We start from the raw sequence: 72089 nt of genomic DNA, 5'->3' as shown, positions 1-72089 counted from the left end.
GAAGAAATTAGACTATGTGTAGATTTTAAGGATCTTAACCAAGCCTCCCTTAAAGATCATCATCCCCTCCCTTTCATGGAACAAATATTGTCTAAGGTTAGTGGTTTAGAGAGATTCGCTTTCTTGGATGGATTCTCAAGTTATAACCAGGTATTAGTCAAAGAGGCTGATAGATATAAGATTGGTTTCACCACCAAATAGGGCACCTATACCTATAGTAAAATTCTCTTTGGCCTAACAAACGTAGATGCCACATTTCAAAAGGTGATGGAGATGGCCTTCAAAAACATGATTGAAAGGTTTGTATTAGTCTATCTTGATGATATCACAGTGTATTCAAAGAATGTAGTAGATCATTTTGGTCATCTCAAACAATTATTTATAAGTGTAAAAATTTGGTACAGCTTTGATACCATGTAAGAATTTGTATAGCTCTAATACCATGTAAGAATTTGGTATAGCTCTAATACCATGTAAGAATTTTACTTAGGGAAAAATGACACCAAGATCAAGAAGCTCAAGCAATTAGCACACTATGGACCAATAATATATAATCATAATAACAATAATGAGAATGAATATCATATGAATACATAGTAGAAGTGCCTATATATAAAGGCATCTAGAATGACTAGGAGTTAACAAAGTGATAAGCCTCACAACTAAGCACATGTCCACCAAGAGTGGATTATCCTCCATTGAGCATAGAAGTTTGTGTGATGATGAAAGGATAAGCTTACATAGGTGTATCTCGTAAAAAGATGTTGTAGACACCATCTGCTCAAATAAGTTGCTAACTCCTGTGTTATCAAAAAGACAACTCATATGACTATGCATATTCCTAAGTGTCTGCATGAAAACTAATATAAAAATGCATTATCCTAAGTAAACTTAAGTAAAGTGTAATAATAATTAATTATTTACACAAATAATAAGATGTGAAGAGTATGAAGTATCTTTAAATCAAAGCAAGTGTGTCTTTGCCACTAATCAAGGGAAATTATTAGGAGACATTGTATCTAAGGATGGTCTAACCATTGATCCAGAAAGAACAAAGGCAATATTTTCTCTTTCCCTCCCTAGTCACAAGAAAGGTCTACAAAGTTTTCTTGGTAGAATACATTTTGTGAGGAGATTTATGTCATATCCCTATTTTAAGATAGAATTTTAATAACATTTAGATAATACAATATTATTAAATAAATAATAAAGTTATATTAGAACTACTACTAAAATATAAAAAAAGGAAATAATAATTATTTAATCTATATTATTAATAAAATAATATTTAGTATAATATTTTAAATAATAAAAATAATAATAAAATTTCAATGACTAAAGAAAGAAATAAAATTAAATACAAGGGACAATATTGTAGAAAGTATGTTAACTTTCTAAATAGAATTTAATAATAAATAAAATAAACACATATAAGTAAGTAAATAAATCATATAACATAGAATAATATAAATTAACTAAATCTAATGAAAATTGAAGATACGTTTAACAAATAGACATGACTCCTTCAAATTAAGATATAAAAGGGAGAAGAGTTTATTTTAGAGAGTAGAAAAAAGAAAGAGAATAGGAGAGGAGTTCAAAAGGAAAAATGGAAGAGGAAAGTAATATGAAGAAAATAAGGAAGTGACCTTTTGAAAAGCTATCAATGATATTGAAAGGATGTGAACCTTTGAAAGAGTCATAATTATGAATAATTGCGACTCTTCAAAAATATTTTAATTATAAAGTATTGCGACTTTTCTAAAGAATTTTAGTTATGAAGTGTCATGATTTTTTGAAAGGATTATAATAATGAAGTGTTGTGACTTTTCAAAGCATTTGTATTATGAAAGGTTGCGACTCTTGGAAAAGAAGAAACAAAAAAGGTATAATTTTGGCCTTTTAAGAATTTTGGAAAATAAATATAAGTTGAGATAATCTAGAAGGAATAATTTATTGAAGTGCAGAATAAGGATAGAGCCACATGGACCAAGAAAAGAAGAAGGTAAGAAATGTTTGTTTATGGATTTATTTATATTAATGAATCATACTTATGGATAATATTGTGTAAACCTATGAGGTTAATACCATGGATACTAATGAAAATCAAAGCATGGAGCATGTGAGATATTTAGGATCTCCATTTTCAGCCATGGCCGAGAGTTGATATCAAAGCATGGAGCATATGAGATATTTAAGATCTTCATTGTCTTCCATGGCCGATAATTGATGTACCAAAATATTTTGATGTTGTCAAACATATGTATATGTCATTGGCCTTGGATAGATTATTCCTGTCCAAGAAGAATCTTAAGGGGTGCACTCCTGGGATGACGACGAAGTAGCTATGAGCTATGAAACCCGATCTAGGGACATACTTAAGATTGGGATTAACTTAGAGGGTAGAATAATATAGTTACTTTTATTATTTTTGTGATTCTAATGTTTATTTTTGTAGGTATTACTTGCCCTTAACTAACCCTATTAGTTGAGACATTACAATTTATTCCCAACTTAGCTACCATGGTGAAACCTCTTATAGCTATGATTAAAAGGAATATTGTCTTTTCATGGACCAAGTAAGGGAAATAAAGTTTTGAAGAGATCAAAGTAGCCATAGCCTCAACCCCTACTCTCATCAATCTAAATTTTGATAAGGATTTCATTCTTTACACTTTAGGAGGTGAGTCAAGTATCTCTACTATTTTGACTCAATTAAATGAAAGAATGAAGAACATCTTTCTTTCATTAGTGAAGGATTGAAGGAGTATGAAGACAAATATAGCTATGTGGAGAAGCAAGCCCTTGTAGTCATAAGATCTTTAAAGAAATTCATACATCTTCTATCCCACAATAAGACCCACTTATTGGTCCCCCATGCAAGTGTTAAAGATTTCCTATTGAGCAGTGATATTAGAGATAAAAGAGTAGGTTGGATCACTAAAGTGATGGAGTATGATGTTGACATACAGATCACCAGGTTGGTAAGAGCGAAAGGACTGTGCAAGTAGATGATCTCATCTCAAGAGCAATAGATGAATAAGTTTCATTAGTGTTGACAAAACAATAGGAGATGAGAGATGATAGTCCAACATTAGTACATTTGAGGCCATTTTTTGACCATTATTGGTTAAAATTTTGACCCAAATTTTGACCAAATTTGACCAGCCCATTGGTCGTAATTTTTCTAGTCAAAATTTTGACCAACCTACTAGTTGGTCAAAATTTTGACCAATACATTGGTTGAAAATCATCCAGAGCCATGGTACAAGTTCTGCTAGGAATTGGTCAAAATTTTGACCAATGAAGGTAGAAATTTTGACCAATAAATGTAGAAAATTTTGACCAATGAAGGTAGAAATTTTGACCATGAAGGCAGAAAATTTTGACCATTGAAGGTAGAAATTTTGACCAATGAAAGTAGAAATTTTGACCAATGAAGATAGAAAACACCCAAACGATGGTGGAAATTTTGACCAATGAAGGTAGAAAACACCCAGGCATTGGTAGAAATTTCAACCAATGAAGGTAAAAATTTCTACCAATGCCTAGGTGTAATTTTTTTTTTAGGCATTCTATAAAGTAGTTCACATGCCTTGCATATGATTTGACATTTTGCATGCATCCTGCACTCTCTCATCTGGCTGATGATGGATTACAGAGAGTGATCTAAAATGATGATGCTAAAAAAATACACAATCAAATCCAAAAAGAACTTGCATTACAAATGTGTGGTGGAAATATGATATTGTTAATTTTGCATCCATGTCTACCAAAAAAATCACAACTTAAACACATAAATATATATGTTTAAGTTGTGATTGTCCTGGTAGACATGCATGCAAAATTAACAATATCAGATTTCCACAATCCATTTGTAATGCAAGTTCATTTTGGATTTGATTGTGTGTTTTTACCATCATTGTTTCAGATCACTCTCTGTAATCCATCATCACCTAGATGAGAGAGTGCAGGATGCATGCAAAATGTCAAATCATATGCAAGGCATGTGAACTATTTTATAGAATGCCTAAAAGACACTAATAGTAACTAATCAACTTTCTTAAACACTGACAGTAACTAATATAAAGAATACATAATTATTTATATGATTGCAATAGAAGGGATGGAAAGTTTTTATAGTTATAGACCACAAGTCCATCATTTTGGCTGTTAGTGCAAAGAGCATGACAACATAATAATTACTTAATGAGACAAATCATGTATGTTGTATGAAGGTAGCCCATGGCTGATAGGGTTATATTATAAGTTATAGTGGTGCTCTAGATTTTCTCTATTCCACCATACACTTACATATCTTTCTTTTTAGAGTATTATATATCAAAAATATCCCCCAAGTCTCTAGTATATTTTATTTTATGGTAAAAAACTATTGTGAATTGGAGGCTTTCTGTGTACTTTACCATAGTCCATATCAACAAGGTCAGAGAGATTAGTTTCATTTGATTGGTATATGGAAGACCTTGATGTTGAGAAGTTGTGTGATTCACATGGAGTGGAAGGTGTTTTGGCCCCTTGGAAGGAAGCTTCATCTCTTTTACCGACTTCTTTATTTTTACTTGGAGAAGCATCTTACTTTGAATTTTCCCCATGGCTCCTTGCAAATGATGCCTAGAGTGTCCTTGCTATTTTCTTCTACCATAACATAATGTTCACAAAGTGTTAGAATTGTCTGTAGATGAAAAGAAACTATAGAGGCTCAATTGACATGTGATCTTGGTTAATGTAGAAGATAGATTATGAAATATCATCTGAAATGTTGATACAAAAGTCTTCCTAAAACAAAAATGTAAACCATATCGATTAGAAACAAAAATGTAAACTATATCAATCCTGAAAATGATTTATATCATTAATCAATGTAAAAGAGAGTAGAAAGAAATCATAACTGATACTTGAAATGTGAACCTTGTAGGTATTTGATCCTTTGAAATGAACATGTTCTCCTGATGAGGGCTTAAACTAGTTTGGATCCCTGCAGAAACACATGACATGTAATTGAATGGATAAAAATTTATGGTACAAGCACTTGAAACACTTAGACTGGATACTGTAGCTCAAGTGCCAAGGTCTTGAAAAATGTTGAACACATTTACTTATTAGTGAAGTCTATATGCAAGATCAAGCAATTTTTTGTTATGTGGTGCAATGCATTCACTCAAAGCTAGTGATTAGAACAAAAATCATCTTATAGAAGGATACCGATCACATTAAAATTTCATAAGATTATATATATTATACATTAATTGAAAACATAATTCTTCTTTAAATCCTTTTGCTTGTGATTAACTTCATTTGATAGGTTGATCACCATTCTGAATTACATTGTCTACATTGTTTCTCTTCTTCTTTGTCATTTGCTTCTCCTCATTTATGGCTTCACTAATGACTGCTAGTTTCATTGCTGTCTCCTTGAGTACTATTTGCAAATCTCAATCCCTACCATTTGGTAACCAAAGCTTTAGAATAAACAACATTCTAACTCATCACATGAACCAGCAGTCAATAGAAAACATTGTGTTGCCTACTTACATTAGAATCTTCCACATGATAGCTCTAAGAGTCTACAACCATGTGGGTAGTCTTGAAATTTTCTATATAAGGCATAATTGTAGCAGTCATTAAGCATACACCATAACCTAGTATAATCTCACAGGGCTTGCAGTTTTGTTTGTAATAAGTCCTCTTTGACATAGAATGCATTGCTGTGAATGTTATTGGGACTAGGTTCTTCAACTTCAACATTCACCTCTACAACCTACATACAATTTTTCAATTATTAGTATAACCACCAAAAAGCATCACTGTACAATACATAATGAGAAAATTATTTTATTTTTCCAAAATGTTTTGATTGTGGAAGTCTACCACTAAAATATTGACCCCACAAAACCTAAATATATTTGCAGCTGCTAAAACTATCATTACAAAGTATGAGCCAAAACAAACTGAATTAAATTGTTGCCATCCATTCTCTATCATTTCAACTTTACATTTTTAGGTTTGCAAATTCTCAGTCTTATTGAGAATGCTTGATTCTTATATCTGAATATCAAAATAGTAGCAACATGAGTGTGAAATCAAAACCTGATAAAAGTTCTAGACTAAAACAACATTTGTACTTGATAAAAGTGCCAAAAGAAGTTGTATTCATAGTTTGCAATAGTATAGATAAAGGACATTGTTAGACACCTAGATCTGTGAACTTGTGCTAAGCCTATCCTCCAATCTTGATGTTTCCAAAGAATCCCATGATCTTCCTCATGCAAGTAGAAACAATTCTCAATAGTTTTGACTCCTCTAGTGAAATTTGTGAAGTGTGCATCAAAATATTTGATATAACCCAAACAATCACACTCCTAACATAGGCAATATTATTTGTCATTAAGAGTTTTTTGTGCTTATTTGAGAAAAAATCTAATTTCTCACACCGGTTATTAAACAAATGCATTTATACAAAATTTAATAACTGGATCCATGTCAATTGTCATTTTCACAATATGTCTATTAGCCAAGAACCTTTAAAATCATTTAGAAGTAGCATAGAATTCAAATATGATAGCTAAAGAGTTCTTATTCTCTTGCACAAATTAGAGATCGAATCATTTAATAGGAATCATTTAATAGATGGATCCATGTCAACTATTATGTGCACAATATGTCTATTAGCCAAGAACCTCAAACCTTCTTTTAAAAGCATCCGTATGGATAGATTAACATTGTTTTGTGTTACAAAAAGACAATTCTATAAAGAAAACTAAAGTAAGATTAGTTATTTTAAACTAAACATAGAGAGAGTGCCGGATATGAATTAGGGAGTTTAGAATTTCATATACTTCTAGAAAAACTAGATGTATTGTTTCATAGCTAGAAACACCAAATCCATGTACACATTTGAGTGGTTGCTTCTAATATACCTCCCTTTAGAAACTTGAACAAATCTAGTACTCCAACAAAACAACTAAATAGTCCTGATGAAATCCAACATATACATTAAACCTTATGCACAAGATCTACTTGCCTATGGTTATTGTACGTGAGTACTTCTAGCAAGAGTATAAAAACTGTATGAACAACACAATTGAAACAAAATTATAGGATCTAATCAATTCTTTAAAATCAATCAGAGATAGTGCTGAAATCATATAATTGATTGAGAATTTCTTATCCTCCTGCCACAATTGGTTTATTGTCTTTATAGTGGGAAACAATAGATCCATGACTAGTGTGGCATGCTATCTCCTACTATGGCACAAACCAAACCCTCCTTTTGAGTCAATAATTTCTTGTCCTCTTGCCACAATTAGTTGTATTGTCTTTTAGGTGGAAACACCAAATCCATGACCACTGTGGTGAAAAAATTATAGGATCAAATCAATTCTTTAAAATCAATCATAAAGAGAGTTCTAAAACCACATAATTGAGTTAAGAATTTCTTATCCTCCTGCAATTAGTCGTATTGTCTTTATAGGTGGAAACAACAGATCCATGCCCACTATGGTGTACTATCTCCTACTATGCCACAAACTGAACCCTCCTTTAGGAATCTAAAAAAATCAAGTACAAAGGAAAAAAAAAAAAGAGTTATAAGAGACAATGATTGCACCTAAAAATTACTTCTAGAATGCTAATAATAATCTAACAAATATCTAGGACCAAATCAGATATACAAAATCAATCATAGAGGCAACATTGAAATCAATCAGGGAGTTGAAGAGTTCTTGTCCTCCTATCCAAATTAGAGTTAGTTGTATCATCTTATAGCTGGAAACACCCCAAATCCATCACCATTGTTGTGTGCCATCTCCTATTATGCCACAAACTGAACCCTTCCTTTAGGAACCTAAACCAATCGAGTACAATGGAAACAAAATAGGGAGTTGTAAGAGACAAATTGCACCTAAATATTACTTCTAGCAAGGGAAGTAAAATCTAACACAAATCTAGGACCAAATCAGTCATAGAGGCAGCGTTGAAACTTGAAAACAATTTAGGGAGTTGAGAGCTCTTATCCTCCTGCCCAATTTAGAGATTGGATCATTTAATAACTAGAGCACCATATCCATGTCAACTGTGATTTGCACAATATCTTTATTAACCTAGAACCTCAACCTTTCTTTACCTGCATCTGTATGGATAGATTTACATTGTTTTGTATTATAAAAAGGAAATTCTATAAGAAACTAGTATCAAATTTGATCTTTGAAACTAACATAGAGAGAGCATTGAAATCAAATAAGGGAATTGAGAGAATTTCTTATAGTATTGTTTTATAGCTAGAAACACCAAATCCATGTTCATAGTGGAGCGATCTTATCCCTCCTACCACAATTAGTCATATTGTCCTATACTGGGAGCACAAAATCCATGTCCACAATTGAGCACTCTTATCCTCCTGCCACAAGTAATCATATTGTCCTATATTGGGAACACCAAATCCATGACCATTGTGGCATGCTTTCTCCTCCCTATAAATTTACCTATTAAGCCAAAAACAACTCTCCTTGCAGAACCTAAACTAATCAAATATAAAGAAAACATAATATTTGTAAGAGAAAGACATCGCACCTAAATATTAATCTAAAAAGACCCTTAAGAGAAAATCACTTATTTAAAATCATTCATAGAGGTAGTGTTGAATTCAAGTATGATAGTTAAAGAGTTCTTATCCTCCTGCCCAAATTAGAGATCGAATCTTTTACTAACTAGATCCATGTCAACTATCATGTGCACAATATGTCTATTAGCCACGAACCTTTAAAATCATTTAGAAGTAGCATAGAATTCAAATATGATAGCTAAAGAGTTCTTATCCTCTTTTCCAAATTAGAGATCAAATCATTTAATAAGAATCATTTAATAGATGGATCCATGTCAACTATTATGTGCACAATATGTCTATTAGCCAAGAACCTCAAACTTCTTTTAATGAAATCGGTAAAAAAATGTATATTGATATTTGACTAATTTTTGAGAGATAATTTGAGAACTGACCGAATAGCTGTTATTCCCCATGTTGTTGCATTCTACATAAACTTGCCTGCATTCTAGAATTTCTTGATTTTATTTCTTCTACTCATGCTTTCAAGGGCAGTTGAAATGACTGCAAAAAGAAAATAGATCAGTTGAGACTGAAAAGGAGATGTCAAATAGTGTTGCTTTGCAAAAAAAAAACCAAGTTGGAGGATACAGTTGCAAAAAGCTAAAAATCAAAACAACTTTGGAACTTACATTTTTGTAGCTGCTCTGGTGTCATTTTCTATGAACTCACACATAAATTGAAGTTTAAAAGGGCAGAAAAAAATACTTAAAATATGATATTCCAAATCATGTGTGCTTCCGTTGAGTTTGAAAATAAATGTACTGTGATGATATACACAAGCTATTTTGGTAATGGATCCAAACCTTTCCATGTGAATTAGAGAGAATACAATTCATAATGAATACATAAATTGCATCCATTATATCTTCCTCTATAACAACAATGAACCCTTCATTATCTAAACCACACTTCTTGACCACATTGCTTGGGACCATATCATCTGTAACCCAGAGCCACCAACTTGGGTTTTCTAGGCTTACATTAACCATTTTATCCCCTGAGAGCATAAACATTGGAAACATCCTATTCAGTCTCTCACCAACCATCATTAATATTTTATAGATTAGGTAAATGCTTCAGAGAATCTATACAAGCTCCAAACACATGGACAACATTGTTTACATTTGGAAGAAGAGCAGTTACATGAAGAAGCATATTACTAACCTTCAACCTCAATTAATCTTGGGTCATCAACTGTGACTTCTCCAGTTTTAGTTAAGGTATTTAGTTTGGTCAAAAAACTTGGAGATTCCACAATATTTCTTACTTGTTCATACAACTGCAACAAAAAAACTTTTCTCTAATCACAACTACAAGAATATTGCATTTATCCTTGAAACTACAATGAAGAAATATAATAGCTTTTAGTTTTTTGCAACCTATATGGTATGGAATATATGATTACAAGTTCATAATGGATTTTGTAGAAACATATACATTTTATTTCAATGTCTTGTAAATTAGGCCCACTTTCCTCAAGCTCATATCCTATACTTAATAATGATAATATCATCTAGCAAATTAAGATTAAAAATGCAAGTGTCTGGTATGATTTCAAATGAATATCTACTATATCTTACTCCTATCAGAATCACCACAAATGCCCATGAAAATAGCTATAAATTAAATCCCAATTGACATGGCATTCTCAAAAAGAGATTGTGAGATAATTTGAAGATACAACACAAAGAGAATAAATCTGGTAGAGTGAAATGCATGTAAGTCACAAATATATTTAGGTGACTGAGGTGTTATGCTGGACCCTGGCAAATGCAGGCTTACCCAATGTTGTAGGCATCCAAATAATGGCCCCACACTACAAGGAAAAAAAAACAATATATAACTTATAAAGACCCTCCCCAACCCTGATTTCAACTTGACTTCCTTATTGTGGTCATTTCACCTCATTTCTCCATAAAACACTTGCATACCACCATTTTTTTTTCTCTGAACTGGTTTTGAAAGTCGTTGCATTTTTCTTAAAGGTGAAGGCTATAGAAGAGTAAGACACACACCAAAGGCTTATAGTTATGAATCATTGTAGAAGGATAATTTAGCCATCACAGGCAAGTAAATTTTCATTCTTTCAAGGTTTCAATAATATTTTTAAGTTTTTATTTCTTTAATTTTTAAAGTAATTTTGAAACAAATTCAAAACTTCTTATGCATTATAAGGGGTATAATGCCAAACTTTTTTCAAAATTTTCTAGTAATATTTTCCATTTAAAGTTCATTATTCATACATAATGGCTACATATAGAAGTTCTAGTTCACTACCAAAGAAGTTATAATAGCTCTATTTAAATTGATGTAACTTCACCACTTGGTGTTATAAACAATGATTAAGCAAATGCTTGGTGATGAGAGCTTTCTTTGCTAGTGTAAGTATTGCAACATTAGAGTATACAAGCTCATACCATTGTGTGAAAGATCACTTATGTGTCATCCCAAGAGACAAAATAAAATCTTGTTGAGGGCCAGATGGCAAAGGGCTACCAAAATATCTCTAATAAACTTGTACAAGCTAGCACTTACAAATCTATGACAAACAATATTTGAATCCCACTTGTAGGAGACATATTGATTTGAAATATACAACATTATCTTCCCACGTAGTATTTAGTTGGTCCTAAATGTAGCAAATAAGCTATGCAAGTTTTTCCACTTGGGAAAGTATTGTTATGCATTTGATATTAAGGGAAATACAACATAGCATGACAGTTATCAATATAATCATTTCTTCCAAGGGTCCCTTAGAGAAAAATCTTCTTTTATTGGATGAACATTTTTAGTCAAAATATCGCTAAATCACCCTAATTGGGGTTGGTATGCACCAATCTAATATATTAATTGCTCTCTTTTGTTCAGGCTAGAGTTCATAGAATGATCATGAATATTGTGCTGATTTTAAAGACACACACATTTACAATATCACTTTTCTCATTTGATGGACTGGCTACTTCATGATGGCTCCACTCACATAAGAGATACAAGTTTTGAGGATGAAAAATTATGGAGATTGTTGAGAAAAATAGTACATAAATGGGAGAAAGTAGGGGAATTTGATAATGGAAGTTGGAATCTCTCCAGCATTGAGGATTATGGTTGGAGATGTGTGTTCCACAACATAATAAATAAGGATATGAAATTGTCCAAGTTGTTACAAAGATTTTAAAGACCCCACATGATTTTGCAAGATGCAGAGGAAAATCTTGTCAATACAAATATATCATTAAGCATGAACATAAATTGCATGTGGAAAATTAGCAACCAATGTGAAATCACCATCAAAGCTTTTTAAGCTTTTGAAGATAAATTTTGAGCCTTGGTCTGGATGCTACTTAAAAGATCTCCAAGTGGTTGATAGTAAAATCTCTTAAGCTACCCCTATTTTCCCAATTCCTCTTGAAACTTGCCGCTTGATGTTCTCCTCTTAATGGTGATATTGGTGGTAACATTACAGCCACTTCCAAACAAAGGAAATATAATAAATTAATAATTTTTGAGCCACATGTCACAGAAAGAATTCACATGTATAAAAAAGATGATGTTGGTGGATGGGAACCGAGTCAACGGACATCTCAATAAAGATAATATCTCTTCGGAGTAAATTCACTACCCAGGCCTCTGTCAAATCTTTTTAAGTTGGATAACTACAACTAGTACCACTTTCCTTACAATTACAGATACAATGGATGTTATGGAAAACAATTAGTATTCTAATAGTAGCAAAAGAAATAACCAATTTAAACTCTTTGTAACAATAACCAATAGGTATGTATAAATCTTTAAATAAGCCCAATTTTAGTGGATAAACCTGAAGTGACAGATTTAAACTCAAAAAATCAATTAGAATTGCAATTTTCCCAATCATACAAAATTGGACACACTAAAAAGCATCATAAAAATAAGTTATGATAAAGTGAAATTAGTGTAAGAATTTGCCTAAGAGAAAAATTCATCCAGGAACTAAGAACTCAAACATAAGCACACAGTAGAACAAAAAGAGAGAGAGTATGATCAGAATGACAATGTATTCAATATGCCATAATTCATGCAATGTAAAAGTACACTAGGAGTGCTTGTATATAAAGGCCTCTGAGATACATCTAGAATGCCTCATAATCAGCACCATGATGTGTCATACAACCAAGCACATGTCCACCAGATATGGATTATCCTCCATTAAGCATGAAAGTAAGTGCGGTGATGAGAGGATAAGCCTACAAGGGTGTGACACGCAAAATAGTGTTGTAGACACCATGTGCTAAAATAGAGTTGCGTACTCCTATGTTGTCTACATGACAACCCAAAAAGGTGCGCAAACTCCTAAGTGTCTCACAAATAAAAATAATAAAATAATGCAAAATAATTAAATAATGTATTAACCTAAGTAAACTTAAGTAACTGTAAATAGTAAATACTTATTTACACCAACATTGAAGGATTTGATTAACACAAATCCACAAAGCCTTCGAAAACTTGCATGCAAAAACCTGTCATAGAAGAAAAAGACAAGAGGAGGCAAAGGGTTTTGCTCTAAAAAATATGCTAATGTATTTTTAGAAATGGAAAAGATGATCAAAATTACAAAAGATCAATCCTTATAAAAGGAGATCAAAACCCGAAAAAGGGTAACCTAAAAAGGAAAAGCTATTTAATAATTACTAATTAATTATTAAATAGAGATGCAAAAGGTGCATAAAGTAAAATCTTAAGAAGGGAGTAAAGAAAATTTAATAAATGAAATTAAATCAATGCTTTACTCTAACACCCCCCCTTTAAGATGAGCAACAATGTAGCTACAAACAATGCAGACAGAGCAAGGGAACTACAATGCAATGCTTAAAGAAAAATTGGGTCCCAACAACAAGGCTTGATTAGGTACCCAATAACAACTAAATCTCTATGAAACAAAGAAATAGAGAAAACCCAGTGGGAAAAATTCTACTCCAAAAAGAGATAGCAGTAAAAAGAAGGAAGGAAGGACTCATCACTGAGACCCTCCAAGGACAACTTCCTTCACCCCAAGCATAGAACGCAGCTAAAGATACTGCAGGGATGCAAAAGGTTTAGTGTAGATGTCTGCAACCTACTCAGCAGTAGGAATGTACTCCAAGCTCAAGGCACCATCCTGAATGAGATGCCTGATGAAGTGCATGTGAAGGTCGATGTGCTTGGTTTGCTGATCCTCTATAGGGTTGCATGAAATATGTATAGCACTCTGACTGTCACACCATAAAAAAGTGGGACTATCAGGAGGAAATCCAAAATTTGTCATCAACTGTCGAAGCCACAAAACCTCCTGACTAGCTAATACAACTACCCTTGATTCTGCCTCTATAGATGATAATGTGTGAGCATGCTGCTTTTTGCAAGACCATGTGATAGGACCATAACCAAGACAAAATTAAAAACCAGAAGTAGACTTGCGATCATCAATGTCACCAGCCTAGTCTAAATCTGTGAAACCAACAATGTGAGGATCGCCTTACATGTAATGAATGCCATAACATGTTGTACCTCTAATATACCTTAAGATACATTTGGATGGTTTCCAATGAATATCATGAGGATCATAGGAGAATCAAGAGACAAGTCCAACCACAAAGGAAATATCAGGATGTGTGTGTGTCAAGTACAACAAACTACCCACAAGCTGTCTATATAGAGTGGAATCCACTGTAGGAGTAGAGCAAGTAGTAGATAGAACAACACTTGACTAAAAAGGTGTAGGGGAAGGCTTGCAATCAAGCATGCCGAATCTCTGAAGCATATCAAGAGCATACTTTTGTTGGAGTATGGCTATCCCATCTGAAGACTAAACAACCCATAGGCCCAAAAAATAGTGCAGAAGTCAAAGATCTGCCATCTCAAACTGCTCTCTCAATGCATGTTGAACACTCTGTATCATGGAGATTGAGCTTCCTATGATGATGACATCAGCAACATAAAGCACAATAATCAATAAATCAGCCCCATGACACTTAGTGTAAACTATAGGATCGGAATGACACCGAGTGAACTGTGAAGCAAGCAAAAAGGAATCCATCTTCTCATACCAAGCCCTAGGAGCCTGTTTGAGACCATATAAAGACCTCCTAAGCTAGCATACCAATGAAGAGTCCTACAAAAAACCATGAGGCTACTCCATGTAAATCTCCTCATGAAGGTCTCCATGTAGAAAAGCACTCTTCACGTCCATCTGAAAAATTGTCCATCCTTGTGAAGCTGCTAGAGAGAGTATAAGGCGAATAGAATTCATCTTGGAAACAAGGGAAAAGGTCTTAGAGTAATCAATACCCTCAACCTATGAAAAACCCTTTGCAAAAAGGCGTGCCTTGTACCTATCTATAGAACCATCTATAGCATATTTGGTACGGAACACCCAATGACACTGAACCAACTTTCTTCCTTTTGGAAGAGGACAAAGATCCCATGTGTGGTTCTTCATCAAAGAAGAGTACTCCTCATCCATAGGCCTATCCCACTGTGAGTGTCCTATCACCTGTTAAATTTTTTCAGGATCATCAGAAATGGCATGAATCAAAAGGCCACTACTTGCAGTCTGAGAATGAGTATGAAAAACATCTGTAGGATCACTTGCCAGAGGTCTAGCTGCATCAATAGTATCATGAGCCCACTTGGGCACTCATGGAACATCTAGTGGAGGAGGCAAAGGGAGATCAATTTCAAGATCTTCCTCAGAGGAGGCATAATCCTGTAGAGGAGTAGATGAAGTATTAGGTAGTGAAGAAGAAGCTGAAGATGGAGGATCCATAGAAGGATAACACTCATCAGACTGAACATCTCACCGAAACAAGACATCTCTGGAATTAGGATCAAACAACCTGCACGCTTTTACATCCTCATAGTAGCCAAAAAAAGAGAGTGGTCAGCTCTTCTTCTCCATGGCTTTCCACTGAGCATCTAGAATAAATGCCCAAGCCTCAGTACCAAAAATGTGGAAAGTAGAAACATCAGGCTTGACATGAGTCCAAGCCTCCTCAGGAGTCATGTGTCGCAATGCCTTATGAGGCATCCAATTCTAAATATAGTTGGCACAATTGATAGCCTCAGCCCAAAATGAAGAACTCATAGCACGAGATTGTATCATACAATTGGCCATCTCCTGTAATGTCCTATTCTTTCTCTCAGCAACCCCATTCTACTGAGGTGTATGGGGAATAGAGAATTGATATTGTAAACCATGCTCAATGCAAAAATCTCTGAAAGACTAATTCACATATTCTCCCCCATTGTCATTGTGAATATACTTGACTAAAAGACCATACTACTTCTCCACAAAAGTCTTAAAGATTTGAAATGAATCAAAGACATCATACTTGTACTTCAAAAAGTACACCCATGTGCGTCTGGAGAAGTCATCAATAAAGGTAAGCACATATCGAGCACCAGAAAAAGATGGAGTGGGAAATAACATTAGATTACTATGTATCAAATCCAATGGTGCCTTAGCACATGTGGATCTACCTATTGGAAAAGGATTTCTATGATGTTTGCCAAGTGCACAACCTTGACACACACCGTCAGTACAAGAGATCTGAGGTAACCCAATCACTAGCTCCTGTGTACTCATCTGCTGTAGATATCTCTAATTGACATGGCCAAAATGCTCATGCCAAAGTTTTCTCACTATGTCTACATGAGCAATGAGAGAAACACCTATAGAATTGGAGCTCTCAAAGCCATAAAATTGATATAAGTGAGATTGAAGATCAACATTCCTTGTAACAATAACCAAATTAGGATCATGGAGGTCTTGAATAACCACATCATGTGGTGAGAACTCAACTATCTTTCCAGAGCCTGGATGACAAATCTAAAAGACAGACAAGAGGTTTGTAGAAATGGCTAGAACTAAGAGAACATCCTGTAGTGAACCACCCTCTAAAGAGATAGTTCCTAAACTTGTGACTAAAAGTTGAGAAGAATCACCAACTGCAATCTGTGTAGTAACACTATGAGCAAGTGAGGTAACCAAATCAAGTGAGTGTGTCATATGATGGGAACCTCTAGAATCAAGAATCCAAGAAGCTGGAGAAGACAATGCATGTGCAGAAAGAGCATGTCCTTTCCTTGTAGGTGGAGGTGAAGGCTTCGGAGAAGCAATACTGGACTACTACATTGCCTCCTCTAATGCCTCAAGACATTTCCAACACCTGGAAATTGGATGTCCTTCCTTGCCACAAAAACTGCAAGGTTCACTTGTATACTTCTTAGTCTTGGAGGAAGACTCACCAGACTTAGAAGTATTACCCTTCTGAGAGGGTTTTCGAGCATCTGATTTTGGAGGAGGCTTGGAGGAATTCTCACTACCTGTTGAATCTATCTTATGCTTTGGTTTATGCTTTGGCTTTCCTGTAGATGTCTAAGCTACCAATGCCTTTGTCTTAGAACCAGTCATAGTATCCAACTGTGTGAGTTTTGACTACTCTCTAGTCAAGCGATCACAAAAGACCTGAAAAGAAGGCATAACAAATCGATTCCCCAAAGCATCTTTGGTGGAATAGAATGTGGAAGATAATATCTAAAAATTCCCTCAAAACTTTGAGAGAATCAAATAGATGCACTCAATATCAATCTTCATCTTTCCACAACTTTGCAACAAAGATCTCTGTTGAGTAAACTTCATCAAGAAGTCATCAATAGTCAGAAAGGAATTTGGTGGAAGTGTTGTAAGCTTTGTCTCTATCTAAAGTGCCTTGAACTCATTCATAGTAGCAAAAAAACCATCAAGTCTGGTCCACATAGTCAAAGGAGTATTACACCCATCCAAATGAAACTATAAACTATTCGATACCTATAATGCAATCAATCCAATTGCCTCATCCATTTTGTTTCGATGCTGCATAATCTCAAAAGGCCTCTGAAGAATAGGCTGAGCAACATCTAAAGATGACCACAACCCTTTTGACCGGAGAAGCTGAGTCATTGAGGTCTTCTAGGTGTGATAATTATGAGGGGTCAAAAGTTCTAGAGAAGAAGAGGTCTTGGTCCCCCATAATGCAATAAATTGAACCCCAACTTACAAATAGATTGTGTAAATGAGATAAGAGCAAAAAGGCTTCAAATATGAATAAAAAATACTTGGTATCAAATACTGGTGAAAAGACTAAGAATCTGGAAAGTTCTTGAAAATTTCTTTCAGGCACTTTTTTCGGATCGAAAAACAGAGCTATAACAAAGAAGTTATGCCCCCCGAAAGATAGAAGTCATCAATAGAGTTCAAATGCCAAAATAGGTATCATTCTAGAAAAAAATTAAAAAATTCCTTCTCCATCATCTCTATCTCGGAACCAACTTTTTGACGCTTCTTTCAAAACTAAAAAAGATCCCTATATGTGAGAGTTATCGCAAAAAAAGACAGGGCCCCCCATAAGCAATAAAAATTATTATTATTTAAAAATAATAATAAAAAAAAAAACATGCCACCACTGGCGGTGGTGGAGTAGAGCTACGGTGACCCTGAGGTGGAGCGCGGTTGGCACAACACTACGGCGAAGGAGTGGCAGCTTGGAGTCGAGCGGAGGTGGTGGTCGGTGGTGGTTTTCAGAGCTGGCTGTCGAAAATATTAAAAAATGGCGTCGAAGTCCGCTGCCACCAGTGACTCAATTGGGAGTTGGCAGCTTGTGCCGGAAAAAAGAAATTCGACTAGGAATCTAGTCTGTCGTGCTGAAAAAGAAATTTTTTGAGCATTTTTAAATTTTTTTTTTTGATTTAAAAAAATTGCCTTGTAACGTGTGCAAAAGCTATACGGCCCTGCTGGGCAACATTTTTTTGCCTCTCGAATCAACTTTGTCCAAATCGTACAAATTTTATATGGAAGTAAGGGTTTTGACACCTTCTGGATCCATCCGTGATGTCCATTTGGCCTCAACCTACTCCAAAAATTAGTGACCCCCCTTTTTTTCTCAAAAATTATCCAAAAAATTCCAGATCTATTCTAACAAACCCTTGTTCTCCTTTTTCTCCAAATAATGAACAAGTTGCAATAGATCTGGCTCTGATACCATGAAGGATTTGATCAACACAAATCCACAAAGCCTTCAAATACCTAAATGCAAAAACTTTTCACAGAAGAAAAAGACAAGAGGAGGCAAAGTTTTTTGCTTTGAAAAATATGCTAATGTATTTTTAGAAATGGAAAAGATGATCAAAATTACAAAAGATCAATCCTTATAAAAGGAGATCGAAACCCGAAAAAGGGTAACCTAAAAAGGAAAAGCTATTTAATAATTACTAATTAATTATTAAATAGAGATGCAAAAAGTGCATAAAGTAAAATCTTAAGAAGGAAGTAAAGAAAATTTAATAAATCAAAATTAAATCAATGCTTTACTCTAACAAACATCCCCCCTTAAGTACAACTTAGGGGAATGCCCTTAAGCTTACGAACTAGGATGAAGATGCATACTTGGTCCCAACTACTAGGCCATGTTAGGTACCCATGTACATAATGAAGATGCAAATCTCTCATAAAGCAGGGAAAGAGGGAAAACCTCATGGGAAAAACCCTCCCCCAAAAAGAGAGATAAATAAGGATGCATCGATGGATGGAGTAATCAAGACCCTCCAATATATACATAAGAGAATGAAAGAAGGAAGAGAGAAAAAATAGGCTTCCCCCCCAAAAGAATAATGCCAACAAGTGAAAGTCGCTCTGATGAAGATGCTGGTCCAAGAATGCAGAATGGTGTTCCTCCCCTTAGGAAGAAACAAAGGTACAACCCTGAAGATGTATGGTGGCCCTGAAACCTACTCAAGTATCCCTATACTAATGCTGAAGTTCACCCCTTCCAATTGTGCTAAAAAGAATGAATGCAGATCTAGCAAGGATGTCTGTTGAACCTATTCCACTGAACCATCTATCTCCTCAACTGACAAAGAGACCTCTACTAATTTCTATTCATAAGGATCCACAATCAAGCCAACCTGTGAAGATTGATCATATAGAGAATGGACATGAGGGTTAGAGTGAGCCCTCACAACAACTATAAAAGAATCACCTTCATCAATGAGAAGATGTAATTCCTCAAGTTTTTCTCCCAAGTAAATTGAAGCTAGAGCTGGAAGATGAGATCTACCATGCTGTGTTGGACCTTTCACTATGGCAATATAAGCATGTGAACTGGACTGATGTGACCTCTCACTGCAACTGTCGACAGAACACCATGTGTCTAAATCTATTGAAGCACTATCGCTAGTGTCACTATCAGTTTCCACTGTGTATGATGTGTGAAGAGGATTAGAGGATAAGCTGGGAGAACTTCCCTCAAAGTGAACATCTTTCTCCACAAAAATCTCATGTGTCTTTGGATCCATCAGTTTGTTAGCCTTCACATTATCTTCATAATCGACGAAGGTACAAGGCCTAGGTGCTGGTGCCTTGCAACTCCTGGAGGATAGGTTTTCCCATGATGGACAACTAAAGACTCTAAGGTGACTCACAACAGGTTTTTTGCCACACCATGCCTCAAAAGGAGTCTTGCCATCTAAGGTTGGATGAGGAGACCTGTTAAGTATGTGAGTAGTACTGCTAATGGCTTCAACTTCAAGTGTAGGATCGAGAGACTTGGCCTTTATAATGCAACTTGCCATGGTCTTGAGAGTCCTAATCCTCATAGCTACAACATCTATCTTGTGCAGATTGAATGTTGGTGAGTTCGTAAGATCAATCCCCTCAATTTTGCAAAAGTTCTTAAGTCTTCTGTCGACATATCTGTTCTCATTGTCCATCCTTAATACCTTGATGGCTTTCCTTGACTTATGTTCAACATGAGTCTTGAAGTCTTGAAGCTTATGAACCACTTCATTCTTGTGATGAGGAAGAAGACCCAAGTGAATCTCAAAAAGTCATCAACAAATGTGAGTATGTAGCAGCCTTGGCTGATTGAAGTCACTGCAAAGGGTCCTGCTAATACCATGTGAACTAGCTGAAGAACAATTGGAACTGGAGAAGACTTCCCTTTATCATACTTATCCTTGAGATTTATATCCACTGAACTAGATGAACATTCTCCCTTAAAAAATTTGATATTAGCTAGACCTTTGACCATATGTTTAGAGAAAAGTTGCTGAAGAGAGCGAAAGTCAAGGTGACCAAACCGCTCATGCCATAAGTTGATGTTTGAAGTAGAGTGAGTTAACAAGGCTTAGGAAGGACTCTTAAGCACAAAGTGGGAGAAGATGTAAATCCACAACCAATGAATCATCTTTGAGACTTCGCACCATCATTGAATCTGGAAGGAACTCAACCTTATGACCATCTCCAAGGTGAGTGATTTGGTAAACTGATAGGAGATTGGAGCTTAGATTTGGAACATAGAGAACATCTTTGAATTCACCATTTTCCATTTCTACATGTCCTTTCCCTTCAACTTCCATCTTAGCATCATCTCCCACGAAGATGTGTGGTACCTTTGACTGCTTCACGGAAGAAAAGTCTTCCTTTGAAGAACCCATGTGGTAGGAGGCACCTGAGTCAAGTATCCATTCCAAAGAAGAACTTGTTTTTGCCATAAGTGCTTGACCTTTACCCTTCGAAGAGGTTGGAGTTGAATCCTTAGAAGTACCTGGCACTTGAATCTTGTTCTTCTTGAGTAGATTTTCTAACTCATTGATTCTTTTTTTCTTGCAATGATGCTCATCATGATTTGGATTTTTACAGTATGCACAAAAGAGTTTTTCCTTCTTTTCATTACTTCCTTTCTTGTTTGGAGAAGAACCGCCTTGTTGAGAGGAGGATTGTTGTGTCTCAGATTGTGTTTTTTGCTTCCATTGCTTCTTGACTTGATTTGTGATCATCACTAGTCACCAAGGCTTTTGTCTTAGGTGACTTGAGAAGTCCAAAATCCACCAAGTGAGACTGTTCAACAATCAACATGTCTACAAATCCATCAAAAGAAGGCTTCTGGAAGCAGATCCCATGGTCAACTTGTGAGTATTAAAACTCAAAACAATGTTGGCATACTCAGAAGGTAGCCATTTTAGGATGTGATGAATCAACCTATCATCCTTCATGGGATTTCCACAATCTTTAAGAAGTGCCCTATACTCATTGACTTTGATGATATAATCCTGAATTGTGTCATAATTCTTAGGATCTAAGAGAAGTAGATCATCCTCAATTTGAAATTCCTTTTCTTCATCCACCTTACCATACAACCTTTCAAGTTTATCCCAAGCTTCTTTGGATTCTAAACAATTTTTAATGTGAAAGAGAAGATCCCCATCTACACAACTCCTGATAACACCTAAAGCCTGTTGGTCTTGTATTTGCCAATCAATGAGTTCTTTAGCATCAGTAGGTTTGGTAATTATACCATCAACATAAAGACTATATCCTTTTTCCATTAATCTACTCCATGCAATATCTTTCCATGTAGAATAGTTGCGTGAAGTTAAAGGAGAACATTTAAAACTCGTGATGCAGAAAATGAAAAGAGCACAATATAGAGACACAAAAAACATAGTACACACCCCCCTTTTCACTCAATCAAAAGACACCCCCAGAAAAGATGCTGTTGGCAATTTATAAGTAGTGCATTTACAATGGGCCACTTGTCAAAATGAACAAAGTGGACTTTTGGATTATCTTTTACAACTGCCTTATGAGGCTGAAATCTATCACTTAAGCACTGTAGCTTAGTTTTACAACAATTCTAAAAAAGAATCAAAGCTTTACAATGCCAAGAAAGGCTTAATTTTAAAAGTGAGAAATTGGTCCACACAACCCTAGAATCTAACTTTAGATCTGGAATGTAGACAAAAAAATAGACACTTTTCAAAAAAATGGGACCTGAAAAAGTGACCAAATGTGCCCATACGGAGCTTCTGAAGTTGTAAAATGCAGGATTATGTAGGTATAGTCACCAAAAAATATAATTTTTGCAAAATCTGTATGCCAAAACTAGAAAAAAAAAATACCACCACTAAAAAATGCAAGAAATTTTACCCAATTTCAAAAAAAATTGCACCTAAATCGGAGTCCGTATGTTCGAGATATGAGCTCGCAAAGTCAGGCTGCCAAACTGAAAAGCAATCTCAAGAGTGGTCTAGAAGGAAAACTAGGAGTCTAAATTTGATGATGAAATGTCTGTCACTATAGTTGTAAAATTCCTGGAAATGATGATCAAAAGGCCGTCAATTTTAACACACTCTTCTATTGACGTCAGCAAAAAATGCCTTGCTGGCGTGTTAGAGTGACTGGACTGCTGATTGGAATTTTTGTATTGTACGAAATCACATGTGTGTGCTGACATGGCACTTATGTAGACCAATTTCCACATGGAAAATGTGGTAGTACCTAGTCTGATGTGGCAGATCTACATTCGTGGCGCAGCTGTGTGGATAGGGTCTGCAGATAGTGCAACCATAGAGGAATAAAAGCACTCCATGTCGCACTAGGTGTGGAACGTGTATCATGGGCACATAATTTTAAATCTGCCATTGCTGAAAGTTTGAAACCCTCACTGGAGGTGACTCATGCATGAGAATCACCAAATGCTCACCGAAAACTATAGATTGCGGGTGGGAATAGCTTGCTGGAGTTGACAGTTCGATGCCAGAAATGCACGGGTAGAATATGCTTCGGCTGGCAGAGTCTTCAAAAATTAATGCCAAAAAACTCCAACTATCACAGAAAAAATGACTATCCAGGATGCTGGAAACTGTTTACGTCGATGCTGAAAAAATTACGTCAGAGTTCTGTGTGACATTGTCGAGTTTTGAGTGTTAATCCCACATATGTTGGGAGTGTACACAATGTGCTATTTAAAAACAAAGTGCCATGCAATATATAACAAAGAGCCTATTGGAGGTTTCCAACTCGTTGGTGAGGGGTTGTCAAGATTTGCTTGCTCGCGACAAGAATTTTGTTAGTACGAGTGAGATATCTGATGTTTATTGTGTATGGCTGCCCACGAGTGGATGCACTGATTTGTATAGTGTGCGATATTTGCAGGAGTACGGGCTGCCCCTAGATTTGATTAATGGCCCAAAAATTATAATATTACCCTGCAGCAATAAAAAACCTCCACAAACGGCAGATCCTGGGTGTCATTTCCAGGGTCTGTTAAAAATATTTTCTCTATTGGCAAATAAATTCTAAAAATTTTCACAGAAATATGACGAAAATACCGAGAAAATAGAGAAAATGAAAAAGTTACAGATCTGAAAATAATCAATAAGATTTGCAAAAGACCATACCCAATCTGCAAATCGGGCCCTTCGGGTTCCAATTTGAATTTTTTTTTTGCCTCACGATCAACTTTGGGCCAATGTAGCCAAGTTTATAGTCAATTTTCACCAGTTCAACATTTCTGACACAATGGTAAGGTCAGATCTGGCTCAAAATGCTCCCAATTTTTGTAACATTGCAGATTCGGGCTGAGGCGATGAAGCAAGCGTGGTTTCGAACGGCTATGTGATGAGAAAATCTCTATGCTTTGATACCATGTAAGAATTTACCTAAGGAAAAAATTCATCCAGGAACTAAGAACTCAAACACAAGCACACAGTAGACCAAAAAGAGAGAGAGTATGATCAGAATGACAATGTATTCAATATGCCATAATTCATGCAATGTAAAAATACACTAGGAGTGCCTATATATAAAGGCCTCTGAGATACATCTAGAATGCCTCGTAATCAGCACCATGATGTGTCATACAACCAAGCACATGTCCACCATATATGGGTTATCCTCCATTAAGCACGAAAGCAAGTGTGGTGATGAGAGGATATGCCTACAAGGGTGTGATATGCAAAATAGTGTTGTAGACACCATGTGCTAAGATAGAGTTGTGTACTCCTGTGTTGTCTACATGACAGCCCAAAAAGGTGTGCAAACACCTAAGTGTCTCACAAATAAAAATAATAAAATAATGCAAAATAATTAAATAATGCATTAACCTAAGTAAACTTAAGTGTAAATAGTAAATACTTATTTACACCAACAATTAGACTCATTATAAGCCCTAAATAAAGATAGCATCAAATTTCAAAATGCATTTATGTATTAATCATACCACTCTAACTCACAACTATAGTGAAAAATGCTTGTGAATTCGTAGCAATTTTTAGATTCACAATAAAGTACCAGTTATCATAAAAATAATGCAATAACTATAATTTCCTTAAATATACTAGGAACTGTTAAGCAATTAGATATCAATTATTTGGAAACTTGCAATAATCAAGAATCTTACAAGTAGTGAATTAATTTTACAGCCAAGAAATTTGCACATTAACTCACCTAGCTCAGTTTTGGTGAATTTTTGGCAACTTTTGACTTGAAAAATCATGGTATATCTTGCAAGTTTTTATTGAGTGATATTTCAAACTACAGATGGAACAAAAAAAGTAAAATAATAATTTCACTGCCAGTCATTTAGAGCCCATCAACGAAGCTCAATAAACATACTCTCTAGAAGATTGTTATAATATGAATCTTCCATAAAGCCTGTCTTCTAGAAGTTCCAATATAATTTGAAACATGATCCATAGGTAACATTCTTCACATATTGCAAACAAATAAACAACTGGAAAACCCATGATATGACTAAAACACTACTTCTCAATTGCTACCACAATACTATTCTATACTTATTTTCTTTGTATAAAAATGAAAACCTCTAATATCTAGCATCAAAAAAAGAACACAGGAAAGAAGAGTATCAAAATATGAGAGATACCCAATCCATAAATTCATTTTTGACACAACAAACAAAGAGATTGAAAATGCCAATCATGTACGATCATGTGGTGAAAATGATAACAATGTATGCTATGGAAATCAAATCTAGATCCTATAACAATGGAACAAAATAGTTAAAAGCAAAGAGTATCTTCTAACCAAAATATATAGAAGATGGAAACACCTCAAAGTTTAATAGTATGTCTTTATATTTCTAGTTTAAAAAAAGAAAAGGAGGATCAAGGTATCTTAGCTTCAACCAACCGTATGTCCAGCTAAAATAAAAAATTACTAACTGAAATAATTATGATAATTAAGCCATTTAACAGACAAAATATATATACATAAAAAGAATGCAAATATAGGCCTTCATATTATTACATGGTGAAAATGATATGGCCAAAAACACTTTTCAGGATTTCAGCAAAATACCTTTTACTATACTAAGTCTTTAACCCAAGCTTTGCATCAGATATCTAGGAAAATGACTTGGGAGTGGCAGCCTCAGAATCATTTTGCAATAACTTGAACTTAAGGTCATCAGGAAGTGCCTGTCAAAACACACAATACATAAGTACAAAATATAACTTGAATGAAAACTTGGTGACTTTTTCGGTGTATAAAGATATGATATGAAGCTTTGTGACTCAATCCCTACCATTATTTCAATTAACCTCTCAAGTTGTATTTGCTCAATCTAGGAGTGAGGAATATATGACCTGTTAAGGCCCAATTTTTGAGCAACCTCTACAACTAAGGACCTATTCTTACCCTGGACCTAATGATGAATTCACAACAATTCAAATCAAAAATTTTCAAAACATTAGAAAGACAATAGTAACTCCCAAATGAATGCCTTTCATAGCCCAAAAAGTCTTGAAATGTGTTGAATACCTATATGTACTTTCGCTGTAGTTGTTCAAGCTTATCAGCTTTCACTATCACCCTATCATTTGTGAATATACAACTTGTTCAATTCAATGATGAAGTTTTTGTCTATCCTAGGGCCATCAAGCCTCCAAGAAGATGAACAACAGCTTCAAATGTTATCCTTGGAGAAATGTTAAATGGATGATCTGTAACCCATTCCTGCTATCACAATGAAATTCTATCATTTCAAAAAAGTAAAGTGCACCAAGTATCAATGACATAGAAACTACTTGTAGTTTTAAATGAAGACTTTCACTATCTCAAAGACAACTTCTTGGATAAAGTGGATTTCACTTTTACTAAGAAAGAAATGGGTCTTTCTTAAATTGGAAGATATTTGCAACTACAAACATAAAATTTACATATTAGATTTTGCGACTCAAAAAATATGTCAAATCCTATTATAAACTAAGGCAAGGGACAAAGTCATAATTACCTCAAACATAAGGTTGTATTTTCCCTCTCTACTTCGTATCCTTAGGTAAGATTAGCATGTCTTTGCATCTTCCCCAGGGGGCAAAAGATAGATGTCATAAGTTTCTTCAATTTTTCCAAGATCTTCTATGCACAAAACTTCCCTAATTTGGTCCCCTGTAATAACGCAACTAGACTGCATAAAAAATAATAGGCACATTTATCAGGCAACAAAAGTGTCTGACTACAATTATCCATTGAGACACTTAGCTAAATTATGATTTGCATCAGATCATAAGATGTTATATTATAATACCTTCAAAATGTAAGTTGGGGTTTGAAACCCAGAAAATGGATTAAATTTAGTGATAATTTTAATATGTGCAGCCTCTTGTTGAGGTTCAATATGCATCTTATACATTGGATAAACCTGCAAAATCCATTCTCACATTTAATTAAAAATTTAAAAAATATTATTTGTAAATGCCTCTCATTAGAGAACACAAAGACAAATATCTATAGATAATAATCCAAACTATAGTTCTTGACAACAGACACCAAGTAGCTTTGTTCTTGGGCATCATTGCCATTTAAAATACATAAGATCCTGGCAGCAATGCAAATTAAATTTTGAAGATTGTTCTCTTGTTTCTTTATTCTAATGATCAATCAATAATAACAATATACAAAAGACAAAGGCAGACAATAACCCATGCTTACAAAAGGAATTCTCAAAAGTAATATAAGCTTTAGGAGTGAACTCCATATCTTGGTTCTAGTCACACAAAGCAATGGGTTTTGGACCAAAGGATAATGTATTGTTAAACAATAATCTAAATTCAGAAAGGAAGTTTTGAATCCACAATTAGTAGCAATACATGCTTAAAAGACATCACTTGAATCTTGGATAAATGAGGAGTTTCATGGAAGAAATCTTGAAGTAAAGTATGACATTCATGATACTATTATACATTGAATAGGACAACAAAAATTGTGAACCCATGTCTCACTTCCTCATTTAGTAGGGTTTTGTTAAAATGACTTTCTGCTCTACTATAATTATCATATTATATATTTGTTAAAATTAAGTATGTTTTTTAAAGAGGAAAGTAAAATAAAATTACAATTCATCTAAGATGTGTTTTGGTATTGAGCTTCAAGGGAAAAGCGTACACCAAACCATCTATGGGGAGCAAAAACAAATGCAGGTGTGGTCTGAGACCAAACAAAAGCATTTCGACAGAAAAGTTTCATTAATCACAAAGGTAGGATTTATGACAGTTGTTCTTTCAAATATTTTAATATGTCTAAGTCAAAGATATGCCAAGAATTATTATTGGTAGTTATTTAATGCCAATTAGAATTGAGCATGTTTGTCTTGCATTTGGTATGTGCACCTACCCACATTACTACACAAAGGAGATTTAAGCATGATAGGACCTAGTAAAGTTATCAATATGCTATAGTCATTGACTATGGAAAATTGGAGATAGTGATGTTGTGATTCTTAAAAGATATAACAATAGTACAGATGTCTCCTTTAAGTACAAACAAGCTAGCTACATGCACTTGCACGTCCTATAGTAAAAGATGTAGACTTATGATTAGATACAATGTGTAAGCTCAAATACTTGAAAGATAGGAAAGTAGCAACCATAGGACACATGTATAAGCAAACTAAATATGTAAAAATGTTGTCCCTGTAGTTCATCTTGTGTAATGGCCCTTAAATAAATAAATGAACCAATAGAGAGGAGATTATTCTCAACTTGCTATATAGGTATGTTGGTTCCCAAAAGGAACTCCCTTGCCAAAATTTATAAGGAAAAGTCAACCTACCATTTTTGATATTTGAGAAATGATCTCTACAGGTTCCTCACCACAATGGGAAATATCCCCAAGAACCTACTTAACAAGATCAAAGTGAACACCTCCAGTGATGACACACAAAGATCCAGTAATGGTCGTAATTGTTCATTTACAACATGGATACCCTCAATGATAACAATCTTAGATGATGGAACTTCAACATGTCTAGAAAATAATTCACATAAGATGTTAGCCAACTCTAAACCTTAGTTCAAGCAATTTTTAGACAACATTTGATATTTCTTGCAAAGCATTCAAAATTCAAAACTATTATATTACAACATGTGACAATTACAATGAATATGTTTCATGCAAACTAAAAGTCAAACTTGTAGCCAGTGTGACAACTGAGCTTAAAATCATATACAGGATTTTTTTATAGGTTTCCCGTCTTTTAAATCCTTTATGTTCTAAAGAAGAGTACCATAATTGATCAATGTTGGATCTGCCAATAAAAATACAAGGAGAAATGTTAACAATGTGATTAAGACTGCATTTGTTTTTCTCAATAAAAGATGAAAACATCCATCTCCACCCACCAATAAAATAGACTCATGCATGAAGAATCGGCAGTATTTAGAGAAAGGTCAATGGAATCCAAAAGTACATAGGAGGAAAAATATAACAATACAACTAGTCAACTTTTTCTCATTAAATTTGGATGTGCAAAAAGATAAGAATGTACTGTATCTACGCATGTTTTGTATCCAAAATTATCTAAGAATTGATTAGAACATTCATATTGAGATCTAAATCTTAATTCCCAAAAATAGAAAGTAGAGAAAGAATTCAAAAATTTCCAAATAAAAAATTTAGTGTCTTTCATGTCTATTTTGGGAATGAGAACATACTATTAACTTCAGTTAGATAACAGTAAAGCAAGGCAAAAGCATGCTGTAATGAAATAACTAGACAGTTGAATTTAGATAATATCACCTGTGATTATTGATGCATTTTTGTTAGCTCTTTTCAAACTACAAAGCACATTACTCAAAGAGATGTCTAGCAAAGAATTTGCAACAAATTAAGAGAATGATTTTGACCATTTAATCAATATAGAAATTCCTCTATAGTTTGCAGGTCTTATCTTCAAAAATTGACATATTTAAATAAAGAAGAACAAATAACTCTCAGAGAATACTAAACAATATTTTCGTTGTTTATTTCATTAAACTGTCTCAATTTCTTTATTGCACTAAAACCAATTTCCACAAAAACTATTAAAATTTTTAAGAAATTTTTTGATTTCTATATGATACATTCTCAATGATCTTTATCGTTATGATCTATCTTAATTCCTAGCACCTTAGGAAAACCACCAGTATTCCCTAACATGTACTTGACCTTTCTTTAGGACATTACAATAGCTCAAGGACTCGAGATAAAAGCAAAGACTACCACATTCTGGTCTCCCTTAAGGAAGAAACAAAATTGGGATTAAAAACATATACAAGATTCTCTTTAAATGGCCCAAATGGTTGTAATGTAATGTTAAGAAGTTGCATTCATAAAGAAAGGGTCCTCCACTATTTAATTTATGAAAGATATTTAAGACTAAGATCTCTAGAAAATGGCTTGACCACCATATATGTCCAATAAATCTGAATAAAAAAACAAAGGGACTAATAACAAAAGACAAAAACTTAAAAAATTCTTGAGCCCTAAATATGACACTATCAACTCTAGGAGAGAAGTTGATAATTTATGTTATAAGCCCAAAAATGATGGTGTGCAGGTCAACAAGAAGGATGATGACAACAAAAACTACTCTCCATTATGATATTGCTATCAAGATTCAACTATGCAGTTTGAGTCCAACTCATTGACCCATGTTTCATGAGTAGTGATTCACATGAACCAATCTCTCATAAGATTGAATGGAATACTTACCACTCATTGGATCTAGGTGATGCTCACAGAGATGAAGCACCAAGACTTCATGGGACTGCTTTTTCCATGATGTTGTATTTTTAGTTAAACTCACTACAAACATTAAATACTATAGTATTTTCCATTTAAATTTGGATATAGATGTCACCATGGTAAGAATATCAGTTTTCCAATTGCTCTTAGTTCTATGAAATGTTTTAAGTATGGACCAATGTAGGATACCCTAAATTGCATGCAATCTTTGTCCTTATCCAGTTGCTAACCTTTGGAAAGCACTTCTGCATATATATTAAAGTTTGTCTATTTTTCTAGCAACAATATAATATAATATTTTTAATTAAATATTCATTCTCTCTTTAGGTTTATAATGTTAATATTTAAACCCCAATGGAAAAAATTGCTAAAATAGAACCTAAATTATGCTTTGTGGTTTCTTAGGGATCACTCTTAGCAAAGTGAAACATTGGTGAGCCATCTAGTGAAAATCTTGGATCTGTAGAGTCGTATGCCAAAATGCTAAGGAAAAAGAAGCTAGTTTATTCGACTAAGGCCTCAATTTAGAGACAAACAATAGTACTAAAGCTTTAGCCATGTGGTAGGGTCTTATAAAGGCTTACAACCATTAAATTTCTAAGGTTTTTACTAAGTAAACTCCTGATTCTTGCAAGACTCTATTCAAGATGCCATTTAAAAGATGGGAAACTCAAATGCTGGGAGACCATCATCAAGTTCTCAACCAATTTCACAAATATATAGGTGTTGTTTTCACAATGTACTAAATTATGTGATGATTTATTGGGATTCAACTGCATAGTTTCAATTAATCTTTATGAGTTGGATCACTTCATGGGTAAGCATCCTATTCTAGAAAATTCTAGTGCTTCAGCCTTGTGAGCATCACCAAGATGTAGTGACTGTTGAAAAATGATTCAAAGAATTGCTTGGCAACCTCTTCTCTTATAAAATTTCCACCATAACAAAAATTCTTATGATAAAGAGGAATTAGACCAGTATAAAAATCCTAGACCAACCCTTCCTCCCATCCCCAATCCAACAGACCTCAAAACCCTAAAGCTTAGCAGTTTGGTAAAGATATTTCTATAATGAAGATCCCATGAGCTCTGTCATAATCAAGCCCCCTGAGATTTCTCCTTACCCTCCTCTAGCTGTTGCCCATCCTACTATTGTTTCCCTTTAAAGATTATCAAATTTTCAAAAAGAAGGTAAGTATCTACAAGGAGGTTATACTAATCAAGCAATGGCAAAGCATTGCCTTGACTTCCATGGTTGCAGTAAGTTACAAAGAACTCATGCTTATTGCCTAGTAATCTTGAGGATTCACTAATTAAGGTTGCTATTTAATTAAGTTTAGGAGGTATCTCATAAGTGGGGTACATATTTCAGGCCATTGCAACATTGCAAAACCTCCATGTCCATGTTATCACCAACTATTTAATTGATGACAAGTCCACAACAAGGGGCCATGCTTGGAAGCTGATGTTGAAGAGAAACCATTGGCAACAATTAAAATTTATAGGGCATGTAGGTTCAACCATACTAAGCGTACTATTCCAATTTCTTGAGATTTCTATGCTAGCTCCTATGAATTTTTCTACTATAAAAAGGGTGTGCCCTCAACAACAATGAGTCTAGCAGGCATTTCTATGATGATATTATGAGTTATGAGAGCTTGTCAAAGCTGAAAATAGTTAATCCATTTATTAAGTTATAGTTTCTCTTGAATGGAAAAATAATTAGCATTGTAGTATTTTTATAATTGATAAGAAAAGAAGAAATAAAACAACATTCTCAAATTTGATATCTTAAATCTTTAGAAGGCAGTATAAATTATACCCTGAGTAAAGTTTGAGGTTGTCCATTATCTCACCAACTTTTAATGGGGGATTGAAATGATTGTAGAAGATGAAATGATTGAAATGCTTCATACTACATTTCTTAGTTCTTCTTTTATGAAGAATGTGCAATGAGAAGACTTCATGATTATTGGTTCTCTTCCATTTCATCATTTCAAGCTCTATATGATTATTCAATTATTTTTCCTGTAAGAGGGTTGCACTGAATCCAAGCAGAGATCTCAGCAGGCCATAGAGGGGGTTTGTACAATGGACTCATAGATAAGGAGGTCATGTAAAGAATGGCTCGAAGTAATAACTGGAAAACTACTAACAAGAGGCAACAATTTAGAGAATTTACAGTCTTTCAGATGGAGTGGAAAAGTGGCAGAGGAAGTAGAGATGACAACAAACAAGAAATGATCTTGCATGCAGGAAATGTTTAATTATTAACATCTAAGCCCCTTGTTGGTTGAAATTTTGATCAATACATTTTGACCAACACGAGGCTTAGATGTAAAAAATAATAATTTTTGTCTTCTACATTCCAACCAACCTAAACTTTTTTAGTTGATGGTAAAAAATTTTGGTAGAAAAATGAGGTCAAATGTAGTAGTGCAAGGAGTTGGATAGATGACATGATGACCTTCTTATCAGGAAATGGATATCCTCAATTAGATAGGGAAAAAAGAAGATAGTTCAAATTGTAGTCCATTCCTTATGCCATTGTTGATGGTATTCTGTTTAGGAAGGACTTCAATGGAGCCTTGTTAAGATGCATTGGTGCAAATTAGATAGGAAGAATGATTAGGGAGTTTCATGATGGTGGCTACTTTTTAGCAAGAAGCACTATAAAAAAAATCATGAGAACTAGTTACTACTAGCCATCCTTGTTCCATGATTGCCACAAACATGTAAGGAAGTGTGAAAAGTGTGCTATTTTCTCAAGTAAACAGAGACTTGTAACCCTTCCACTTCATCCCATCTAGGTTGATCAACCCTTTGTTCAGTGGGGATTATATTTCATAGGTCTCGTTAATCCAACTTTTAGCTCTTGTCATAGATGGATTTTGGCTGCAACAGATTACTTTACAAGGTGGACAAAGGTAGTAGCCTTGAAAGATTCTATAGAGGCTTCAACAGTTGAATTCTTGAATGGATTTTTTACTAGGTTTGCTATTTGATTATCAGATAATGCTAGGTCATTTATAGGAGCTTAGATTTGTGCATGGGTTGTAGACCATGGTATTTACTTGAGCACATATTCTAATTACTATCCTCAAGGTAATGGTTTGGCTGAGTCCTCCACTAAATTTTTTATCACAATCATTAAGAGGACTATTGAGGATAATCAAAGGTGTTGGCAGAAAAAAATGAGGATAGCCTTGTGGGCTGATAGGATAACACCTAAGAGGGCTATTGGAAATTCACCAGGGTATACTTTAAGAAACCCCTCCTTTCGAAAAGGTGTAAAAAATTGGTGAAAGGTGTAAAACACTTGACAAAAAAAATTATTTTTTGTGGCGAAAAAAATAGTTTACAAAGAAAAAATAATAATCTCCATTGGCGAATCATTCATAGTCTCTCAAATAATGTGTAAAATCTGGACGAATTGTGTTATTTTAAAACCACAAAAAATTTATACATTGGCGAACAAAAAATAATAATCACAATAAAATTTTAATTTTTTGGGCGAATCATTTCATTGTATTCAAGGTTAAAAAAAATATATGCGAAGTTGATGGCATCAGAGGTTCGCAAAGGGTTTCATCAGTTTGAACTTTTATGTTACGAAGTTGCAAAAAGGAGATTGCATCATCAGAAGTTTTATTCAGGCAGTTATTCTTTTGGTTGCAAGACCACGAAATGTTAATTCAGGCAATTTTTGCATGTTTGCAGCAGTTAAAGGGAAAGGACTTTCGGTAGTCGCAAAAAGGGAGATTACATCATCAAAGGTAATATGCAGGCAGTTAGTCTGTTGGTTGCAAGACCGCGAAATGTTAATTCAAGTAGTTTTTGCATGTTCGTAGTGGTGAAAGGGGAAAGATATGTCATCTTGCAATGTCGCGAAAGGTTAAGATGAAGCAGTGTTTGCCACTTTGCACCGGTTAGAAGGAAATGGGTTTTCACAACTATGACAATGCGATGTGAAATGTTTAAGTTCTAAAACTACGACAGAAGGGGAATCTTATTAGAAGAGGATATAAGGCTTATCATAGGGTCACAAGGATAAAGTGAATATTTGATTTAACGGTTGTGATAGCCTGAGAAAAGAAAAAGAAGGGTTTCATAGTTTTGCGAAAAGATTTCAAGGTTAAATTGAATCGATTGCGATAGAGTGTAGAACGAAGGGTTTCACAACTCATAAGATTGTACAATGATAATGTATTTTTAAAGCTTGAAACTTTGAAACTACAAAAGAACAGGTTTTCAAATCTATTATCTGGTTTCGGACAGCTGATGAGTTGATATTCTAAGGCAAATGAAATAAAGGAAGTAGTTACTACTAGTAGTGATCGATAATAGATATCCATGCATGTGCAAGCTTTTAAATTTTAAAGCCATTAAAATTTAACAATTTAACACCATGGCCCATCATGAAGTTGCAAAAAGCTAGAATTCTTAGGTATCTACAGCTAACAGAGCAAAAAGATTCAAGAATTTGCAGTAAGATCAGAGTGGCAGAAGCAGAATCATCAGTAAAGAAGGGCACTAGAGAGGGCAGTAAGGTTTCATTGTCTCCCAAATTTGTAGAAGAATGGTTGAAGATTCTCCCAAAATCTTCCAATGCTCAAAGTGCTAATGTCCATGCATTTAGAGATGCTTACAACTTCTATAGAGATGCTCACGTACCATACACCAATGGAACTGAATTATTCTGGTGCTTTTACAAGAATAGGGTGCAGAAGGTTCCCGTCTCAAATCCATGGATGGAGAACCTGGGAAAGTTGATAATGTCGAAGGTATATGTGGATGTTGACCTTATCAAGGCACTAGTAAATGCATATAATCCAACCACTCGATCCTTTCATAGAAAGGATATGAGCGTTCTCTGTACGTTAAGTAAGGATGCTTTTGTTGAATCATTTGATTTGCAGGGTCCCATGTCAGTTCCTATTAACTTGGAAAAATTGGCAGTAACATTTGAGAAACAGAGAGATTTCTATACAACACATGCAATGTTGCGACATATCTCGAGGGAAAATCAAAAAAAGATGAAAGGAGAATTCCCAAAAATGGTTACTGATTTTATACCCTTGTCATATTTGTGTGCATACTTTCAGAAAATAGTTTTTGAATTGAAAAAACTATTGGGAGTAGATGGATCCATGGATGCCTCCCTAGCATTTTATGTGATAGCTCTAGACATTCAGGACCCACATACTAATGTGGGGTATGATTTTGGAACATTCATTGCTGATAGTATTCATCAGCAGATGGTGACAGCTTAGCAAGGTGATCTTGACAATTTCAAATTTCTATATTACTCGGTGCTTATGGATCTCATCCTCTTCTACAATGTGGGCCATGTGGATTCCAGTTTCATTGAAGGTTTGGACAATTTCAAAGAGGCATTTCCTGTTCAAAGATGATAAAGATTATGGGAGAGGTTCTACTCTTTTTCTAATTCCCTCTCTTTTTATAATGATTTTGTTGCAACTATTCATAGGATGTTAGGTTCAAAATTGTAAAGATTACCTAGGTTAATCAGGAAGATTATTAGACCAAATTTGTGTTTTGATGATGAGGGACCAATTGATCATGATTGGAGCAGTTCCTTTTTGTTAGAAAACTATACATTGATTAGAATTTTTGGTTGTTCCCAACCCCCTCATTTCTTGCCAAGATATGTACTAGAGAGGGTGGGTGTATTGGATATTTTCTGGCAGTTGTTATCCATGAATAGAGAATATCTAGGGCCAACCATTAAAAAGGGGTCTTTTGTGTGTAGAAATTTTAAAGTAGGGGATTTTGAAATTGGTAAAGAGGCCATTGAGGAAGTTGATGCCTTCCTAAGAGAGTTAAATTTCCCCACTGCCCCCACTAGGGTTTATGACCCATATAACATTGTTACAAGTGCTCTTAAACAAATGAGGGGTTATAATGTCATCATTGGAAGGAAAATTTGGGAAGAGGATGTCATTAGGGATGTATTGTATGAAGATGTTTGTGCTGATAGGATGCAAAAGTGGAGAGAAATCCTCTCAGTAGAGGAAGAAATAAAGAAAGTAGATCCTAATTTCCAGGGCTTCTATTCTGATTTACCCTATTTTAAACAAATTGATAAGTGTATTAAGGAGTTTGATAACATTATGGCTCAAGTTCCTCAAAATGCTAGAGATAGGGTAAACCCTTCTTCTCCAGAGGCAGATGTTGTATTGGAAATTAGTGACGAAGAAGATCAGCCTGTACCTTTAGATTGGGATAAAGGGGGCAAGAAGAAACAAAAATTGATTGAGGTTCCAAAAAATGCTAGAGAGAAAGCCTTACAAGTGCTTCCAAAAGGAACTAGGTATTTTGATGATGCTAGAAAAAGGTTCTTAATTGATCAAGCTACTAAAGAGGAGAGGAGACCCAATAGTTTAGAACTGCAGTCCATGATGTTGGATGACAGAATTATACAGGCTCAAGAATTCATGAAGGATGATGATTTTATCAAGAGTGAAGAATTTAAAAGTTTTTTGTATAAACTCAAATAGAATGAACTTTCTTTGCATGTAAAATTTGGAGACACAGACGAAAAAGTGACTGAAATGGTGCAGAAGCTCCAAGCCTATGATCCTAAGAGTGAAAGCCTCACTGTAGAGGAGGCTAGGGAATTGGTACAAAGGAGTGGTATGATAGTTTTCCCAAGATGGGATATTAGTTCATCATTCTTGCTTGATCAAATGAGGAGAGAAGAAAAATCAATCTCTTATGAGGAGATTAATCCATTTGGTGAATTGCAAGGGGTAGGATTTAATATAGATAGTAAGAAAATGGCTATTTGGAGTATAGCTCCAGAATCACAGAAGCCTACCCTGATGAAAATTAAAGAGACACCGACAGGTAATGCAATTTTTCTGAATGCACATTCAACTTCTTTAGATCAAATTTACAACCTCCAAAACACTGCTGCTATGCTAGGTAAGAACAAGATTGATATTCTTCAAGAACAACTGGTGCAGACATATGAAAAGTACCTTGACACCGGGAAGAAGTATGAAGAGGAAATGAGAAAAACATATGTTCTACAACATGCTTTGGAGGAATCAAAAAAGGAGAATGAAGATTTGAAAAGAGAAGAAAGGTCACTAAGAGTAAGGGAGGTACAAGACCGGAATATTCAAACTAACCAGATAGCAGAAGAACCACATCCAGTAACACATATGGATGTGGATGAGTTTGAGATTAGCAATGATGCAAAGATCAGGACAATGAAATAGTTTTTGATTCATAGAATCATTTCTTTAAAGCGAGCCTCTGTAAATGTACATAGTATGTACATTACTCTGTAGAGTAATGAATACCAATTCTCTTAGGATTTATCACTATTATCTCCATTGTTTACCCAGTGGGGGCCATACATTCAATTCTTTGATAGGTTAGTTCCTTTAATTACACAAAAAATGGAACTACCTAAGGAGATCATTGTTCCTATAAGGAAAATGATACATCAAGTTAAAGAATTGAATTCATTCTTCATTGGTAAGATTAAAGTAGTAAGGGGAAAATTGAAAAGCATAGCATTGGGTACCCCAGATTTCATTCTAACAATTTTGAACAATGAAGGGTATGTCAAATCTTGGCAAGAGTGGTCTGAATCTTTTGATCTAATATTAGACCATCCAAGATTTATAGCATTTTCAAGAGATGAATCAAGTGATCAAGTTGTATAAGATATGATTGATATGACATACAAAATTTAAGCATATATGAACAAAATTACTGGAGAGGATAAAGCCATCATAGATGCAAAATGGACTAAAAAAATCAGTGAATTAGAGGCAGTTAGAAATACATCATGGCCTATTGTGGATATAGATATTGCCATCTGGGAGGTTATAGCAGATATCAAAGCAATCCCTTCAGTAGAAGTTGATTAGCACAAAAGATGGTGGCCTCGGGGAATCAATTGGAGGACAAGTGTTGTAGAAGAATATCAAAGAGAAGTTGTTCATCATAACAGATTACCTTACCTTTGTGGTACATCCACTATGGGTAATGCTACAGTTAGAACTGGAAGACATGCTTAATGATCACTTGCCACTTGTCACATTTTGTAATTGTTTCCCCTTTTTTTGTTAAAATATGTCACAAAAGGTTTCAACATTATAGCAGATATCAAAGCAATCCCTTCAGTAGAAGATGATTAGCACAAAAGATGGTGGCCCTAGGGAATCAATTGGAGGACAAGTATTGCAGTAGAATATCAAAGAGAATCTGTTCATCATAACAGATTACCTTACCTTTGCGGTACATCCACTGTGGGTAATGCTGCAGTTAGAATTGGAAGACAAGCTTAATGATCACTTGCCACTTGTCACATTTTGTAATTGTTTCCCCTTTTTCTATTAAAATATGTCACAAAAGGTTTCAACAAATTGTAATGATTATCTTAATTGTTGTTATCTTTTGTCTTTTGTAATGAATCATTATGTAACCTTTGTAAGCCTAAAGCTTGTTGCAACTCAAGTGATATAAATATGAGTTCCCAAGGCTTAGAAATGGTCCGATCTATTTTTATTTTTTAGATTAAGACTTAAGTATAATTTTCTTTAAGAGCAGATATTGTTCCAACTCTGTGTATTTCAATTTTCCATTATGTTTTGTAGTCAATAGTTCTCTATGATGTTATGGGCTTTGCACACGTCTCTATTATCTCTTCTGTTATTATCAAACAACTAAATCAAGAGAAAGATACAAAAATAACATTGTGTCAACAATATGAATAGAGTAACAAGTAACAAAAATCTTGAACTCAAATCAAGAGAAAGGTACAAAAATAACATTATGTCAACAATAGAGTAACAAAAATATTGAACTCAATTTTTGTAAATTGTAATTGCAATATGACTGAATAATGAATATGGAAGAACTGAAGTAGACCTATAAATTCCTTAGAACTGAATGCTACATTACTAAATCACAATTCACTTCATTGACTCAGTCTCAAATGTGAAACTGAAGTCTGACTAGTACTAATAGGTTCCTCTTCATTCTGAATCGAATATTCAAAATCCACAAAATCTTCATCTTCATTTTGACTTTGAGACCTAAATTCATCATTTATGTTGAAGTCAGCAGTAGAAGTAGAACCACCATCTTTTAAAGTGTTGCAAAGGCCTCATCTTTCACGTGTGGAATTCAAAATGGCCAATGACCTATCATAAGGAAAATCTCTAACATTGTATTGAGTAACAAACTACCTCAAACAAGTTTCCAAATTTTTGTCTAGTTTGTTTCTGACATTTGATTTCAAAACCCCCAATGCACTGAAAACTCTCTCATCTTCCACCGACCCTAATATCATTGTTTGACATAAATTAGCAAGTTTGAAATATTTTGATATTGAAGTACGTAATATTTCACTCTGACTTATCCTTTTTCAGAGTCTTGTTATTGCACTAGGATCGAATGGATTCTCAAAGTTTTCCATCTAGTTTTGCATACACAATGCAAAAAGTTTACATTGATTTTTAAGATTATTTGAATCTAAGATTCCTTGTATTAGTTGTCCATTGCAATCTATATGATTTGAAAACTGTGTTATCAATTCATCAAGTTTATTATGAAACAACTTTGCATCAGTTGGATTATGTCCAAAGTGTTTCCAAAATTGAGGAAACACACAACTCATGGCTTCAAGAATTTCTTCTCAAGGGAATCTTTCACAAATCTCACTTGAAAGTTGGTAGGAAATAGACTTCATATTCTCACTAATAGATTTAACAATCTTGTCAAAATCATCCATTCTAACTGGTACTACTCTGCCTCTCTTGGTTGTTTTAGATTGGTGCATTGGTATTTGAAATCCTTTCACAAACACACATAGCTCATTTTTCCCATTGAATTGTAAAAAATTCTTAGCATGATTCAAATCTGTAATTATCTCCCACCTTGAAAAAATTGGGCTATGACCCGAGAGATCTGAATACAAAGAATCCAGAGCCATGCATGTCATTTTATGTAAATCAGAATACTCATGAATATACATAGTTTTGTCTTGGGCTTTCTTAAAAAGTTTGTTCATTAAATCCAACATGGGGAGAAGATTGGCTAAAGTTAATAGGTTCTCTATATCACTTAACTTATTTAACAAATCAGGAGCTCTATCCACTATAAGGCATTGCTCATATAGAACTCCAATCAAGGATTGATATTTTGCTAGAACTCATTCTGCTGGTCCATGCAAAGATATCCATCTAGTCTCAACATCCTTGAGAATCTTATTTCCTACTGTTACTCCCTCAGAAAAAATCTTAAATTCTACAAAGCATTTAGGACTTCTGCAAAAGTACAAGTGGAGCTCAAGGATTAGATCTTCAACTTTTGACACTGTAGGAAAAGTACTTACAATCTTATATGCTAAATTCATTCGGTGGGCCATGCAGTGTATGCCAAGCATATAAGGTGCAATACTAGTTTGTAATCTTGCACAAAGACCAGTCCTTTGCCCTTGCATTACTGCAGCTCCATCAACTCTAACACACAGTAACTTCTTTGCAATTGTCAAGTCATCCATACCAGAAATCTCATTCAAAGCTTTCTTAACTTCTAAATATAATTTTTTTGCACTTGAATTGGCCCAAATTTTACGAACACAAAGTAGATTAGCTTGACAGACATGATCTTTTATAGTATATACATGCATACAGACCCAAGTAGTGACTTCGTCTAAGGATAATGAAATGAACTTGGATTCTTTTACTCTCTCCTATACATTTTGCTTTTCCACCTTAGCAAGATAGCTTGCCATTTCCCATCCAGTGTATATTGACCAATGTGACATAGGATAGTGAGGAACTCTCAAAAAAGATAATAAATTACCATATTCTGAAAAGTCTCTCATAGGACACCCTCTAGATAGAATATGAGAAATAACACTCATCTAAAGGGTCTTTTCCAAGTTTGCATCATTGGATGCATGTTGAAGCCCATCCTTAATTGGATTGCCACTACTGTCACTACCAATTACTGCTATTTTCTTGAAATTCTCTTCATTTCTATGGAATACTTAACATGAAGGCATTCTTCCTTTGATTTCTATCTCACTGCCGCTACTTCCTTTCCATCTATGATTTGTTTTTCATAAACCTTACCAATATGTTTTTCTATAGTGTCGAGCTTTACCTGCAACTTTTTATCTCTTTTAGTTTTCCAGGTACAAATTGTACACTTGCATTCTATTGGTGGTTCATCATTGTTTGTGACTGGTTCAATAAACTAGCACTTTGCTACCCAATCAACCTGGAAAGTCCTTTTCATTTCCCACTCCCGCCCCATTTTTACATTCCTTTTTCTTTTCTTCCTACCAACATCAATATTATCTTCTGTTACAACATCTTCTGTTGTTCGAATATTGTTATTCTTGTTTGATGCATTTTGATTTAATTGAATAACAACCTTCTCTTCTAGTGGTGGTGAGGTATTGTGATTTCCTTCTGCACTTGTACTTGCCAAAGTTGGTGGACTAGAAACATTGTCAATTCCAAAGAAAGCCTTTATGGTAGTATCTCTAAGTTTTTGGTATTTTGATGTAAGATTAATCCCTTCACTGCCCTTGGGGGTCTTACCCTTGTCACTTCCTTGAGACTGAGCAATATTAGTTACAGACTCACCCTCCCCTGACATCTCAATCCATTGATAATCCATTTAAACTTTACTTCCCTGAGAATAAGCAGTATTACTTTTAGTATCCATTTAAAACCACAAAATATTTATACATTGGTGAACAAAAAAAATAATCATAGTAAAATTTTAATTTTTTGGGCGAATCATTTCATTGTATTCAAGGTTTAAAAAAACATACCATGAAAGGGCTAGGGAATTGGTACAAAGGAGTGGTATGATAGTTTTATCAATTTGAAGTTGGCAACTTGGCAGTTGCGAGACTGTGAGAAAGGCTTTAACAAGTCTATCACAATGTCGCTGTCAAATTGAAAGTTAATAGTTTGTGTGTTGTGAAACCATGAGGAGGGTAGATATTGCATCATCACTAGTTGAAAAGATAAAGGAGATTGTGTTGCAAAATCGTGAGGAGGGTAGAGATCGCATCATCGTTGGTTTAAATGATGGTGAACTGTTATGTCATGAAGTCACAAAAAAGGGAGATCACACCATCGGATGTTCACACTTCACAACGGTTAAAGGGAAAGACAATGATTTCACATGCTTGCAGTGATTAAAGGGAAAAGACTTCTAGAAGCTATGAGACTATGATGGCAATGATTTCACATGCTCGCAGTGATTAAAGGGAAAAGACTTCTAGCAGCCGCGAGACCGCGATGGCAAAGATTTTGCATGTTTACAGCGGTTAAAGGGAAAGACTTCCAACAGCCGCGAGACTGTGATGGCAAGGATTTTGCATGTTCGTAGCAGTTTAAAGGAAAGAATTCTAGTAGCCATGAGATCACAATGGCAAAGATTTCACATGTTCACAGTGGTTAAAGGGAAAAGACTTCCAGCAGCCGCGAGACCGTGATGGCAAGGATTTTACATGTTCGCAGCAGTTAAAGGGAAAAGACCTCGAGGGAATCTTTCACGAATCTCACTTGAAAGTTGATAGGAAATAGACTTCACATTTTCATGAATCCATGCATGCAAGCTTTAAAAACCATTAACGTCGCCAGCAACTTTCAGCATTGCATCCACTTTTTGAAAAATTTCTAATGAAAATGAGATAAGAAAGGAAATTATAGATAAGCTTCTGATTAAATTAAACTACATAAGCTCAAGGAGAGTATTTTACAACGTAGCTGCACATACCAGTGTACCACCACTTGTGGAAGCTATCTCTGGAGTCTGAGTCATGCTTGCGATGCCAAAAATTTGATGGAGTGCCAATGGTATTTAGTGAATGTTTGATTGCTTGGGAGAATTTGGATTTATACATATTAAAAATCAATACAATTACCAATTTACCATGCCAAACGAGCTGACTCCTCCATGACAAAATGAAAGAGTGTTGGCAAAACGAGCTGACTCCTCGACTTCCCATAATGTGAAACAAGCTGACTCCTACATGATAAAATGAAATTGGGATGGCAAGTTCTCCCATACTGCATGAAATGAAAACTTGAAACTCGACGAACATTCCACGATAAGTGTTACCTGGTCAGCTGCGTGAAAGGTGATACCGCCAAGGAAAAACTCAAACATAACATTTTCCTTGGCGATTACAATGCTAGGAAACCAGGTAAACCCAACAAAGCTTAGCGACCAGGAAACCATGGAAGGGCTTAGAAATTGCCAAAAATAACATTGGCAAAACATCAAATTCACCAAAATATGAAAATTCGCCACTATATTATACCCTAAAATTCACCATTCATGTTGGTGTATGGTAGGGAAGCTAGGCTTCCTATTTCATTGGAGTTTCTATCCCTAGAGATAGCTCATCCATTGGAACTAATTGAAAATGATGCTATGTCTCTAAGAATGTCAGAGTTGATGGAGCTAGAGGAGAGAATAAATCAGGCTACGTAGACTTTGGAGACACATCAACAATAAATGAAGAAGAGCTTTGATAAGAATGATAAGTTTAGAATTTTTAGAGAGGGTGATCTTGTGCTAAAATGGGATATAGATAGAGCAAGAGTAGGGAGACACTCAAAATTTGATGCCTTATGGAATGATCCCTATGTGATTATTAGTTGTAAACAAGCTAATGCTTTCTAGTTAAGAAAACTTGATGGTGAAATTCTTCCTATTCTAGTAAATGGAATACATCTTAAACCCTATTTCTAAGAGAAGATGATGTTTCCTATACATAGTTAGAATAGTTGCTTTCTGTTGTTCTTATTTTCAAAGAAGTGCCAAGCATGTGTTTTGTTGCAGAGAGTTTTGGTTCAAGTTTTGTAGAGTTGGAAAGGTAGAAGGACATGTTTTATGGCTTTGAATGTAGTAGAAGTGATCAATCTAATGAGTTTTCATTGTTTTGGAGACTCCATAGCTCAATGGATCTTTTAATGGTAATTGATCATATGCCAAGCAGGCTTGCATCCCCCTCGAGTGACCAAAAATGTTGGCCAAAGTTGCCCTCCTAACAAGGATTAATTTCAAAATATTTAAAACCCTCCTAATGGTTAGTTTCATATTATATTTTAATTCCTAGGGTTGCGACAAATGCTAGTGTCCCAATCTTACAATAGCTCATATATCAGAGGATTGTCGAGTGAATCAAGTAGTGATAAGATGCTACAGGGATCCTATTGGTAGAGTGGTGAGGTTGTCATGAAATTGTAGATAGTTGAGAGATTGTAAGCCAAAGAAAGGTCTTTCTTGATGTTAGAAGAGGAAGTGATCATAAGATCGTAGATGCCACAAAGATGTGTTCTGATGCCATGGGAGTCAATGATCATAAGATCATAGGATTGACTTTCCAAGTTGATGAATCTACAAAGAGGAAGGTTGTTCATATGATAGTAGAGTCATAAGGTCACAAGAACAAGCAATGATTCCTCCCAAGGTCATGAAAAAAGATAACTAAACCACAATTGTAGAATCACAAGGGTCATTGCCACAGCTGTTGATATCATGATGGACTACGATCATAAGATTGTAAAGGTAAACAAGATGATAAGGATGATGGTAAACAAGATGATAAAGATGATGAAAATCATGATGACAAGAAAGATGATGATAAGAAAGATGATGGTAAAGATAATACATTCAGGGGAGAGATAGATAAGAAAGATGATGAGAAGGCAACAACTAAGCAGCAACAAGATGAACAGAGTGTGCAAGACACACACATGCCTAATGTCAGTCCTCTCATGACACAAGTGTAACAACTAAAACTAAAACTATAAAGGATTTTTTTGATGCTACAACTCAAAACATCAATCCACTTACTATAGAAGACTTGAAGAAGATTCTAGACCAATCTACACTCCAAGCTTAACTCAGTGAAAATCCAATTTTGGTTAGTGTAGAAGAATTGTAAAAGGCAGTAACTAAGGTCACAAGGAAAAAGGTGAATCTAAAAGAACTAGCTTTTGTCATCCCTTCAATTACTAATATACAACCTTTAGTTCAAACAATAGTAGATACATCTACTAAGGTTGATACAAGTGTTAAAGTTGATACTATTGAGAAGAAGCAAGTAGAAGAGAAAGATATTGCAGGTCAATAGTAGAAAATAGGATAAATAGATTCATTTGTACCTAAAGCATAGGAACAAGGTGCTATTCAAGTCATAGTGATAGATTAGGGAAAGCCTAAAGAGCATAAGTTAACACCTAAAGTGAAGAAAAAGGAAGCCATTCAAGCACTTTTTAGCCTTACCAACATCTAGCACTCCTCCTACACAAGCTCTTCAAAAGCTGAGCACATAAGCTATTCCATTACAAATCTCAGTGCAAAGCTCTAGCTCATCAAAGGGAGAAAAGGTAATTCACTATGGAGACATCAGCCTTGAAGAAATTATAATTCCAAAATTTGACTATGACACTATGACTTTGGAGCAAATAGATAGTTTGCAACAAGCCTTAGAGAGGAAAAAACATCAAGAAATACTTAGGAGAGAACATAGGCAAAAGAAAACACTTCAAGATATAAAAGAAATCTTTTTAGATGCATTCAAATTGTCAACTCCTAAAGAGAGAAAAGCTCAGTAATGAAGACCTTGATACAACTACAAAATTTTTAGAATGGTCAGAAAATAAGTTTCAAGGAAAGGTGAATGATGAAATATCTAGTGAAGTAGCACCAACTCAAGTTGCATTGTAACTAAAGTTGAAGAGATGAAGAAGGTACTTGAGAACATATTCTCATTGTACACAAAGCTATGTGATCTTACACTCTTCACTCAAGAGATCAAGAGTCATATTTTGAGTTTGGCGCGAAACCTCAACATATCAGGTACTAAGCTACCTCAGAACCTAGCTCAAAGTGAGAAGCATTTCAGAACATTGCTTCAAACACAAAGTCAATTAGCTATACTAATAGTAGATGAGGCTATTATAAGAGCCCAATTGACATATGTATATATATATATATATATATATATATATATATATATATATATATATATATATATATATATATATATATATATATATATATATATATATATATATATATATATATATATATATATATATATATATATATATATATAGGAATCCCTTACCACACACATGGATATACTATACAAGGAACTAGGTTATGTCAAGAATCTACTAAAGAAAGACCCCAATCTTTCTACTTTAGATGGCCTAGTGCACCTTGCCGCCGAGCTTGCAATCCAAATCAAGTCATTAGATGTTGTATGTGACAATTGGGATGCAACCCTCAAATTCATAAAGGATTTCCATAAATCCTTTTTGGACAAACACACTATACATCTATAGCCCATTTGACATAAGTGTCAAAAAGGGGAAGAATAAAGAAAGAGGGAGATATAACAATGAATGGGGGAGAATAAAGAAAGGGGGAGATAGAAATAGAGGAAGATATAGAATGGGGGAGATTCATTTTTGGAGAGGAAAGCAGTAAATAGATACAAATATTAGCTAAGATAGAGCATATTAGATTAAATAGTATCAAATACATCACATTAAAGTCAAATGGAGCACAAATATTGGATACAAAATAGGCACATTAACTCAGGGGGAGTTATCAATTTTGAGGTATATGGTTATTGTATAATTTTGAAATTTTGAAGTTTTGTATATAAGTCAAGTCATAGATATGTTATGCTCGAGAAGATTGAGGTTAATTATGTATATTCAAGTGTTTTTGACACTCATGTCAAAGGGGGATATTGTTGATCTCAAATTAGTTTTAACAAGTGAGTGTCAACACACTTAAGCCATCTACTTAGTTCATGCCAAACTACTAATACATGCTGAGCACACCATGTAAATATTAGACCATGCCGAGTTGCGATGAGTGCTAAGTCACTCATGTGCCGAGTCACTCAAGTTTTGAGTAGATAGACCATGCTAAGTGATTCAGGAGCTAAGTAAATAGTGGATGTTGAGTAATGTAGGTGTTGAGTCACATTATACAGAATAGTGCATGCCGAGCATCAGAGACTTCATATGTCGAGTGACAAAGTTTTGACACATCTGTTTTTAATGGCACAAATAAATATGTAAACCATTTTTGAGCCAACTTAATGATAGATTATTATCCTTTGAAGATAAGGAAGAATCTATATTTGGATTCCCTATGCAATTACATGCAACCAATTAGAAAAAAGAAAGGTTTAAGAAGAAAAATGGATGAATTTCAGCCATAGATTCACACCTAACCCTAAGCCACCTAAGTCTACTTAAGGAGGATGAAGCCCCAAACTCCTTACAATGGGTGAGTGATCGAATTGGAGGAGTCAACAAGATAGTTTGCATGCAAAGCATTCAAGGTGACTTAGAAGTAAGAGAGAATTGTAGAATTAGTTAGAGAAGAATAGAGGATAGAGAGAAGGATACAACATTGGAGACATCTAATCATGAAGGATCAAAAGGACATTGTGTAGAGGTGATCTATTATTAGGCAAGTAAGTTCCAATCATAAGATCTATGCTAAGACATTTTAACAAGTGATTTCAATTAAATCTCTTAACAAAGTATTCCTAACAGGATGTATGAAATCCTTTAACAGGGTGTTTACTTAATTGTAAGTTGAAGTCCTCTAACTAGACACACCTCTAATAGGGTGTTGAAATCCTCTAACAAGGTGAGATATAATAGTCTTTGAAAGCCTTTAATAGGGTAGACCTTTCACAGGGTGGACCATTATTCATGGTCAAATCATTGTAACCTTCATTGGATACACTTTATTGCTGCAGTAGTGAAGATTTGTGGGTTTCATCACCACCCCAGTTTTACCTTCTCACTTGAAGAGTTTCTAGGTAATCATATCTAGTGTTATGTGTGTGATTTATTACATGTTTACATGATTTAGATGCATATGCTTTATGTGTCATTTCAGCTTATTTGCTAATGCATATGATAAATGAATGGTAAAAGTTTTATGGGTCCAAGTTTAAACTCCTAATTCACCCCCCGCACACCCCCCCCCTCCCAACTCTCAGAAGTTTTACTCTTCGCACTTGTAATTCTAATAGATAATCCCATATTTATTCAACTTAAAGGAAATGTTATTCGAAGGGCATTAGTCATTCTCAAAAATATTTTTGATAAGGGAAGAAGAAAGTCAAAGATACTAAGCCTTCTAATTTCTCAAATCATGAGAAGGTAGATATTGGTTCAAAGGAAAATCCAAAGATGGTCCTAATCGAGAAAGAATTATCATTAAAAGCAAAAGAGGAATTTGTCAATTTGTTGAAACAATATCAAGATGTTTTCACTTGGGGTTATACATGTCTAATAGAATTCATGAATGAAAAATTCAAGCATTAGATTCCCTTAAAGCCTTTTTCAACTCCATTTTGACAAATAAAAAGATAATTCAATCTAAAGGTTGCTGATGCTATATTCAATGAAGTTTATAAAATACTTTAAGAAAATATTATTTACTGTATCCATCATTCATGAGCAACCAATATTGTCCTAGTCAAGAAGAAGAATGGTGAGATAAGCATATGTGTCAACTTCCAAAATTTAAATTAGGCATCACTTAAGGATAATTACAAGTTTCCTATGCTGGACCATATCTTGCAATTGGTATCTAGTTTTGAGATAATGTCTATGCTAGATGGCTTCTCTAGTTATAATTAGATTAGTGTTGCTCCTAAAGACCAACATAAAACAACCCTTACAACCCCATAGGACACATTCGCCTACAACCGAATGCCGTTTGGTTTGATGAATACTAGAGAAACCTTTTAGTAGGCAATGGATCATTCATTTGTAGACCACAAGAATGAGATCATCATTATGTACCTTGATGATCTTATAGTGTTTTCTAAGAAGAGAGAGGACCATGCATATCATGTGGAGTCTGTCTTACATCGATGTTGAACACAGGGCATATCATTGAATCCTAAGGAATCTATCTTTGGAGTGACAAAAGGAAAATTGTTGGGACATATTATCTCAAAGGATGGTATCTAAATAGACCCTAAGAGGGTAAAATTTATCCAACAATTAACCTTTCCAATTAGAAAACCAAAGATCAGGTCTTTCTTTGGGTAGATTAATTTTATAAGGAGATCTGTTCTAGATTTCTCAAAGAACATGAGGTCAATTATGGATATAATGAAAGTGGACATAATTTTAAAATGGACAAAGGAAGGTAAGGTTTATTTTGAACAAATTAAGGCCATTAGTGCTAATGCTCCTACCCTTTCTTATCCATATTTTTAAATTTGTAGTGCTATGCATCTAAAAATAGTTTATATGTCATACTAATCCAACCTGATGAGGAGAACGATGAAGCCCCAATTTATTTTTTGATCATTCCTCTTAAAAAAACCAAATTAAAATACTATTTGACTGAAAATAATACCTATGTTTTGGTCACCGTAGTAACAAACTTTGGGTTTTAATTTTAAATTCTCATTCCAAAATATTTTCTCTAGATACTATAGTTAAAGCTATCCACACACAACAAGGGATTTTTTTAAATAAAAGAGCTTCTTGGGTAGGTAAAGCATAGGAATATGATCTTGATATTAGACCTACAAAGCTTGTAAGGGGGGCCATTGCAGAAGGGACTCCCAAATAGGAGGAAAAAGAAGGGAGATAAATGTTATTGGTTCTATTGATTAGTAATATTGACAACTGGTTTTCCAACATTGCCTATTTTCTAAAATATTGAGAATTTCCTGCTCATTTATCACCCAAGGAAAAGAGGAACTTGAAATTGAAATATAAAAAGTATATTATTTGGGGTGACACGTTGTACAAAAAGGGGTTAAATGACACCTTCCTAAGGTGTGCAGATTCCAAGAAAAGAAAAGAGCTACTTCAATTATGTCATAAAAAAGCATGTGGAGGACACTTATCAACCTTAGCAGTTACAAAATTTTGAGAAACTGCTTCTATTGGCCAAGAATATTCAAAGATGTTGAGGAATGGGTCAAAAATTTGAATCTTGTCAAAATTTTAAAGGAAGAGTTTAATTAGTGGCACTCTCATTGAGACTAGTTATGATCAAAGAACAATTTTAGTAATGGGGTTTCAACTTTATTGGTCCCATCCATCATCAATCCAGTGCCAGACACACTCACATCTTGATGGCAATTGATTATTTCACCAAGAGGGTGGAGGCTATTCCAGTTAAACAAATGACCTCAGAAGTGGTGTGTTGTTTTATAAAGCTGAAAAATTTGGTTAGATTTGGGGTCCCTAACAAGATTATTTCTGGCAATGCTACCAAATTTCCATCTTGAGAAATGCCTACCTTTTTATGTAAATATGGAATCATATTGTTTTATTCCTCTAATTACTATGCACAAGGGTGGTGAGTCTAAAAAATGCCTTTATTTTGTTATGTTTAAGATACTTTTTGATACTCTATTTATCCTTGTTTTAACACTTATAAGCCTATATTTGATAAACCTTTGATGATTTATGGGGTAGAAAAACTATGTCATCTTTTGCCTAAATTATATCTAATATGCATTATTTCATATAAATATCCAAATGTGCATTCTTATGCTTGAATTTAGTTTGATGGATGTTTATTTGCAAATATGTCTTATATCATAACTAACCTAATGATAAGGATTAAAGGATGAGCAGAAGAATCTAAAAGTTGGTTGCCGACAGCATTCAAGGAGAAACAAGCATCAAGGAACAACCACAAAAAGGAAGTTATAACCACTCCAAGAAATATGGCAACGAATAAGGAGGAGCTTTTATGAGCCATTGCCTTATCTATATTTATGTTGTAACAAGCAGATGCTGAGACTTCATTACTCCCTCCTTAATTTCATTATCCTTCCTTTCTGCTTTCAGTTGTTCTCCTATATTCTCTCCTATAGACTTAACTTAGGACAGTTACTTTTCTGTTATGTAATAAATAGTAGATTCCCTATATATGTTTGGATTGACTCCTATGTGTGAAGTTTTAGTTTTTAATAAGTTTTATCGAGTAAGAGAGAACACTAATTCACAGTTTGTTGCAGTTGTGTTTTACAATTCTGAATCATGTAATGACTGATTAATGAAATGAATTAGTTCTCTTTAGCTTCTATCCTGCATTGGTAGATTAGAGAAGCCAACCAAGGGGGCCCACTTGGAAGGTGGATTAGATTAGGATAGAATAGATTCATTTTACTAGCATTAGTAGTATTTTAAGTAAGACGTAGCTAGTTAATTCCTTCCTATAGCATCACACTTCATGAACATTCCTGCAACATCTGCGAGAATAGTCTAGTGGATGAGTCAAGATGGAATCTTTGTTATCTTGTCATTGTGTTTTCAACATTCATAGATTCAGTATTTTCCTTTCCACAGTAGTAGTGTAGTTTCCTTCCTTTGCATTTTTACTTTCCTGCAACACAAGCATAATGACTTATCAAGGTACCTAGTGCACATACTGTGCCGACCATTTCAAGTATACGTCCTTGGGTTGACAATCTAAATGCACCTCATGGTAGGGGAAAAGTAGTCCTTAGCTTGAATAGACTATTCCTAAGCCAGGCCTAGCACATTAATATGGAACACCTATTGTGAGGCAATTCATTTTTGGTGCAGTTGTCGGGGATGGTGTCAAGCTAGGAGCATTTTTGAGTCATAGTTTTTAGATTAAGTTCTTTTTACCAGTGTGAAAATTTTAGTTGCATGCATTGAAGAGGAAGACGACAAGATGAATATGGCAGATTTCTTCCACCAGGATCTGTTAATTTGAATGAAGAATTTGAAGAAGAAGTTGAGTTGTCCTTTGAAGATGCAAGTCCTATTTTCCCCACAGTATCATCATCAAGAGCTGAATCCCTAGATATATCTGGTCTCCAACCTTTCACTAAAATATTGACCAGTCTTCTTGATAACACTACGTTGAATCCACCAGTTGTTAATCATCCACTGCCTAATATTCCTTTTCAGTAGCAACCTCATAATCCAGTCCCACCAATCATGGCACAACCCACTTTTCCATTTCCACTTCCAAGTCTCATAACCAATGCCAATCTCAAGAATATACCTCCCACTGCTCTTCTGAAGTTCTATGGCCTTGCAACTGAAGAACTTGATACCTTCTTGTTTGAGTTCAACATCCTTTGTCATAGTTTTGACTACAACACTGATGCCCATAAGCTTAAAGTATTTCCAACCACATTGAAAGAATCAGGTTTACGATGGTTCATGGGGTTAGGAGCCAATGTAGCTGCGAATTGGGATGAAATCCAAGCCTTGTTTTTGGAAAAATATAAAGAATATTGCAAAGCATCTGACACAAGAGGAGATGATATCTTTAGGATATCATAGAAGAAGGAAGAGACATTAGAAGACTATGTTTCTCAATTTTTATATACACTACAAAAGAATCCTCAGCACACATTGTCTGAAGATTCTCAAAAACTAGTCTTTCTAAGAGGAGTGAATGAAGACTGTTTGGAAGCATTGGACCTGATGGTCGGTGGAGATGTATATCAAGCTCAATGGGATGACATCAAAAAGATATGTTAGAACTACTCAAGGTCAACCATGAAGAAAGGTGGAGGACCCCGTTCTACAGTTACAAAAGGAATTAGTCAAGACACTTCAAAACTTGAAATATCCAATTTATTGTCAGATTTCAAACAAGACATCATTAATGATGTCACTAAAAATTTGGATACAATGAATGCAAAGAAGAAGCAAGAAGAGGTTGAGTTACAACTAGCCGAGTACTATCCTCATTGTCAAAAGTAGAAGAAGGATTGCCACTGTAAATTGGTTGCAAGCATGGAGAACCAACATCTTCCAACTAGATATGTAAAGATAGATGGAGATGATGAGCAAGTATTATTTATTTCTCAACATTGACCATGGGCTCAACATCAAGGTATGCCTCAAGACCCCTTGCAAAATTCAAATTCATATGGTAATCAATGGCAAAACCGCAATACCCAAGGTCCTCCACAAAACCAACCCAATTGGAATAATGTTGGGAAAAATAACCCACAACAGTCTCAATGGTCTCAAAATTCTCAACAACCTTGGCCTAACCAGCAGAATAACCAATGGCCCTAGAACCAGCAGAACCAATGGCAACCACCTCAAGGGAATTGGAAATCTCCAAACCAATGGAAGGGATCTCAACAATGGCCTAACCAAAATACTGGTGCTCCACAATTACCCCCTCCAGCTCAACAACCTGTTTTAATGCCACCACCTGCAAATAGTGGACCTCAAAAGAAAAGAGAGCTACCTGCATAGCCTCAGCCAAATCCAAATAGTTAACCACAATAGCCCATGTATAGTGCTAATACCCAGCAGTACCCTACTTATGCCCTAGATGTCGCAGATATACATTTGAGATCTGGAATGACCTTACCAGCACCAAAGCCACCTCTTATAACTGAAGTATCAGACTCTCCTGTAGTATCAGAACCTTTGGTTGATGAACCTGTTGGCCCAACTAATGTTACCATACCAATACCAGTTCAACCAGCAGTAGAGTCTCCTTTTCCAAACCAACTAATACAAAAGGAACCTGAAAAAAGTAAGGAACAACCCTTTGACATTGTTAATTAGTTGAAAAATATGCATGTCCAAATACCTTTGTTTCAAGCTATTAAGGACATTCCTTCTTATGGAAAAGCTATAAGGGAAGCTTGTCTAAAGAAACCTAGAAGGAAGAAGAAGGATCCTACCACAGTTCATGTTGTTGGACACTTAGCTGATACATGTTAGGAAGAGTGATTTCACCAAAATATTCTGACCCAGGGAGTCCAGTAGTAAGTGTCAGCATAAATGGTCAATTTGTTAAAAATGCCTTAATAGATTTGGGAGCTACTATAAATGTGATGACTAAAGAAACCATGAAGAAGTTACAAATAGAAGGATTAAGGCCCACACCAACTATTCTATAGCCTGCAGATAGTTCCACTATCATTCTTGATGGAATGATAGAAAATATTGTTGTGACCTTAGATTCCCTAGAACATCCTCCGAACTTCATGATTTTGTCCCCTAAAGTAAACCTATCTAGCTATCCTATCATTCTAGGTAGACCATGGTTGGCCACAACTGATGCAAACATAAATTGCAGATTAGGGAATATGACCATATCAAATGGCCAAGCAACCAAGCAATTTGATCTATATCCTCCTGCACAACCATTACCAGATTTGAGTACATCTTTTTGGCAAGATTTAGGAGATGAAGAAGAAGAGATAAATTCCATAGTACAACTTATGATGTTACATAGGCAATTTTTTCTAAAGTTGCAAGAAGAAGATTCAGTAATCCAGAGCATCCTTACCAACACTTGTGTGGTAGGAAAAGATGTGTCTGAAAGCTCTGTATTAGAATTGATTACATATGAGGAGTGTGATACAAGTTGTACTTTACTTAAGGAACCTAAAAATCTTTGTTCACTACTTCCTTGTGAATTAGAAGGAAGCCCAATCTCTGAAATTGCTATGGTAGAATCCACTATTCCTGTTGAAATGAGTAAAGGCCATAAACTGCATGTTAACCCCAAATTGACATCTGTACAGATGGAACAATTAAAAGAATTGCTTCAGAAGCATGAGAAGACTTTTGCTTGGGATTATGGTGAGATAAAAGGATTAAGCCCTACACTGTGTACCCATAGGATATACATTAATGAAGGTTGTCTACCACTTCGTCAACTTTAGAGGAGGATAAATCCAAGCCTCAGAGAAATAGTCAAAACAGAATTGTAGAAACTGCTTGATGTTGGCTCTATCTATCCTATATCTGATAGTAAATGGGTATCACCGCTGGTTATAGTACCTAAGAAAGGAGGAAAATGGAGAATTTTTGTAGATTATAAGGAGTTGAATAAGGCTACTAAAAAGGATCATTTTCCTTTACCCTTCATAGATCAAGTTTTGGATACACTAGCTGGAAAGAAGTACTTCTCCTTTTTAGATGGATACAGTGGCTATAATCAAATTAGTATTGCTCCTAAAGACCAAGACAAAACTACATTTACCTATCCATGGGGTACTTTTGCATACTCTATTTTACCATTTGGTCTTTGTAACACTCTTGCAACGTTTCAACGGGCTGTAATTAGTATTTTTGCTGATATATCACATGATTGTATGGAAATCTATATGGATGACTTTACAACATTTGGAGTTACTTTTGAAGAAGCAATGATAAATCTTGAAAAAGTTTTGGTAAAATGTCAAGAACATAGTTTGGCACTAAATAGTGAAAAGTGTTTCATGCTCATGCAAGAGGGTCTGGTACTCGGTCATTTCATATCTACTGCAAGTATACAAGTAGACCCAGCTAAAATTGAGGTAATTCAAACATTACCCATACCCACTAAATTAAAAGATATCAGATCTTTTTTGGGACATGCTGGATATTACAGGCATTTTATAAAAGACTTCAGTAAAATAGTCGGTCCCTTGTACAAGTTGCTCACCAAAGAAGCTAAATTCGATTGGACACCTGAGTGTGATAAAGCTTTCTTGCAGCTTAACCAACTTTTAACCATAGCCCCAATTTTACAAGGCCCTGATTGGAACCTACCTTTTCACATATATACAGATGCTTTTGATTATGTCGTAGGTGCAGTTTTAGCATAGAAACACTCAAATCTTGAAAATGCCATTTATTATATCAGTAAGAGTCTTCATGGCCCAGAACTGAATTAAACAGTGACTAAAAAAGAATTGTTAGCAGTAGTCTATGCTCTAAATAAATTTCGGCATTACATCACAGGTTATCCTATCTATGTTCATACTAATCATGCAATAATCAAATATCTCATGATCAAACCTGCTATAACTGGTAGTTTAGCAAGATGGTTACTATTGCTACAAGAATTTGACATAACCATAGTGGATAAGCCTAGAAAAATAAATGTCGTAGCTGATTATTTGTCAAGAATCAATCATCATGATACTGATTCCAGATGAACATTTGTTTCATATTGCTATTAAAGTTCCATGGTATGCAGATATTGCTAACTACATTGCAACTAATAAGACACCAACACATTTCTCTTATAAGGAGAGAAAGCTGCTCATATAGAAAAGCTTCCATTTCTCATGGATAGACAATTTTCTATTCTATACTAGACCTCATCAAGTTATGTGCAGATGTGTAAGAGAAGATGAGACATATGATATTTCACATGCATGTCATAATGAGCCCTGCAGAGGAGATTTTGTAGCCAAAAGAACAGCTTTCAAAATCTTAGCCACTGGTTACTATTGGCCTACCCTTCATAAAGATGCAATCAATTATACAAGAAAGTGTAACCAATGCCAAAGAATGGGTCACCCAACTCAAGTGGTGTTTTAACACCATTTGACAAATGGGGAATGGACTTCATCAGTCCTATTGATCCTCCATCCAATGGAAAGTCTTATATTCTAGTTTGTACTGACTACCTAACCAAATGGGTTGAGGTTAAGGAAATGAAGCATGCCCGTGATGAAAAAGTTGTTGAATTCCTGTATGAAGAGATTTTTACACACTATGGAGTTCCTAAAGAATTGGTCACTAATCAAGGCATACAGTTTACTTCCAACCTGATTTTAGAGTTGATGAAATAGTATAACATCAGGCATCGCAGATCCAATCCTTATCATCCACAAGCCAATGGACAAGAAGAAGTTACCAACCATGAGTTGGAAAATATTTTAACTAAAACAGTCCATTTGCATCATCGGGATTGGACCAGCCGGTTACAAGAAGTTGTTTGGGATTATAGAACAACTTGGAAAACCACTACCAGATTCACACCATTTGAGCTTTTGTATGGGAAAGTGGCAATTCTTCCAATTGAATTTGAACACAAGACTTTAAGAACAGCCTTGACCTTAGATATTGATCTTCCTGTAGCACAAAGAGAACGCCTCCTGCATCTTAATTCTTTGGTCAAAATGTGCAAGACCGCTTTAGAACACACTGAACTGGTGCAAAAATAGAGAAAACACTGGCATGATTCTCATATCCTCAACAAAAAGTTCAAAGCTGGTGACAGGGCATTATTGTATGATTCCTGCTTTAAGGATATGCCAAGGAAACTATAGACGCGATGGTTAGGACCATATCAAATCATCCATGTCTTTGACAATGGAACAATTCAACTAACCACAATTGATGATGTGCCTTTCAAATGATGATCAATGGTCATCGACTTAAGCTTTACAAATAGCCTCAAACAAAAGCCAAATTCATGTAATAGTTTGAACAACTGAATCCAACAACAACTCAAGTATCTCTTCCTGCAGCAGAAGGTGAAAACCTTCCGCCTGCTCCTCTTCAACATTAATTCTAATTTGCATGTCCCTAATAATAAATTTATGTTCGCATAAAGTCCATTTTCTTTTCATGATATTTTTTTCCATTCATATCTGAATCTTCCATACACCCACCCCACTCCATTTCTTAATCTTCCATCCACTCACTTTCTACATAATTAAGTTTTTGTGTTTTCAATCAAATTTGCACATGCTGATGGATGCTGCCGTTTACATTTTTTTGGCCACCATTTTTTTGGAGCATGTGACAATTCACTTGGCAGGTATAAACATTTTCAAACTATTATTCATTTATAAGTTTGCAGATTTTGTTAATTATATATAATACTACATAGTCTCTATAATTATGACACATTCCAATCCCTCACCCATACTAGTCTGACAAGTGAGGACACTTGTCATAAAATTAGCAGGGGGCAGGGGAGTGTCATACTATCCAATGACATGCCTAATTAACTATGATAATTTTCTAAAATCTTGGCATTACCCCTTATTAATGAGAAATTTTTGCCATAAGTATGCCATGTCAAGTGTTGTACTCCCACTTTCTAAATGAATTTTTTTCTTTCCTTGTTCATGCCAAATTTTTCATGCTAAGCCATGATGTGACCCATTTTTAAAATTTTGGCATTTGAACCATGTTTTCGGGTGATTTCCACGCAAATTCATGATTTACTTTTACCTAAAGTTTAATTATGACACATAACAATTGGCTATGGCAATTAATGTTCCCAAAAAGAAGTGGTGAAGCATCTAAGAAATAACATAGAGTCTTGAAGTTTGAATTCAGAAAGGGAGAGAGAAACGGAGTAGCATAAGAAGTATCAAGAAATGGGAGGAGGTTTATAGATAAGAGAGACGGTTGAGCACATTTTGTTGCTCTCTAACATAGAAGTAGTAAGAAGATTCAATGCATGCAGGTGGTTAGGTTATTGTTTGAATTTAATAGCATATGATGAAGAAGCAGCTGTAGAATTAACCAAAACATTTGATGAAGGTGAAGCTTCTATGTGGGATTTGACAGTAATTGCAACAGAAGAACGAATTGCAGAAGTAACAGGGTTACCTTCTGTTGGAGAGCATTATCCGAGCTCGCATGATGCTAGGTCAGCAAGGGCCTAGTTCACTACCCCACATGACCCTCAATTGGATGTTACAAAGCAGGGGTGCAAGATATTATCTTTGCCGCCTCCATACCCTGAGCTAGCAATGCATGTCATCAGGTATTTTACTTGTGAAGGCAGATTTTCTCACTTACATGCACACCATTTTAAGTTTCTTAGTTGTATAAGGCACAATATTGCTATGAATCTTCCAAATTTTTTGTATAATATGCTCTGTATTAGTGCGGAAGAGACTCAAAAAGGGAAAGATAATTCTATCACTCACCATGCCTTGATTAAGTTGTTAATAGAAAGGTCTCTTAGGGATGTATCCCCTTTGATATGGGATGACTTTGTGAAATTTAAAACCCTACAACCCCAAGTTGACCTTAGTGAATGATAGGGTGAGGAAAATATAGTTCCTAGTAGTGAGCTTGCAGAACAAAATATTGAGGGAGCTAAAACAGAAAATGCACAAGGGATTGAACCAGAATTTGCTTCCATTCAAGAGAATGTGCCTCCACCTGAACAAGACATCCCTAAACCCATTGCTAGTAAAGCTAAAAGAAAATGGAAGTCACCAGAAGAAACCACTGCTCAAAAAAAACCTAGTCCTGCAATTAAGAAATAGAAGAAAACAAAGAAGGTTCCTGTAGCAACTAATCCTGCAATAGTGACACCGAAACAAAAAAGTAGGCAAAAGACAATAGTACAAGAAGAGACTCCTTTGCAGAGAAGCCCTAGAATGAGAGGGTAGATTTTTAAAGATCCTATATTGTCTAAAGCACCTGCTCCAGAGTCTCCTGTGCAGATAATTTTTGACCATTCTTCCCTTCACATTGAGATGACAGAAGCTTTTGGTAATCCTCCTGCAGCATGTGAGCAAGAAATTAATGAAACCTTAATGGATTTACTAGGTGTTTCAAGCCATGAGAATGAAGTAGTTCCTGAATGTCATGATTTGAATACTGCCTTAGTCCCATTTAAGTCAACATGGATCAATAGTTTGGTGGAACATCTATGGTGGGATAGAAAAAGAAAAAGGATTATGAAGAGGATAACAGTGCCGTCACCTTGCAAAAACTCCTTTTCCAATTATATAGAGAACATTTATTTGCTGAAGCACTATGGAAAGAGGAGAAGAAAAGAATGAGCAAAATCATAACATCACAAAATGAGGAGATTGAAGAATTGAAAGAATAGCTAGAAAGACAGAAACAATGCATGGAACAAGCACTTAAATTAGCTGATCAAGCTCTTGCTTGCAGACCACCTCCTCAAGTATATGCTTTTTGTTTGAAAGAACAATATCTTTTGTTTTAGTTGATGTTAACCCTCAGAAATGTAAATGTAGAATTCAAAACCGCACAAGAGTTTTATGGGCTGTATCAAACCTTACCACCATGGCAGAAAAATCTATTGTGTGAGTTGTATATTCATAATTTTGTCATTCCTGTAGAAACTGAGTGGAATCCTTTGCTCTATCTAGGAAATGTGTATTTGAAAGCTTTTATTTCATGGATTTCTAATGAGGCAAATTATGACAGACAACTGGTTAATTATAGAGATGTGGAGAGAACAAAACCTTTACCCTTGAGGGCAGAAAGTAAACAACCAAAAGAAATGCTTCGAGACTAGTTTACATTAACCTATGGGAAGAGTAATCCAGAAGTTAGAAAGAAGGTATTTTCTGCTAGAGCCAAAGTGTATGCCGAATATGAAAACTTTCCCTACTTTGCATTCCAGAGAGCTATAACCAGAGTAAGAAGTAGATGGGCACAGTTACCTGATTCTCTCAAGAAATCAAAGCCGCACAGTCCTATTAATTTGGAAGCAACACTATGTAGAGTTCCAAAATATTTAGAACCGGGAAAGCAACTAAGGCCAGAGCTATGGTGTCCTTTGACCATGTAACCTCCAATGCTTTTATGGCCCTTGTATGATATTGATGCTGAAAAACTTGATAAGTTGCAGGAAGACCACAGGCGAGAAGTATGGGAAAGGACCAAAGGATTCTATTACACCTTCAAGAGTAGAAAAAAGGGAAAGACAGAAGTTGGGGAGCTCAGATCTTTGACAAAGAAGTGTAATACTTGAGGACAAGCATTAGTTTAGCAGGGGGCAGATGATGAGTCTAAAAAATGCCTTTATTTTGTTATGTTTAAGATATTTTGTGATACTCTGTTTATCCTTGTTTTAACACTTATAAGCCTATGTTTGATAAACCTTTGATGATTTATGGGGTAGAAAAACTATGTCATCTTTTGCCTAAATTATATCTAATATGCAGTATTTCATATAAATATCCAAATGTGCGTTCTTTTGCTTGAATTTAGTTTGATGGATGTTTATTTGCAAATATGTCTTATATCATAACTAACCTGATGATAAGGATTAAAGGATGAGCAGAAGAATCCATAAGTTGGTTGCCGAAAACATTCAAAGAGAAATGAGCATCAAGGAACAACCATGAAAAGGAAGTTATAACCACTTCAGGAAACATGGCAGTGAATAAGGAGGAGCTTTTACGAGCCATTGCCTTCTCTGCATTTATGTTGTAACAAGGGGATGCTGAGACTTCATTTCTCCCTCCTCAATTCTTTTATCCTTCCTTTTCGCTTTCAGTTGTTCTCCTATATTCTCTCCTGCAAGCTTAACTTAGGACAATTACTTTTCTGTTATGTAATAAAGAGTAGATTCCCTATATATGTTAGGATCAACTCCTATGTGTGAAGTTTTGGTTTTTAATAAGTTTTATCGAGTAAGAGAGAACACTGATTCATAATTTGTTGCAGTTGTGTTTTACAATTCTGAATCATGTAATGACTAATTAATAAAATGAATTAGTTCTCTTTAGCTTCTATCCTGCGTTGATAGATTAGAGAAGCCAACCAAGGGGGCCCACTTGGAAGGTGGATTAGATTAGGATAGAATAGATTCATTTTACTAGCATTAGCAGTATTTTAAGTAAAACGTAGCTAGTTAATTCCTTCTTATAGCATCACACTTCATGAACGTTCTTGCAGCATCTGTGAGAACAGTCTAGTGGATGAGTCAAGATGGAATCTCTGTTATCTTGTCATTGTGTTTTCAACATTCATATATTCAGTAGTTTCCTTTCCACACTAGTAGTGTAGTTTCCTTTGCATTTTTACTTTCCTACAGCACAAGCATAATGACTCATCAAGGTACCTAGTGCACATACTGTTCTGACCATTTCAAGTATACATCTTTGGGTTGACAATCTAAATGCACCTCATGGTAGGGGAAAAGTAGTCCTTAGCTTGAATAGATTATTCCTAAGCCAAGCCTAGTGCATGACTATGGAACACCTATTGTGAGGCGGTTCAAAGGGAATGGCTAGGTAGAAGTGAGAAATAAAAAGATTTTATCCATTTTGTGACAGTTGATAGATGACAACCAAAGGTGTTGGGATAAGCACTTATATGATGCATTATGGGTAGATCATAGAACTAAGAAGAGGGCAACATGGATATCCCCCTTTGATGTCCTATACAATACTAAAGCTAGTTTACCCCTCCCTCTTGAATTGTCTACTTTGAAGTTGTAGAATGCTATTGAAAATCATGAATTCAAAGATTCTCACAAGAAGAGGATAATGCACTTAACCAAACTGGAAGAAGAAAGGGAAGTGGAGATAAACAAAATTCAAGAACATCATGTTAGAAATAATAGTCTACCAAGATAATTGAGAGGGGGGGCAGGTGAATTAGCTATACAACTAAAATATTTATCAACCTTAAGTAATATTAACCATGTAACTAAAGTAAACAACAACCATAAAAAATACACATACACAAGTACACCAAATTTGTTAACTAGGAAAACCCTTGATCAGAGGGAAAACCCTAATGGAAATGATGCCCACAAAGATATACTGATATATATATATATATATATATATATTCCTTGTTAATGGATGGACCCTATTAGGAATATATAAACACATTCAATACATAAGAATCCCTATTAGGAGACTTTGAATCCTTGTTAGAAGATTCCAACCTTGTTAGGAGTTATAGAAGGTAGAAGGACCCACTGTCTAGACAACTTTTGGAGCAAGACCACTAAATTTCACTATCCAACTGATCTCTTAGCTATTCCTTACAAAATAATTATTTGCACTATGCTTAATCCTCTTTCCTCTATCCTATCAACTAGACCAATAACTATTAGACCTTGTAGAATAGGTCACAAACCTCAAATCCAAATATTAAACCTCAGATCTCAAAATAAAACCTCGACAATGAAGTTTTCTCCAACTTCACTCTGCTCTGCTAGTCTTTGCATGTCAACCTAATTAGTTAGCATTCATATCTTTTCTCCTCATTTTTATCTTCTTTCTTACTTCTATAAAAAAGGAAAATATCCTTCCTTCATATTGAGTCCATAAAACAATTCCCTTGAGTCATCTATTACACCTTCTTAATTAATTATTATAGGACCTCATTAAGAACACATTTTACTTAGAAATAACATCAATTTGTCACCTTGTAACTTAAATAACTTTCCATACATGTAATATTATGAAGAGAGAGCTTTTCCATGCCATCTCTAGCATGTCTTCTGCATGCTTTTAACCTTGCTTCTCAAAATAACAACTCTGCTAAGAGATATAAAAAGCTTACTAAAACATGCTTTTGTAAACTCTATCTCTGAACAATCTTCACCAAAGCTTGTATAACTTCTTCTAGGCTTAATATTTTTGCACTTGAGGTTAGTTGCATATACTAGACATTTAGTAGTTTCCCCCATTAACCTCACTAGTAAAAATCACTAGTACATTTGACCCCAGTTTTAGACCAAAAATTTTGACCATTACTAAAATGGGGTCAAATTGGTCGGAATATGCAATGAAAAATATGGTTTTTTTTTACATTGTTTCCCATGTTGGTTGAAATTTTGACCAACACTAATTTCAAACAACATGGGAAAAGATGTAAAAAAAACATATTTTTCATTGCATATCTCATTTCAATTTTTTAGATATGCATTTGAAGGCATTTTTTGACCTTTGTAGATAGACATACATGCACATCATTGTGGCTTAATATATTATTATGTTGAAGAAAATTCTTAGAAGGTTTATCTCAGCACATAGGTATATTAATAATTTACAATTGATTGACCTCGATAAATATTTTCACATTATTTTTTACAAATTTTCTTTCACATTATTTTTTACATGCATTTTGAAATTCATATCAAAAGACAAAATGAATGGTATCTTTGAAAATTTTAGAATTGGTTTGTTGTTATATGTCATTAAAAAAAATTCTTCTTTGTAACATATTTTGTGGTTGGTATTTGATCTTAGATTACAATTTTTACCACTCCTATATTAGGTTGGTATGTTGTTCTAATGCACATAATTAGAATAAACTTGCACCAATCAGCTATAGCTAAATTTTCACAATTTAAATATTTATAAATTTTAGCTATTTACTTATAAATTAATAATATTTAATAAAAAATTGTTAAATTGATTAACCAATGTATCTATAGTTAACTTTTCCATATGATATATGTGAAAATTTTAGAATTGGTAGTCTTATAGGAGCCCTTATTTCAAAGTTTCACTCCTAATACTTTGTGACATGAATGAGTAATATTATAAAAATAAATATATATGTACTATCATGCTTAGCAAAAAAAAAAAAATTTATATCAATACAATAGACCTCAAGTAGAAAATCATTTCCTATTATTTAAATATGATTAAAAAATAGTACAAATACTTATGTATTAAATTTTGATAAATTCTTATCGAAAAACTTACAATTATTTATATATTGTCCTAATAAATTTTTTTAAATTTTTTTTGAAAGGCCTTGTTAATTTTTATTTTTTATTGTCATTAATATCATAAATCATAATACATAGAAACAAAATTATTAAATAATAAAGAATAATTACAAAACTATTTATAATTTAAGAATTGAAATATAAATTTAATAATAAAGTTATATTCTATTGTGTTTGTAGGATTTATTTAAAAGAGTTAAAGATATAAAAGTATACAAAAACAATAATAATATTTAATAAAAACTTGTTTAAAAAAAAAGAGAGATTTATTTGATATTTATAATGTTTACAAAAGGAGAAGGGAAAATTTTTAGGAGACTGATGGCGTTGGGCATCTACAACTTTTCGCTGAGCTAGGGCAGTCATGCCCTAGCTCTTCACTGCTATGACTGGACATGTGTAGGGGAAGGGGACAGTTTTGTTGCATGGGGAGGGGAGTTCTATCTTTTGTAGGTTTTGGTTTGTCGGTTTGGTGTGGACACTGTGCTATTACTGAATGGTGTGAGGGCCAGCATGAGGGCCTAGTCTAATCCCAATGCTGTGGATTGACCAGGGCTGAGTGGGAAGTATGGCAAAGGGTGAGCCCTCTAAGGCATTGCCTATGGTAGAAACACATGATATGGTGGATGTGAGTATGTTGGGACATGAGGCTAAGGTTTTTGAGAATGCCCTATTTTCTCAAAATTTAGATGCTATGGATTTGAGCCTGCCTGGGGGACCACGAATCATGAAGATCAATGGATACCTCGAGCGCTACAAAGAGAGACCCAAATTGGTTATTCCTTTTGAAATGATCACTGAGGATGTTGAATATTATTCTAAACATTCACTGTAGTGCAAGTTTTTGGGGTTGAGAGTTTCTCTTCAATTTTAGGAGAATTGGGCACGAAGTGTGGGATCTAGAGGGTGAAATGGAGGTCACGATGCTTGCAAACAATTTTTTCATGGTTACATTCAACTGCTTGGCTGATTGTAATAGAGTTTTTGAGGGTGGGCCTTATTTTTTTAACCAGGTTGGACTATTCATCAAACCATGGCATGCAAGATTTAATCCATCCGAAGAGCTTCCAAATCAAGTCCAGGTGTGGGTTTGGTTACCTAGATTTCCAATTGAATGTTGTAGAGAGGATGTTCTTCATATGATTGCATCGATGATAGGAAACCTGATGGGGCCTTCAACACAAACCTTGGGGAAGAAAGTGATGACTTTTGCCTAAATTTGTGTGGAACTTGATTTGAGTAAACCATTGCCAAACATGGTGGAAATGCGTGCAGGCTCACATTCTTGGGTGCAACTACTGGACTATGAGACTCTTCCTTTTCGATGTCATCTTTGTCATGAATAAGGCCATCTTGTGAGAAGATGTCTGAAGGCCAAGTCAATGGAGTAGCAACCTCAGCCTCCTCCTCATAACACTTCTGGTATTGATAAGGGGAAGAAGTCGGCTACAAGTGAGGGCAAGGATGCTGAGGGGTTTGTTCAAGTTAAGGCTTGAAATCATAATAGATGTCAAAAGAGGACTTTAATGGAGAGATAAGATGAGGATATGTTTAACAGGTTTGAGGTCTTGGATGAATTGGATCAGCAAGAAGTTAACCTAGGATTGATTAATGCAAAACTATTGGTGGAGGAGTCTAGACGTGAGATTTTTTCTCCCATCCCTCCGTTTGTATATTAGATGGAATCTTCCATGCCTATGGTCATGGAGGAATAGATAGGGACTCAGAGGATTTTAGAGCCAAATGTTGTTTTGGGTCAGGGGGTGGAGGACGCAACTCTTCTTGCAAGGATTGCGGCTTCAGATATAGATAAGCAAGGTAAATCTACTTCTCACTTGGGCATTCTCCAAAAGGATGGTAGGAAGAGTGTTTCAGAGAAAAATGCTAAAATGGGGTGCAAGAAGGACTTGGAGAAGATTAATATGATAGGGGAGACTTTGGTGGAGTCAGGTTCTGTTAAGACCTTGGATTCCCATTTCTCAACTCCTCTGAAATGATTATTATTTCTTGGAATGTTAGGGGCTTGAACAGTGGCCCTAAACATAAAGTTGTTCGAGAATTAGTTAGAAATCATTCTCCTGATGTTCTTTTTATTTAGTAGATGAAAGTTTCTCTAGAATGTATGATGGGTATGGCGCCTAAATTGTGGAGAAGCGGCCAATGTCAATGCATTGGGGCCCAAGGATCTTCAGGGGGTATGGCATGTCTCTGGAACCCTCGGAAGATCCAACTTGTGTCATGGATTTCTTTCAAATCCTCCTTATCCATGATGGCCTTATGCATTGAATTAGGAGAATCCGTCCTTTTCTCCAATGTCTATGCTCCTATTGATTTTCAAGGTAAGCTTCTGGTTTGGAATAAAATTCATTTGGTTCATAGCTTATTTCCTTACTTGCCATGGATTATTGCTAGGGACTTTAATGCTATTCTTGATTTAACTAAAAAATGGAGAGGTAATGCAAGACTAGAGCCCTCTTCTATATTGCTTTGAGATAATATGTCGGCACTCAACCTGGTGGATATCAAGCCTTGCAATGGTCAATTCACTTGGAACAATAGAAGGGTGGGTGACCGTTGCATTGCGAAAGATTAGACCGATTTATGGTGTCCTATTTTTGGGTGGGAGGACTTTGGTCTTCTAATTATGAGATATTAGATTGGAGAGGTTCGCATCATTGGCCCATTAAGCTTGTCATTTCTTCAACCCATTTCCCTCAAAATCTACCATTCAAGTTTCAGCTCATGTGGCTCAGGGACCCAGACCTTTATGGCTATGTAGCCAAATGGTGGAAGGAAGGTAGGCCTACTTTTGGGATAGTAATGTATATCTTTGCTAAGCTCCTACAATATGTAAAGTATTAGCTCAAGTGATGGAACCTACAGTGCTTTGGGAATATTGTCTAGGAAAAATATGAGGCTCAAGTGGAGTTAAACAATATTACTAGGTTGATTAGGGAGGATGGGGTTTCAGAGAATTTGTTGCAGGAGGAAGCCAGGGCTCTAAAAACTCTGGAGGAATGGGAGCTAAGAGAGGAAATTTTTTGGAAACAGAAAGCTCGGGTTGAGTGGCTCCAGGAGGGGGACAAGAACACTGCTTTCTTCTTCAATTTGGTGAAAGCCAAAGAACATGGTAATTCTATTTCATCCTTGGTTATTGACAGGGGGGAGGCTATTTCCTCTACTTAGGATATTTTGAATGAAGCTATGTAGTATTTTGATTCTTTATTTAGGGAAGAAGCACAAGGGGATTCGATTGCTGGGGCCCAGGTCATCTCCTGTATCTTGGACTTAGTCTCTTTGGAGATGAAAGAGAATCTTATGAGCACCATGTCTCTGGGGGAGTTGGAGAAGATTTTTTTCCTGATGAAAAAGGGGAAGGCACCTAGTCCTAATGGCTTCCCAATTGAATTCTTCGAAGAATTTTGGAATGTTATAAAATTAGATTTACTGGCAATTGTTCAAGAATCCCAGAAGAATAAGCGAATGCTCTGAACCTTGAACTCTACTTTCCTTTCTCTTATTCCCAAGGGGGAGAAGGCTAATCGACTAAGACAATTTTGTCCTATTTCTTTGTGCAATGTAACTTATATAATTATATCTAAGTTGATTGCTGAGAGGCTAAAAAAGTGTCTTGCAGTGCTAATTTCTGAAGAACAAAGTGGATTTGTGGAGGGTCATCAGATTCTAGATGGGTTAGTTGTGGCTACTAAGACTATTCATTCCATGGCTAATTCCAAGGAGAAGGTTATGTTTATCAAGTTGGACATGGCCAAGGCTTATGATAGAGTCTGCTGGTCCTTTCTTTAGAAGGTTTTGGGGGCCTTTGGTTTTGAGGAGAATGGATTCACTGGGTTATGAGTTGTGTAACTTCAACTTCCTTATCAATTTTGATCAATGGGGAGAATTCTAATCTCTTTGGGGCCTCTTGAGGTTTGTGGCAAGGTGACCCTCTCTCTCCTTACCTATTTCCTCTTCTGGTGGAGGGTTTGGGATGGTTGTTTAAAAGGAATATTGAAGAGGGTTTCATTTAGGGCTGGCAAAGGGGAGGGGGTCTTCCATTTCAATCTCACCTCCAGTTTGTGGATGATACAACTTTGATGGGCACGAATACTATTAGGGAGGCTTCTAATATGTGTAAGGTGTTGGATATGTACTTGGGTACTTTAAGACAGCTAATCAATGAGGGTAAGTCTTCAATTTTTTTTCTTCAACACTCCACCTTCCATTCAGCAAAAAGTTGCTTATATTCTCAGGTTCCAAATTGGAAGCCTCCCACTGCTATACCTTAGGATCCCTATATCAGCTGGTAGGAAATCTAGGGAATTGTGGCAAGTTATTTTGGGTAAGTTCCGTGACAAGGTGAATCATTAGACTCATCGTTGGCTATCTTTTACTAGTTGGGTCCAGTTGCTTCAATCTGTGGTGCAGGTCTTCCTCTTTATAGGTGTATGATTCAAGTGGCACCAATGAGCTTTATTAGAGACCTTGATTCCTTGGCTAGACAATTCTTATGGGATAGAAATTTATCTTTGACTAAGTGGAGCCTTATTAAGTGGGAGATTGTCTGTAGCTCAAAAAGCTTCGCTAGTCTTGGCCTACGGCAATCATTGTTGTCTAGCACTGCTCTGGCAGCTAAACTATATTGGCATTGGTGTGTGGAGCAAGATCAGGTGTGGGCCAGAATTTTGTCTCATAAGTATTTTTTTTGGGATCCCACACAATGATATTCCCCGATATAGCTTGACAAGGAAAGGCTCGGTGATCTAGACTACTCTCAAGAAAGGGGCTGCGCTCATAAAGGGAGGCCTATTCTGCATTTGTAAGAGGGGGTTAGAGGCACATTTCTTGCTTGAATTTTGGGATGACCATCCTCCCATAGTCGTCCAATACCCTCATTTTTGCTTATTGTCCCAGAGGTTTTGTGAAGTTAGATGGACTAGGGTGAGTGACTTTAAATCTTTCTCCCTTCAGGGACAATTGGTGGAAGTAAGATGGAAGAACCCAGGGGAGTGGCCTAACTTTGGGATGGAACTAGAGTGCACTAAACTTAATCACATTCTTTCTAGTTGTGATTGTAGCACTCTTATGGATAGTGATGTGTTGGCCTGGTCTCCTATTCCTAAGGGTGTATACACAATGTCTGTTGGGCATCAAGAGTTGCTCTGTCAACAATTGGTTGGGGGGGTTCACTAGTGGAAGAAAGTATGGAATAAATTCTCTTGGCCAAAGTGGAATTGCTTCATTTGGACTTTGGTTTGGAATAGGTGCTTGAAGTGGGATAATATTTAGAAGAGGAGTTTTGTTGGCCCTTAGAGGTGCATTCTTTGTGGTGGTGGGGAGGAAGATGTACAACACTTATTATTCCATTGTTCCTTCACCTTGCAATTATAAAATAACTTGTGGGATGTTTGGAAATGTCCATGCATTCATGCCTCCTCCTTGGCAGAGTTTTGGATGAGATTGGGAAGGTCCCCTTGATCGGTTCCCTTCCTGCATGATGACTGGTATACTGGTCCTATCTTCCTATTGTGGTAAGTTTGGTTGGAAAGGAATCGTAGAATCTTTAGAGGTGAAAATTTGGGGATTCAAAAAGTTTGGACTAGAATTATGGGAATGATCCAAGAAACTGTTGAAGCCAAGAGCGAGATTGTGTTGCCATTGGAGAAAGGAGATGCTGAAATGGTTAGAAGGTTTGGTATACATGAGATATATTTGGTCTCAACTTGTGTTAGGAGAGGGAGACTTGCAAAGAAAAAAGTTCAAAGGTTGGGGAAATGGCTGCCTCGTCCAGAGGGCTTTTTGAAAGTTAATACAGATGGTTCCTCTTGGGGTAATCCAAGGTCAACTGGGATTGGTGGGATTGGAAGGGACTCTTCTGGATCTGTGGTTTTTGTTTTCTCAGCTAATAAAGGGATTTAGAATATTAATAGGATGGAAGGCTTGGCTAACCTATATGCTCTAAAGCAAGCCTATGCTCTAGGATGGTGAAAGGTGATTTGTGAGGCTGACTTTCAGGTCCTAGTTAATATGCTGCTAGAGAGGAAGACTTCTGATGTTAGCTGGCAATTATCTACGATAGTGCAATAGATATTACAAGTTAGTTCTTTAATGGATTCAACGTCTTATGCCCATATTCCAAGGGATTGGAATAGGGTGCCTGATTGTCTGGCAAAATGGGCATCAGAAGCTATATATGGTCAAAAGATTAATGAGTGAGAGTAGATGCCCTATGAGCTATGTCATGACTTGGAGAGGATTCTGGTTGATAATAATAGTGGTACTAGGGAGTGATGATTATAGTGGTTGGGAGACTGGGGATTTTGGTGTTCACTAGGGCTTTGGCCCTTTGATGTTTTGTATTCTGTTGTTCTAATTATCAATAAATTTTTTACCCCTCTTTTTTCAAAAAAAAATAATGTTTACAAAAAATGTTTATATTAGAGTTGATTTTTCATATATTATCTAGTAATTTTCATATAATGTTTACACGATCTAATTAATTTACTTGATCTCTCTCTTAATTCAAGTAAATGTATTCTTATGGTTTACTATGTCCTCAACCCCATGTTGAATAAAGACCTAATTATTGTGAATATGTGCATGCTTAATTATATGACTATTTCTTTCAGACCTGTGGTTCACAGATACCTATTGTCAAGTGCTGAGAGTGGTTGAAGACTCATGACCACAAGGATTCACATCTTGTTTCATTCATCTTGTGTGAGTGATAGTCTCTGTGGTAGTCTTGTAACATGGCTACTCTCATGGTGCACAACTGGTATTTTAAATTTCCTAGGCTATTTGTATGAGCTAGAAGGGACACATGAGCAAAGACTTAGGAAAAGTGCTTGGTGAATGCCTAGTAAGGAGGATGAGTGCTATTTTGTAAATGGAGATTTGACGCAGGGTTTGAATTAGGGTCAAGGTCTTCTGGTAATTTTCAGGCATCCCATGTTTAACTCCATTTTAGGGTTTATTTTATTTTGAGGGTTTTAGATTTATAAAATTGTTGTAACCATTCATAAGTTTTTTAGGGTAGAGCTTGCAGAGTAAAAGATGACTATATAGTGTGCTTACTGTAGCTACCAATATCCTATGTTTTTGTTTTTGTGTCATGCCTTCTGCATACTTGTAACCCTAACACATAATGTGTAGTGTTTTTAGCACAATTCTTACTTGTAACCCTTGGATAGGGACATTAAAATCAAGCTGATCTTTTCATACCTTTAGAATTTAGTGGAACCATGGCAGGGATGAGAAGAAAACACTGTAGATTGACTGATATTTTAAAGCTCACAAAAAACTAAGGTATCTACTATTTCAACTTTCTTTTAGACTAGAA

General features: G+C 35.2%; 1 pseudogene; it reads right to left on the bottom strand.

The window, feature by feature from the left end:
* Positions 1 to 25819: 25819 nt before the first annotated feature.
* LOC149553784 (inorganic pyrophosphatase TTM1-like) lies at positions 25820 to 29254 on the bottom strand (annotated as a pseudogene).
* Between the last annotated feature and the right edge of the window lie 42835 nt (positions 29255 to 72089).

The sequence above is a fragment of the Cupressus sempervirens genome, chromosome 6 (genome assembly GCF_028749045.1).
Source record: "Cupressus sempervirens isolate cs-2001-9-10 chromosome 6, ASM2874904v1, whole genome shotgun sequence".
NCBI lineage: Eukaryota > Viridiplantae > Streptophyta > Pinopsida > Cupressales > Cupressaceae > Cupressus > Cupressus sempervirens.
Note: the sequence above shows the minus strand (reverse complement) of the source record. Positions and strands in the feature narration are given on the sequence as shown.